Genomic DNA, 69,510 nt, shown 5'->3' with positions numbered 1-69,510 from the left:
CACGATATCTGACCTTAATATGGTTCAGATCGGTTTATGTGCCAAATGACCAATATTTTGTTCTACACAATTGGTCATATATATTAGACCACTTAATGTCCGTGCCGAATTTGGTTGCTTAAGTTATCCAATTTTCACCGGATTGTGATGAAACGGGATTTACATATATACCCGAGGTGGTGGGTAACCATGGTTCGGCCCGGCCGAACTTAATGCCTTTTTACTTGTTTATGTAAACCCGTGGTGGTAGTAATCCGAAACTACTCGAAATATTCGTCTGAGACCCCATAAAGTATATATATTCTTGATCGTCGCGAAATTTTATGTCGATCTAGCCATGTCCGTCCGACCGTCTGTCTGTCGAAAGCACGCTAAATTCCGAAGGAGTAAAGCTAGCCGCTTGAAATTTTGCACAAATACTTCTTATTAGCGTAGGTCGGTTGGTATTGTAAATGGGTCATATCGGTCCATGTTTTGATATAGCTGCCATATAAACAGATCTTGGGTCTTGACTTCTTGAACCTCTAGAAGGCGCAAATCTTATCCGATTGGAATGAAATTTTGCACCACATATTTTGTTACGATATGCAACAATTCTGCTAAGTATGGTTTAAATCGGTTCATAACCTGATATAGCTGCCATATAAACCGATCTTGGGTCTTGACTTCTTGAGCCTCTAGAGTGCGCAATTCTTATCCGATTTGAATGAAATTTTGCACGACGTATTTTGTTATGATATCCAACAATTGTGCTAAGTATGGTTCAAATCGGTTCATAACCTGATATAGCTGTCATATAAACCGATATTGGGTCTTGACTTCTTGAGCCTCTAGAGTGCCCAATTCTTATCCGATTGGAATGAAATTTTGCTCGACGTGTTTTGGTATGATATCCAACAATTGTGCCAAGTATGGTTCAAATCGGTCCATAATCTGATATAGCTGCCATATAAACCGATCTTGGGTCTTGACTTCTTGAACCTCTAGAAGGCGCAAATCTTATCAGATTGGAATGAAATTTTGCACGACGTATTTTGTTTTGATATCCAACAATTGTGCTAAGTATGGTTTAAATCGGTTCATAATCTGGTATAGCTGTCATATAAACCGATCTTGGGTCTTGACTTCTTGAGCCTCTAGAGGGCGCAATTCTTATCCGATTTAACTAAAATTTTGCACGTAGTGTTTTGGTATTACTTTCAACAACTGTGCTAAGTATGATTCAAATTGCACGTAGTGTTTTGGTATTACTTTCAACAACTGTGCTAAGTAATTAATTATTGTGGTGGAATGCGAAACGAACATAAGTATCTATTGCGTGCCAAATATTGAATCTTGTACAGTTCTCTGGTATGAACCTGTCTGAACGATCTCACTGTACGAACGCATACCCGATGAATGGAACCTCAACGTTCAATGTTTCGGGCATAAGAAAGAAGAAACCAATTTGGACATAATTATATTGAAATATTGTCTCTAGAGAAAATTTCGTTGAATTTTTTTTATTGTAGTATTGAAGTGAATGTTTCATTTTATTTGATTAAAACTTTTTTTTAGAGAAAAATTTTATTTTTTTTTATTTTGCCTTTGGACAATACATTGGTATAGATACATTGGTTTTAAGTTCAATCCACGCCATTAAAAAAGGTATCACGTACTGATATTCTCTTTTAACTGTCACTTCATCAAATAATATTTGATCTATATTCGCGATGAGAATATAGCCATTGTGGAACTAGTATTCTTTGAATTAACATGCATTACCATAGCATCGCTGTTCTTCTATGCCTATTGGCTGTATCGTTTTCAACTCACATTGGTTATTATAACAGCTATGCACCTGCCGGTAAGATATTACGGTTAAAACTCTATCTATTTACTTTTTTAATAAATATACCTCACTTATTTTAGCTACATTCGAAAAATGTGTTTACCGTGATCTTATTCTCTCTCCAGGAGAGAGTGGACAACCCGAAGGATGCTGTGAATGTTTCTACTGTGGCCCAAATCAAAGAGGTTTTATCGAAAGGTTGTTTTAGTATTTTTTTAAATTTGTAGACAATTATTTAGGTTTACCATTTTACTACAGATGCAACGAAATAATTGTTAATCTACCTTGTCATCTGGGTGAATACACAAATCCTGAAGCAACTTTTCCACAGTGCTGCGAGAGAAATGTCATCTGTCCCGTATACTAAAACTCCGTTTGGATAAACTTAAAAAATCATTAAAAAATATTTTTAAAGCTTAAACTTATAACAGCAAAGTGTCCCATAAACATTCTAAATATATAATTTTTATGTTATAAAAAAAAGTAAAAATGAAATACAAAGCATATAATAAATTTTTTCCTCTTTAAAACCCTCCAAAGGGGTCGCCCCAGTAGCCGAGTTGGTACCGTGCTCATATTACCAGTGATGGTGTCATGGTTTTGATTTCTACCTGAAGCTTGATTTATTGCTACTGTGGTATCACAGTGGAGTGATCTAGATTAAGTGACCTGCAACCTCATCTTCCAAGTTTATAGCGAGTATCGCACTACCATTGCAGGGGAGATGGTTTCGATATTCCCCAAAAACTTAAGTCTGTCGCATTCTTGGTGTCACAAAGAACAAAAATCGTGTAAGTCAGATTTGAAAGTGCCACTGTGAACTAGCCCTACCATCAATGGAAGGTTCATCGAGATTTTTATCTCGAGAATGTTATTAGAGAGAGAAGAGATTGTTTGCGTAGCCATTTTCAGACAATCATCTTACAACAACAAGGACACATTTCAATGATTGGCATGTGATTTTTGATCTTGATTATGAAACGAAATATTATATCTGCTTTCCGTAACTTTCATTAATAACAAAAATTCCTACCAAAATTATTTTGAAATTTTTTATTGTAAATTTGCGCATTTTTCTTCTAATTTTACTTAACACAGCAATTGTAAAATATTTAAGTAAAACATGTAGCTGTCATTCATTGTTATTTTTATTGTTTTTTAGCAGTTTAGTAGGCAAATATTGGCACGTACTCTCGACTACAAGTGAATGGGGGTTACTTTATACACAGAGAAAAGAAAACATTATTATGTTCTACATTGGGCTGAATTTTATACACGCATTACTTTAAATAGTATAAAACCTAGAGGAAACATTTCATGTCTTTTAGAGTTAAGTATCTGTAGTTTTAGGCCATGTACTTAATTAAAATAGACAACTTCAACAATTATGTGGTCAAATTCAGTAAAAGATTTTATACTGAATTTCACCATGTCCTTTTTAGACTCACTTAGATAATTTTAAGTCCACTGTGATACCACAGTAGCAACAGACTAAGGCATCTGGTGAGAATCGAACCCACAACCTTAGCCTACACAGTCCACTAATTAGTGAATACGGGTACTTGAAAAAATTGCGTCCTAATTTTAAAGATTTGGGCCAAAGATTAGCAAGCTTAATTCAAAGGAGATAAATTTTGAAGTTTTTAAAGATGAAAAATATTTTCCTTCATATTCCCTTCATATTATTTTAAACGGTATGTTAATAAATCCTTAACTTTGCGTTTTGTTATTAATTTCCTTCTCGAAAGCATAGTTAAAGGAGATACAGCCACTTTAAGTTTTCCGAGTGAAATTTTGATGTATAATGGGTTTTCTAAGTGAAATTTCGATTTATAACGCATAGTTTAGGAGATACAGCCATTTTAAGCTTTCGTAGTGAAATTTCAATTTAGAGTGGGTTATCGATAATATTTTGAATTTTTCGATGGAGTCACGAATTAAGGTTCATTTCCCTCTATGATGGATAGTTTAGGAGATACAGCTCATTTAAGTTTTCCAAGTGAAATTTGGATTTATAATGGGGTTTTGATAAAATTTTGAATTTTTCGATGGAGTCACGAATTAAGGCCCATTTACCTCTAGGACACAATGTTAAGGAGATACAGCCATTTCAACTTTCCCAAGTGAAATTTCGATTTATAATGGGGTTTTGATAAAATTTTGAATTTTTCGATGGAGTCACGAATTGAGACCCATTTACCTCTAGGACACAATGTGAGGAGATACAGCCATTTCACACGTAAACCGGTCTCATCCTTGTTCGGTTCTTAGAAGATTTAATTTTTGCTGGTTTGGTGGAATGTTTGGTATGTCCATGGTGGTGGGTTCCCAAGATTCGTCTCGGCCGAACTTAGCATTCTATTACTAGTACCTTGTTTATTCTTTGGCTTTTTGATTGATTAAAGCATATCGTGAATTCAAATATTTAGAGTGGGTTATCGATAAAATGTTGAATTTTTCGATGGAGTCACGAATTAAGGTCCATTTCCCTCTAGGATGCATAGTTTAGGAGATACAGCCCATTTAAGTTTTCCAAGTGAAATTTTGATTTATAATGGGGTTTTGATAAAATTTTGAATTTTTCGATGGAGTCACGAATTAAGGCCCATTTCCCTCTAGGACGCATAGTTTAGGACATACAGCCCATTTAAGTTTCACAAGTGAAATTTCGATTTATAATGGGGTTTTGATAAAATTTTGAGTTTTTCGAAAGAGTCACAAATTATGGCCCATTTACCTCTAGAACACAATGTTAAGGAGATACAGCCATTTCAAATTTTCCAAGTGAAATTTCAATTTAGAATGGGTTACGATAAAATTTTGAATTTTTCGATGGAGGCACGAATTAAGGTCCATTTCCCTCTAGGATGCATAGTTTAGGAGATATAGCCCATTTAAGTTTTCCAAGTGAAATTTCGATTTAGTCACGAATTAAGGCCCATTTACCTCTAGGACGCGTGGTTAAGGAGACACAGCAATTTTCAAAGTGAAATTTCGATTTATAATGGGTTTTCGATAAAATTTTGAATTGTTCGATGGAGTCGCGAATTAAGGCCTATTTCCCTCTAGGACGCATAGTTAGGGAGATACAGCTATTTTAAGTTTTCCAAGTGAAATTTCGATTTATAATTGGTTTTTGATGAAATTTTAGGTTTTTCGATACCGTCACGAATTAAGGCCCATTTCCCTCTAGGACGCATAGTTTAGGTGATACAGCCCATTTAAGTTTCACAAGTGAAATTTCGATTTAGATGCGTTTGCGTTAAAATTTTGAATTTTTCGATGGAGTCACGAGTTAAGACTCATTTTCCTCGGTATATGTATGTATATGGCAGCTATCTACAAATATAGACCGATCTGCACACGGATTTCGAAGATCCTTATAATGCCTAACGGTGCCTAGTTGCAGCGAAATAGGACTTATAGGTCCAAGACCTTAAATCGGGAGATTGATCTTTATCGTAGCTACACATTTTTTTATATAGACCGACCTGGGCATATTGAACACGAATGTCGAAGAGCCTTACACAGCCCACTTTGTCCAATTTCAGACTAAATAGAGAGATCCGTATATATGGCAGCAAAAGCCACATATTGAACGATCTTGACCATACTCGACACGAATGTCTAAGGGTCCAATAGAACTCACTGTGCTAACTTTCATTGAAATCGGTATTTGAGAGAAGAGCACGATGCTAATATTTTTTCTGGGCCAAGTATGAGAGGTGGTTCCCCAGACCTCTCCCCCGAAAACACCACTAAATCAGACATCATGAGAACATCGGGCTGAAATAAAGTATTTTAAGAATGGAGTACACCTTACATCCAAACTTAAATTCGTAGACCAATAAAGATTATATGGGATTCAGATAAAGGCACTTATATTGTTAAACTGTTTGTCAAGTTAGCATGATATATTGGGTTGCCCAAAAAGTAATTGCGGATTTTTCATATAGTCGGCGTTGACAAATTTTTTCACAGCTTGTGACTCTGTAATTGCATTCTTTCTTCTGTCAGTTATCAGATGCTACTTTTAGCTTGCTTTAGAAAAAAAGTGTAAAAAAAGTATTTTTGATTAAAGTTCATTCTAAGTTTTATTAGAAATGCATTTACTTTCTTTTAAAAATCCGCAATTACTTTTTGGGCAACCCTATAGCTCACATGTAAACCGGTCTCATCCTTGTTCGGTTCCTAGAATTTTTAATTTTTGCTGGTTTGACAAATTTGGTATGTCCATGGTGGTGGGTACCCAAGATTCGGCCCGGCCGAACTTAGCATTCTATTACTTGTACCTTGTTTATACTTTGGCTTTTTGATTGATTAAAGCATATCGTGAATTCAAGTATTCAGTTCTCAAGTACCCTCTTTTTTGCAAAAAACGCATTATTGTCAAGTAGCAGTTTTTTCATTTATTAATTTGCATTGTTTATTATTTGAAGTGGTTTCACAAATATCTTTACTTCTGGCTATTTGTTAAATATTTATTAAATTTAATTAAAATATCACACAATAATTGGAACTGGACCGCTAACTGGTGGTGATTTCTTTAAGTGTAGAAGTCTGTGTATAAATAGCAAATATTTATTCAGCTTTCAATTCATTTTGCAATATTCTTGACTTAGTACTACAATGCAGTTCTTAAATATTACAGTGTTATTGGCAATAGCTTTCGTTGGCTCTTTAGCCACGAAACCATCATACGGAAATTCAGGTAAAGTGTTATGTATACTAAATACCTGCAATTAGAAGTTTAATATTTTCCAATCTATTTTTTAGAGCATCTTGGGAAATGTGTTTATTTAGATCTTATACTCTCACCCGGAGAGCATGCAAAACCTGCAACAAAATGTGAACGATTCCATTGCGAGGAAGGCCTTAAAGGAAGAGTTGAACCGTAAGCTACAAAGGTGGACGTACGAAATTTAAATTGAAGCTATTGTTTTTTTTGTACTCATAGATGTGATTATAGTTTAATCATTTTGGAGCCTCCTTGCTGGTGGAGTGATGAATTAGAAGATCCTAATCAGCCATTCCCTCAGTGTTGCATGAGAAAAGTTATTTGTCCCCCTGACTGGGGTAACTAGACAAGGTTAATTTATTAAAATTTCTAGCGTATTTCTTAACCTTGTGGTAATGAAGGAATTGATTAAAACAAATAAAGAATACTTTGAATATTTTAGCTGTAAGGTTGGTTATTATAACAGCTTCAAATTTAATTGACTTAATATGAGAGATATTTCTTCCGGGCTCGGAGTAAGTAAAATCGCTGATCGCTTTACAATGGCAGATACATCAAATTTAGCCTGTTAGAGTTTGAGACAGACCTGATAGTAGAGCTGGCAAACTATCAATTCGATCAACATTCGATATTTTCGGTAGTTTTTATAATGAATATCGATACTATCCGTAATTTCCTATCACCTGTATTTCAAACGAAAATTAGAAGTAAAAATCAGGAGATCGATTTATATAGACGCAATATCAATGTAAAGACCAACAAAATCAAGGTTAATAAAGTCAATTGGAAGTCATGAGAGAAATCACTGTACAAAATAGCCTAATCGATACATTCAGTGTCGGATTGCTTATTATACCCACCACCGTTGGATATCCCCCCTATTCATTTAGTCATTCCGTTTGCAACACAAGGAAATGTCAATTTCCGACCCTACAAAGTGTATGTATTTCGGACCGTCGTAAAATTCTAAGACGATTTAACGATGTCCGTGAGTCTGTCCGTCCGTCTGTTGTAATCACTCTAGAGCCTTCAAAAATTGAGACATTAAGCTGAAATTTGGCATAGATACGTATTTTTGATGCAAGCTGGTTAAGTTCTTGACCGGGCCAAATCGCACCATATTTGGATATACCTGCTATATAGACCGCTTTTCCAATAAAGGGTCTAATGCCCATAAAAAACGCTATTTTTCATCCGATTTTGCTGAAATTTGAAACAGTGAGTAGTTTAAGACTTCCTGATAATAGACCCAAATATGGTTCAGATCGGAATATATTTAGATATACAATAGTTGCCATATAGACCGATCTCGCGATAAAGGGTCTGAAGACCATAAAAGCTTTATTTAGTACCCGATTTCGCTGAAATTTAAAACAGTGGGTTATTTTAAGCCTTTCGGCATTGGACTTAAATATATCTGTCATATAAACCGATCTCCCGATAAAAGGTCTGAAGGTCAAGGACTGAAGCTTTATTTCTTGCCCAATTTCATTGAAATTTGGAATAGTGCGCAGTTTTAAGCCTGCCAACATCCGACCCAAATATGGTACAGATCGGACTATATTTAGATACAGCTGTCATATAGACCGACCTGCCGATAAAGTGTCTAAAGCTCATAAAAGCTTTATTTTTTAACCGATTTCGTAAAAATTTTAAACTGTGAGTTATTTGTAATGCCCGACTTTAATATGGTTCAGGTCGGACTATATTTAGATATAGCTGCCATATAGGCCGATATGCTAATAAAAGCTTTATTTATTACCCGATTTCCCTGAAATTTGAAACAGTGAGTAGGTTATGACCTTCCAACATTGATCTGAATATGATTTAGATCGGACTATATTTAGTTATAGCTGCCATATAGACCGATCTGCCGATAAATGGTCGCAAGCTAATAAAAGCTTTATTTATTACTCGATTTCGCTGAAATTTGAAACAGTGAGTTTTTCTGAGCCTCACGATATCCGACCTTAATATGGTTCAGATCGGTTTATAATTGGATATATCTGCCAAAAAGACCAATGTTTTGTTCTACAAAATTGGATAGTGACATATGCATCAGACCACTCAGTGTCCTTGTCAAATTTGCGTGCTTAAGTTATCCAATTTTCATCGAATTGTGACGAAATGGGATTTACATGTATACACGAGATGGTGGGTATACAAAGTTCGACCCGGCCGAACTTAATGGCTTTTTACGTGTTATACCCTCCACCATAGGATGGGGGGTATACTAATTTCGTCATTCTATTTGTAACTACTCGAAATATTCGTCTGAGACCCCATAAAGTATATATATTCTTGATCGTCGCGACATTTTATGTCGATCTAGCCATGTCCGTCCGTTTGTCCGGCCGTCCGTCCGTCTGTCCGTCCGTCTGTCGAAAGCACGCTAACTTCCGAAGGAGTAAAGCTAGCCGCTTGAAATTTTGCACAAATACTTCTTATTAGTGTAGGTCAGTTGGTATTGTAAATGGGCTATATCGGTCCATGTTTAGATATAGCTGCCAAATAAACCGATCTTGGGTCTTGACTTCTTGAGCCTCTAGAGTGCGCAATTCTTATCCGATTGGAATGAAATTTTGCACAACGTGTTTTGCTATGATATTCAACAACTGTGCCGAGTATGGTTCAAATCGGTGCATAACCTGATATAGTTGCCATATAAACCGATCTTGGGTCATGACTTCTTGAGCCTCTAGAGGGCGCAATTCTTATCCGATTTGAATGGATTTTTGCACCAAGTATTTTATTATGATATCCAACAACTGTGCCAAGTATGGTTCAAATCGGTTCATAACCTGATATAGCTGTCATATAAACAGATCTGGGGTCTTTACTTCATGAGCTTCTAGAGGGCGCAATTCCTATCCGATTTTGCTGAAATTTTCTTTCAACAACTGTGTTAAATAAGGTTCAAATCGGTTCATAATCTAATATAGCTGCCATATAAACCGATCTCGGATCTTGACTTCTTGAGCCTCTAGAGGTCGCAATTATTATCCGATTTGCCTGAAATTTTGTGCGACGGATCCTCTCATGACCATCAACGTACGTATTTATTATGGTCTGAATCGGTCTATAGGCCGATACAGCTCCCATATAAATCGATCTCTTTATTTTACTTCTTGAGCCCCCAAAGGGCGCAATTCTTATTCGAATTAGCTTACATTTTACACAGCTCTCCAACATATAATTTAATTGTGGTCCAAACCGGACCATATCTTGATATCGCTCTAATAGCAGAGCAAATCTTTTCTTATATCCTTTTTTGCCTAAGAAGAGATGCCGGGAAAAGAACTCGACAAATGCGATCCATGGTGGAGGGTATATAAGATTCGGCCCGGCCGAACTTAGCACGCTTTTACTTGTTATATATAAGATATGGCAGCTATATCTAAATCTGAACCTATTCCTATGAAATTCATCAGTAATGTTAAGAGTCCTGATAAATTTCGAGAGAATCGGTTTACAAATGACCATTTTATTGCATTATTACTGAAAATCGGACGAACATATATAAGGGAGCTATATCCAAATCTAAACTGATTTTTTCCAAATTCAATAGGCTTCGTCTCTAGGTCGACAAACGTGCCTGCACCAAATTTTAAGACGATCGGACAAAACTTGCGACCTATAGCATGTACCCAAATTAACATGGACAGACAGACAGACGGATACACGAACGGACAGGCAGACGGACAGATACACGAATATCTTTAAATCGTCTTAGAATTTTACTCCGATCCGAAATATATAAACTTTGTAGGGTCGAAAATGGATCTCGACCATTTTTGGCTCGGATATCGGCAGGCCTAATGAAACTCACTATACCAAATTTCAACGAAATCGGGTTATAATTGCGCCTGTTATAGGCTTAAGACCCTAAATCGCCAGATCGGTCTATATGGCAGCTATATCCAAATATAGTCCGATGGAGGACATTCAACAACTTTAACTTCATATAGACAAAATACGAGTCTGTGCATAATTTCAACTCCATGCCACAGTTTTAAAGACTGTAACATGATTACAACTTATTACAACACGGACGGACAGACACACGGACATCGTCAAATCGTCTTAGGATTTTACTACAATCCGAAATTTAAATACTTTGTAGGGTCGGAAGTGGATATTTCGATATGTTACAAACAGAATAACTAAATGAATATACCCCCCTATGGTTGTGTGTATAAAAATAAGTGTTTGGTTCATCACCTGACTATGTTTGAAGATAGGCTACATCTTGATGTAGCACTCGTATGGACCATTGACCCTTTATGACTTTGTCAAGGTTTAACTTGATATTATTAAAATGTTATTCCATACATGTTTTAACTTCCCCTTATTACAAAAAGCGCTAAATTTCAAAGAATTAAATACAAAGATTCCTCTAGATGAGATATCCATTATCACTTTAATCATAATTGGCATGACTAAACGGAAGGAATATTCTTTTAAGTGTTCTCACAAATTGCCTTCCGTTTGATTTGATTCGGTTATATTTTAATAAAATTTATTTTAGAGATCAAAAAGCCATTGAAACCGGACTTTGTCTTATATATGTAGTTGATGATAATGCCTTTATCTGCACAAGTTTATGCATAAATACCAGTTGACTTTTCTGGTTCGAACTCATTTTGTAGTATTTTGCTTAGCTAAGTACTGCAATGAAAATTTCAACGGTCGCTTTGCTTTTTGCCTTCGCTATTGGCACTTTGGCCACGGGCACAACATACGAAAGTTCTGGTAAAGTTGAATTTATTCCAAGGTAATTGAGAATACTAAACTATTGGTTAACACATTCTTAGAGCATCCTGGTAAATGTGTTTATTCTGATTTAGTACTTTTACCAGGAGAGCATGGGAAACCTGCCGGAAAATGTGAACAATTCCATTGCGAGGCAGGTTTTAAAGGCAGAATTGAACCGTAAGTAAGTTCTTGAACTCGTGGCCAGAATTTAATGTATAACTGTTTTGTTTTATAGATGTGATTATAGGTTCATTATTTTGGAACCTCCTTGTTGGTGGGGTGAAATAGAGGATCATAGTAAACCCTACCCGGAGTGCTGCATGAGGAAGGTTATTTGCCCCAAAAGCTGGAAAGGCAAATAAATGAGTCTCAAGTGTAAAGTAATGCCGATTTAGATTTGACTTTTGGAAAAAAAAATTTTTTTTGAGTTTGCAGTGAACTAGTAAAAATAAAAATTGATTGTTAATGTTGCGTTTTTGACTAATTGTAAAATACATGCTAGTAGATAATAGTAGAAAAGCGTGCTAAGTTCGGCCGGGCAGAATCTCGAATCTTGGGAACCTACCACCATGGATTTTGCTAAAAATTTATAGAAAATATATCAAGTTGAAGGACACATTTTATTCTATTTGGATGCCCAAAAAGTAATTGCGGATTTTTTAAATGAAAGTATTTAAATGCATTTTTAATCAAACTTAGAATGAACTTTAATCAAATATACTAAAAGTAACAGCAGATAACTGACAGAAGAAAGAATGCAATTACAGAGTCACAAGCTGTGAAAAAATTTGTCAACGCCGACTATATGAAAAATCCGCAATTACTTTTTGGGCAACCCAATACATACCAAACTTCTGTGAAACCAGGAAAAATTAAAACTTCTACGAACTGAGCAAGAGTGATCGAGAGACCAGTTTAGATGGGAGCTATATCAGGTTATAGACTAATTTGGACCGTATTTAGAACAGTTGTTGAAAGTTGTAACAGAACACCGCATGCAAAATTTCGGCCAAGTCGGACAAAAATTGCGGCTTGTAAGGACTCAAGAAGTCAGATCGGGAGATCGGTTTATATAAAAGCTGTATCAGGTTATAGACCGATTTGAAGCGTTCTGGGCACAGATGCTGGAAATCATAACGGAACACCTCACGCAAAATTTCAGCAAAATCGGACAAAAATTACGGTTTATAAGGGTTCAATATATGAAATCTGAAGATCGGTTTATTTGGGAGCTTTATCAATTTATAGACCCATTTCAGCCGTACTTTGCACAGTTATTGAAAGTCATAACAGAACACTTCGTGCAAAATTTCAGTCAAATCGAACAATATTTGCGGCTTGTAAGGCCTCAAGAAGTCTAATCGGGACATTGGTTATGTCAGGTTATAAAAGGATTTGAACCGTATTTAGCACAGTTGTTTAAAGTCATAACAGAACACTACAAACAAAGTTTTAGGCAAATCGGATAAAACGTGCGGCTTCCAGGGTCTTTAGAAGTCAAATCGAGAGATCGGTTTATATGCGAGCTTTACCTAAATCTTTACCGATATGGTCCATTTGTAATCCCCAATGACCCACATCAATATTAAGTATCAGTTCAAAATTTTGAGCGGCTAGCTTTACGCGTTCGACCGCTATTGTGATTTCAACAAAGAGGACGGCTAGATCGACTCAGAACTTCGAAACCATCAAGAATATATATACTTTATGGGATCTTAGACAAATATTGGGTTGCCCAAATAGTAATTGCGGATTTTTCATATAGTCGGCGTTGACAAATTTTTTCACAACTTGTGACTCTGTAATTGTATTCTTTCTTCTGTCAGTTATCAGCTGTTACTTTTAGCTTGCTTTAGAATAAAAGTGTAAAGAAAGTATATTTGATTAAAGTTCATTCTAAGTTTTATTAAAAATGCATTTACTTTCTTTTAAAAAATCCGCAATTACTTTCTGGGCAACCCAATATTTCGAGGTATTACAAACGAAATGACTATATTAGTATACCCCCATCCTATGGTGGTGAGTATGAACAAGTAAGAGCGTGCTAAGTACGACCGGGCCGAATCTTATATACCCTCCACCATGGATCGCCTTTGTTCTTAACCCAGTATCTCTTTTTAAGCAAACAAAGGATAATGGATAAAAATTGCGATGCTATGGAGCCACATCAGTTTATGGACCAAATCGGACCACACATGGTTGGGATGTTGGAGACCATAGTTGAAGTCATTGTTTAAAATGTCAGCCAAATCGGATAAAAATTGCGCTCTATAGGAACTCAAGAAATATTATCGGAAGATTGGTTTCTATGGGAGTTATATCAGATTACAGACCGATTTAGAACATTTTTGAAACGAATGATGAAGGTCATAGGAAAAGTCGTTGTACAAAACAAAATCGCATAACAATTGCGCCATCTATAGGTTCAAGAAGTAGAATTGGGAGATCATTTTATATGGGAGCTATATCAGTTTATGAACTGATTTGATCGTCATGACATTTAAAGTCGATCTAGCCTGGGTCATAGGAAAAGTCGTTGTACAAAACAAAATCGGATAACAATTGCGCCATCTATAGGCTCAAGAAGTAGAATTGGGAGATCATTTTACAATATATGGGAGCTATATCAGTTTATGAACTGATTTGATCGTCATAACATTTAAAGTCGATCTAGCCATGTCCGTCCGTCTGTCTGTCGAAAGCACGCTGACATTCGAAGGAGTAAAGCTAGCCACTTGAAATTTTGCACAAATACTTCTTATTAGTAGTCATTTGCAGTGACTACTATGCCTATCTATTGAAGAAAATTGTCATATTATATCCAAAGTTGATGAAAGCTGTAAAAAAGAAGGAATATACGCTAGAACACTCTCAACTATTTTGTAAACAGAAACGCCATCAACAGAACGCCAGTTAATTTCAGAACGTTACAATGTCTGAGATGCTTTATAGTGGGTAAGAATCGTAAAAAATCAGCCGTTAGAAAACGGGTAGAGAGCTAACGGGACTATGTGCAACATTTCAAGTCCGGCTGCCTCTCAGCAGGCCTCATGGTACAAGATGAATTTTAGTGTCACTTTTTATATCCTCCACCATAAGATGGGGGTATTCCGTTTGAAATACCCAATAAAGCATATCTTCTTTTATATAACAAGTAAAAAGGCGTTAAGTTTGGCCGGACCAAACTTTGGATACCCACCAACTCAGGTGTGTATGTAAACCACCTTTCGTCAAAGTCCGGTGAAATATGCATACCTTATGCCATATAGCAGCTATATAGAAATATGTCCCGATTTGGATCATATACTAAGAAGTACAAGTCATTGTTCAATTGTGTTTAACAAAATATTGATAATATAGACCGATCCGCCGATTTAGGGCCTTAGGACCATAAGAGCAACATTTATTATCCGATTTTGCAGATCGGTCCAGACTTGGATATAGCTGCCCTATAGACCGATCTCTCAATGTAAGATCTTTGGCCCATGAAAGGCGCATTTACTGTCCCTTTTTGCTGAAATTTGTTGGTGTTAGGCCCCTCGACATCCTTGTCAAATTTGGCTTAGATCGGTCCACATTTGGATATATCTGCATATAGACCGATCTCTCGATTTAAGTTCTTGAGTCCATAAAAGGCGCATGTTTTGTCCGATTTCGCTGAATTTTGGTATAGTTGCTATGTTAATCTCCTCGACATCTCTTTTTAATTTGGCGCAGATCCGTTCAGATTTGGATATAGTTTCCATATAGATCGAATTCCTGATTATAGGTTTTAGGCCCATAAGTGATGCATTTATAAACCGATTTCGCTAAAATTTAGCACAATGAGTTCTGTTAGGTTTTTCGATTCCTATGTCGAGTATGGTCAACATCGGGCTATACTTCGATGTAGCTGTCATTTATGCCGATCTCCCGATTTAAGTTCTTAGGATAATAAAAGCACTTTTCTTACTCGAATGCGTTAAAATTTGACACAATGGGCTGTATATGGCTCTTCGGTATACGTGTTCAATATGGCTCAGATCGGTCTATATTATATATAGACAACTAGGGCTCACTATATTATAGTGAGCCCTTTTAAGCTCTTAGACATCCGTGCCCTATATAATCCATATTGGTCTATATTTGTTTAGAGCTATCCTATGAAAGTTCTGAGGCAAATAAAGTGTGCATTTTTTAACCGAGTTCGATGAATGAGTTGTGTAAGACCCCTTCCTGAATATGGTGGAGATCGGACTTTATTTATATATGGGTTCATAAATGATCCATTTTTCACCGTATTATGGCGAAAGGTGGTTAGTATATATATCCAAGGTGGTGGGTATCCAAAGTTCGACCCGGCCGAACTTAATGCCTTTTTACTTGTTTTATTTATTATACCCACCACCGAAGGATGGGGGTATATTCATTTTGTCATTCCGTTTGCAACACATCGAAATATCCATTTCCGACCCTATAAAGTATATATATTCTTGATCAGCGTAAAAATCTAAGACGATTTAGACATGTCCGTCCGTCTGTCCGTCTGTCTGTTGAAATCACGCTACAGTCTTCAAAAATAGAGATATTGAGCTGAAACTTTGCACAGAATTTTTTTTCGTCCATAAGCAGGTTAAGTTCGAAGATGGGCTATATCGGACTATATCTTGATATAGCCCCCATATAGACCGATCCGCCGATTTAGGGTCTTAGGCCAATAAAAGCCACATTTATCATCCGATTTTGCTGAAATTTGTGACAGGGCGTTGTGTTAGACCCTTCGACATCCTTCGTCAATTTAGCTCAGATCGGTCGAGATTTGGATATAGCTGCCATATAGACCGATCCTTTGATTTAGGGTTTTAGGCCAATAAAAGCCACATTTATTATCCGATTTTGCTGAAATTTGGGACAGTGAGTTGTGTTAGGCCCTTCAACATCCTTCGCCAATTTGGCTCAGATCGGTCCAGATTTGGATATAGCTGCCATATAGACCGATCCTCCGATTTAGGGTCTAAGGCCCATAAAAGCCACATTTATTATCCGATTTTGCTGAAATTTGCGACAGTGAGTTAAATTAAGTGCCTTAACATACTTCTGCATTATCGCACAGATCGGTCCTGATTTGATTTAAATTTAGCACCTCCTAGTATTTCTGAAATTTGGTCTAGATCGATCAAGATTTGCATATAGCTGTCATACAGACCGATCTCTCGATTTAAAGTCTTGGCCGCATAAAAGGCGCATTTTTATTTCGATTTCACTGAAATTTGACATACTGACTTATGTTATGCTTTTCGATATCCGTGACGTGTATAGTTCAGATCGGTTTGTTTTTAGATATAACTACTAAAAGAAACCAATATTTTTTAATATACAATTGAACAATGACTTTTACTTTTGGTCCAAATCGGAACGTGATATAGCTGCTATGGTACTTAAGGTATGAATTTTTCACCGGTTTTTGACGAAAAATGGTTTACATTTATACTCGAGGTGGTGGGTATCCAAACTTCGGCCCGGCCGAACTTAACGCCTCTTTACTTGTTTATTTTTATTTTCTCTCTGTTTGTATTTTCTTTTCTGTGGGTCTTGATATGTGGAAATTTGTGGAAGTATGTATGTGATTTCAAACGAACAAGTCTTGGTTTGGATATCAGCTTTCAAAGTTATTTTCACCTCTCTTGGAAATCGAAGCTTTATTATGAATAATTAAAGTTTATTCCCTCTACCATACGATAGCAGTATACTTATTAAGTGTTTTTATTTGTGACACATCCAAATATTGGTCAAAGACTCTGTGGAATGGTACAATGGCTTCTATTATGACTTCCATCATTCATGCAAAACATGGATCAAATTTGTTTAAAAACTTATGCACTTAATTTTGAGCTTCTATAAAGCTCATATTTGATCAGAGTTAGCTGAAACCTTGCAAAGTGACCAATGTGCATGTGAAATATTGGTATATGGGTCTTAACTCTTATCAGAGCTCCCGTACAAACCTATATCCTGATTTGACTTGCTGACCACCTTTCGCAATAAACAAGTTCTTAGTTTCTGCCTGACAATTTAAATCTTTAAGGAAATTTGTGAAACATGTTCTATGGTGGAGGGTATAAAAGATTCGACCCAGCCAAACTTTAGGCATTTTTTCTTGTTTTGGTATAACAGCAGATTAGGTACCAGAAGGTCAATCCAGCAAACTAGAGCATATAAAATGCATTAGTGAGAGATTGTTACCATTTCAAACAGAATTCCACTTTCCAATTTAATACGTTAATAGCAACATTTGAAGTAAGTTTTTGGGATAGCTCGATGATAATATGTATTTGTATGCAGTTACAATAGACAACAGATTTTTTAAACAGATTTGCCGGCTAGCCGATGAGCTGCTTAGTAATTTGGATAATATTAAAAAGTAATAAAGATTATTTTTCCTATAGTCTATGTATATTCATTTGAATATTGAATATTATATTCTCTTCAGCCTAATACTACACAATTTTAAAAGCTATAAAATCTGAAGTTTCTCGGCCTACGCTGCAGTCTGATTCAACAATACTTGAACAAACACTATGAAGTTTTTAGTTCTCACCGCATTTGTGACATTATTCACTGTTGGATTCGCTTATCAATCAGTTGGTTATTATAATGATCCTGGTAAGACTATTATGGATACAAATAACTGAAAATAAATTTTAAAACTTTAAAAAATATAATTTTTATACCCTCCACCATAAGATGGGGGGTATACTAATTTCGTCATTCTGATTGTAACTACTCGAAATATTCGTCTGAGACCCCATAAAGTATATATATTCTTGATCGTCGTGAAATTTTATGTCGATATAGCCATGTCCGTCCGTCTGTCCGTCCGTCCGTCCGTCCGTCCGTCCGTCTGTCTGTCGAAAGCACGCTAACTTCCGAAGGAGTAAAGCTAGCCGCTTGAAATTTTGCAGAAATATTGGAATTGTAAATGGGCCATATCGGTCCATGTTTTCATATAGCTGCCATATAAACCGATCTTGGGTCTTGACTTCTTGAGCCTCTAGAGTGCGCAATTCTTATCCGATTGGGATGAAATTTTGCACGACGTGTTTTGTTATTATATCCAACAAATGTGCCAAGTATGGTTCAAATCGGTCCATAACGTGATATAGCTGCCATGTAAACCGATCTTGGGTCTTGACTTCTTGAGCCTCTAGAGAGCGCAATTCTTATCCGATTGGAATGAAATTTTGCACGACGTGTTTCGTTATTATATCCAACAACTGTGCCAAGTATGGTTAAAATCGGTTCATAACCTGCTATAGCTGCCATATAAACCGATCTGGGGTCTTGACTTCTTGAGCCCCTAGAATGCGCAATTTTTATCCGATTGGAATGAAATTTTGCACGACGTGTTTTGTTATGATATCCAACAACTTCGCCAAGTATGGTTCAAATCGGTCCATAACCTGCTATAGCTGCCATATAAACCGATCTTGGGTGTTGACTTCTTGAGCCTCTAGAGTGCGCAATTCTTATCCGATTGGAATGAAATTTTGCACGACGTGTTTTGTTATTATATTCAACAACTGTGCCAAATATGGTTCAAATCGGTTTATAACCTGATATAGCTGTCATATAAACAGATCTGGGGACTTGACTTCTTGAGCTTCTAGAGGGCGCAATTCCTATCCGATTTGGCTGAAATTTCGCAAGACGTTTTTTATTGTTACTTTCAACAACTGTGTCAAATAAAGTACAAGTCGGTTCATAATCTGATGTAGCTGCCATATAAACCGATCTGGGATCTTGACTTCTTGAGCCTCTAGAGGTCGCAATTATTATCCGATTTGCCTGAAATTTTGTACGACGGATTCTTTCATGACCATCAACATTCTTGTTTATTATGGTCTGAATCGGTCCATAACCCGATACAGCTCCCATATAAATCGATCTCTCTATTTTACTTTTTGAACTCACAAAGAGCGCAATTCTTATTCGAATTGGCTGACATTTTACACAGGTCTCGCTCTAATAGCAGAGCAAATCTTTTCTTATATCCTTTTTTTTGCCTAAGAAGAGATGCCGGGAAAAGAACTCGACAAATGCAATCCATGGTGGAGGGTATATAAGATTCGGCCCGGCCGAACTTAGCACGCTTTTACTTGTTTTAAATTCAGCTCATCCCGGAAAATGTGTTTACCAGGGCATGATTTTATCACCTGGTGAGGAGGGAAAAGTCAAAGGAAAATGTGTAAGCATGTTATGCGCCAATGAAGATGGACTTGCGACTGTACTGGGGTGAGTATTAAAAATTACCAACTTTTAGAACATTTTCAATTGGCTATTTAATAACTATGCTAGACAGAAAACATTAGTTATCCGTTTAGTTTTAATATATTATTTTCTTATTTTCATTTTAGTTGCCCTGAGGAATACGTGGGACCACCATGTAAGCTGGGAGATTATGTTAACATCGATGCCGCCTATGGTGAATGTTGTAGGAGACACGTAATTTGCTCTTGATATAGTCATGTTGTATAATATAAATTATAGAAATTTTAGAGTTTAGTGATCTTTCATATAATAATAAGAATAATATTTATATAATAAAGATATAGACAAGTAAAATTGTGTTAGTGTTCGGTCTAGTCGAATCTTGGGAATACAAGGAAAATTAGTTGAAGGGCACATGTGTACTTTACGTATACAATTTCTGCCAAGTCAGCCAAAAATTAAGGCTTTTTAGGCCCAGGAAATCAAGAAATCAAATTTGGGGGATCGGTTTATATGGGAGCTATATCAGGTTTTAAACCGATTGGTACATCTATCGTAGGACATAAACAAAGTTATCGTGCAAAATTTCAGCCAAATCAGATTAGAATTGTACCCTCTGGTGGTTCAAGAAGTATTTATCGGGAGATCGGTTTATATGGGAGCTATTGAGTTGCCCAAAAAGTAATTGCGGATTTTTCATATAGTCGGCGTTGACAAATTTTTTCACAGCTTGTGACTCTGTAATTGCATTCTTTCTTCTGTCAGTTATCAGCTGTTACTTTTAGCTTGCTTTAGAAAAAAAGTGTAAAAAAAGTATATTTGATTAAAGTTCATTCTAAGTTTTATTAAAAATGCATTTACTTTCTTTTAAAAAATCCGCAATTACTTTTTGGGCAACCCAATATATCCCGCCCCCATCCTTCATGGCTATGTGGTTGACTCCCATATATAGTGGTCCTTGTTATCCGATTTGGCTAAAATTTTACACTTGGTGTTAAGTTGCGACTTCTAACGATCGTATCAAGTATGGTTTAAGTCGGTGTATAACCTGATCTGATAAGCCGATTTCCCGATTTGACATCTTGAGTCCCTAGATACCGCAATTGTTACGACTTTCAACGGCAGTGCCAAGTATATTTCAAATCGATGTATAACGAAATGAAAGTTTCCTTTATCCTAGCGTTTATGCTCAATTTACTTGCAGCTGTTGTTGAGAAAGCAACGAATGAACATGCACATGGATGGATGTGCGCCTAGTTGTTGTGTATTAGTTTTAAATAAAATCAATGTTTTGCGGATTATTTAAAAGAAAGTAAATGCATTTTTAATAAAACTTAGAATGAACTTTAATCAAATATTCTTTTTTTACACTCTTTTTCTAAAGCAAGCTAAAAGTAACAGCTGATAACTGACTGAAGAAAGAATGCAATTACAGAGTCACAAGCTGTGAAAAAAATTGTCAACGCCGACTATATGAAAAATCCGCATTTACTTTTTGGGCAACCCAATATATATATTCTTGTTCTTCGTAACATTTTATGTCCATCTAGCCATGTCCGTCCGTCCGTCTGTCTGTCGAAAGCACGCTAACTTTCGAAGGATTAAAGTTAGCCGCTTGAAATTTCGCACAAATACTTTTTATTTGCGTAGGTCAGTTGGGATTGGACCCAACCAAATCGGACCATGTTTTGATATAGCTGCCATATAAACCGATCTTGGGTCTTGACTTCTTGAGCCTCCAGAAATAGGAATGAAATTTGGCACGTGATGTTTTGGTAACACTTTCAATACTTGTGTTAGGAATGATTCAAATCGTTCCATAATCTAATAGCTATCATATAAACCGATCTTGGGTCTTGACTTCTTGATTTGGTGTTCAAGAGTAGAGTACGAATTTCATAACAAAAGTTGGGTCCAAGTATCTATTTAAAATTGATTTTTTTGACGATCATGACAATTTGGGACTCAAATGAAAAATAATCGGGATTAGTTTACGAATATGGTCAGGAAGTAGGAATAGGCTTTATAATTTATTGAAAGCGGAAGGGGGCGGACCCTTCCCTGTTACCCCAAAAGCACCACCCAAAATCAAAGGAGGACCCATAAGGACAATATGGGTATCAAATGAAAAGTATGCGGGATTAGATAACGAATACAAATTAATGTCGAAGTATAGGGAGTCACCCACCCCCACAAAAACGCCCAAAATGGGCACATTAGCCAATCACGGATATACGGGACTCGGGTTGTTAGTTCTGTATAGACTGTAAAACGGCAGAACCGATTTTCTCGAAATGTTCGCATATTGTGTACGGTTGGTCTGGAAGGAAACATAGGCTGTGGACCGATCGGGACAATATATGTATCAAATGAAAGGTATTGGATAGTAAAATACGAATATGGTATTAAAATTTGAGTCTAAGTACCCATCGGGTCGCCCTAACCCCAAACAGACATATTGGACGTTCATTTCAATATGGGGTTCAAATGAAAGGTACTTGGGAGTATATTTCGAATCTGCCATACAAAATCAGATCAAAGTATCGGGGGTCACGCCACCCTATAAGATACTTGGATGAACCGATTTTCTTCAAATTTTCGTAGATTGTGTACGTTTGTCTGGAAGCAAAACATAGGTTATATTATTTTCAGATATCGGGTGGAGGCGGACCCTTTCCCATTCCCCAAAAACGTCACCCATATCCGAAAGTGGTCCGATGGTCACAATAAGTTCATGTCAATATCGGACCCAAATGAAAAGTATAAGGCAGTAGATTACAAATATGGCATAAAACATTAGGTCCAAGTAATGGCAGGTCGCCACCCCCAAATGGGCATATTAGCCAACCATGGTTATATGGGACTAAAATGAAAAGTATTATGGAGTAGATTACGAATATGACATTAAAATTTGTGTTCACATCTAAGTGGCGCTTTTTCTCCTAAAGATGCGTGAAATGGGAATTTGAACCATTATGACAATATGGGACTGAAATGAAAGGTATTTGAAAGTCGAAAACGAATTTAATGTCCAATTTTGGAGCCAAGTGTTTTGGGGTACACCCTAAAGCACCCCCTAAGCTGAACTTCATTTCCGTTGGGAATAAAGAACGAATTTGATATCTACACTTCTTTGGGGAACATTTTTTAAATGATCATGCATGGCATTGTTCCTCGTAAATATCGCCAATATTAAGAGGGGATAATCACCGCTTTGTCCGATGTTCTCGCCAGGATTCGAACGCGTAAAGCGTCATAGGCTATAATGGCACGAAATCGATATCCACATTCAGGGGAAAGTGTCCCCACCCTAAGAAGGTTTTAGAGTGTTAAACAAGGCACAGCGGAGCGGACCCGGTTCGGCTTTATATATGTTTATATGGGAGCTACTCTTCCATATAAACCGATCTCTAGATTTGAATTTTATAGCCCCTGCAAGTCGTAATTTTTGTCCGATTTGGCTGAAGTTTTGCATGTAGTGCTCTTTTATGACTTCCAACAACTGTGCCCAGTACAGTCTAAATCGGCTTATTACTTGACACATCTCCCATATAAGCGGATCGCCCGATTTGACTTCTTAAACCCTTTCAAGCTGCAATTTTTGTCCGTTTTGGCTTAAGTTCTACATGTGGTGTTCCGTTATGACTTCCAACAACTGTGCCAAGCACGGTCCGAATCGATGTATAATCTGATATAGCTCCCATATAAACCGATTTGACCCTTGAGCCATTGGAAGACGCAAATTTTGCATGTAGTATTCTGTTATGACCACCTAAAACTGTGTGTACGTCCAAATCGGTCTATAAACTGATATAACTCCTATATAAACCGATCTCTCGATTTGACTTTTTGATTCCTTACAAGCTATAATTTTGGCATGTAGTGTACTGTTATGACTTCCATCAATTGTGCCTAGTACGGTGCCAATCGGTCTATAACCGGATATAGCTCGCATATAAACCAATTTGCCGATTTGACTTCTTGAGCCCTTACAAGGCAAAATTTTTGTCCTATTAGGCTGAAATTTTGCATGTAATGTTCTGCTAAGACTTCCAATACCTGTGCTAAATACAGTTTGGCCGAATGAGATTTCTTATGACTCTCAACAACAGTACCAAATACGGTCCGAATCCGTCTATAACCCGATATAGCTCCCATATAAACCGATCTCCCGACTTGACTTGTTGATCTCATGAAAGTCGCAATTTTTGTCCGATTAGGCTGAAATTTTGAATGCGATGTTACGACTTTCAACAACTGTGCTATGTGCGGTCAAAATCAGTCTTTAACCTAATATTGCTTCCAAGTAAAATGGTATCTCGATCATCCTTGTTGGTTCCTAGCTTTAATTTTTGCTGGTTTGACAGAAGTTTGGTATGCAGTATAAATTTATTTTGCATACATTTTTAGCAGAATCCATGGTGGTGGGTTCCTAAGATTTGGCCCGGGTCAACTTAACACGCTTTTACATGTTTTCTATTCCACTTTGCAACAATTCTCAATTTTCATTCCGCATCAAAATCTTATATATAAAAATCAATTTGTGTTTGTTTATAGATTTGTTTGTTTGTTTGTATGTTTGTGTGTTCCTTATAGACTCAGAAACGGCCGATTTTATTAAAATTTTCGCAGATGGTACATATTGACCCCGTGGTGAAAATAGGGTACTACATTTTTTGATATCTGAAGGGGGGGCGGACCCTCCCCCTTACCCTAATTTTCAGAAACGCCAGATCTCGGAGATGGTTGGTGCGATTTAATTTTGTGTGCTCTCATTAAGTACCCTAAAAATAAAAATTTGGTATCCAAATTTTGGATGGGGTTCCTAGGGGGGCTGGCCCTCCCTAAAACCTACCAAACATATATTTACACCAATCACGACAATATGGGACTCAAATGAAAGGTATTTAGGATAAGAAAACGTATCTAATATCCAATTGTCGGACCAATTGCTAGGGAGACCACCCCAAGACCCAAAACCCCCCTAAATCGGACATATTTACCGACCATAGCAATATGGGACTCAAATGAAAGGTATTTACGAGTAGAATACGAATCTGATATCCAAATGTGGGACCACGTTTCTGGTGGTCCACCCCTTCCCCAAAACACCCCAAACAGGACTTATTTACTGACCATGGTAATATGGGGCTTAAATAAAAGGTATTTGAGTGTAGAATTCGAATCTGATATCAAAATATGGGACCAAGAAACCCCTAAATCGGGCATATTTACCGACCATGACAATGTGGGCCTAAATAAAAAGTATTGGGGGGTAGAGTAAGAATTGATACCCATTTACGGAACCAATTTTCTGGGGGTCTACCCCCTTCCCAAAATACCCCACACACAGCAATTTTTTTGTGACCATCGCAATATGGGGCTCAAATAAAGGTATTTGGGAGTAGAATACGAATTTGATATCCAAATGTAGGACCATGTATTTAGGGCATCACCCCTTTCCCAAAACACCCCCAAAGGAAAAAAAATTCAAACATGCCAATATGTGGCTCAAATGAAAGGTATTTGAGATTAGAAAACGAATTTGATAACCTATTTTGGGGCCATGTGTTTGGGGGACGCCTCATCCTGTAAACTCCTCTTAAGCCAATGGCAATATGGGGTTTAAATAAATGGTATTTGAGAGAAGAGCACGATGGTGATATTTTTTCAGGGCCAAGTATCTGGGGGACCACCTCTCCCCCGAAAACACCACTAAATCAGACATCATAAGAATATCGGGCTGAAATGAAGTATTTTAATAATGGAGTACACCTTACATCCAAATTTTAATTCGTAGACCAGTGAAGATCATATGCGATTCAGATAAAGGCACTAATATAGTTAAACTGTTAGTCAAGCGATATACTATTTTCGTAGCATGGTACTTCACTAAAAGATCTTGAATTGTCGAAAATAAATATTCCAAGGAAACTTTTGTTCCATACAATGTAAAAGAAGGCGCAGCGGAGCGGGCCCTAGTCATTTCATAAAATTGCAAGAGTTAGAATTTTTGTCTGCATACTGTAAGCACATGTGGTTTTGCGCTGAATTCAACGCTAGTTTTTAGTGTTTCTTGTAAAAAAATTTAGTGCTGAAACTAGCGCATATTCGGTGCACTATTATAAGCGATACTTGAACTGAAATCAAAAGTTATGTGATGTTTATGTTCTTTATCAAATAAATCGTTTCTGGACATAATCTTATAAATGATGAGTTTTTAGTGTTTCTTGTAAAAAAATTTAGTGCTGAAACTAGCGCATATTCGGTGCACTAATATAAGCGATACTTGAACTGAGATCAAAAGTTATGTAATGCTTATGTTCTTTATCAAATAAATCGTTTCTGGACATAATCTTATACATAAATGATGAGCAGAAAGTTTCTTACACCGAAGTACTCTTCGCCCCAAAGCGATAGTTGCTCTTCCATAAGTGTGAAGGCTTTTGTGAGTATATCATGTGTAAAGATAGATCCAGCATCATTTGAAAATAATTGACAAAATGTCTATAAATGTCATGTCTGTAACTAATCTTGCCTGTTAAATGTCAGTATACCACACCTGCTTTGTCTCAAAAAGAAAAATTATTATAAATTATGTCACCAATGTGAGCATAATAAATATTCATGACCCGTGTCTCTGGTGATAAGAATTAAAAAAAAATATATTTTTTAGGCACTTAGACTTATCGTGCATCAATGTTTGTTTTTAATGGCTATGTATGTGTGTATATTTAAATAATGAAATGCATTCATTGAAATGATTATTAGCTGAGAGAAAGTGAACAGATCAGCAACGGAGAGTCAAAAGCTATAAAAGTTGAACTTGGTTTCAATAATGCCATAGTAGCTATTTTTCAGTGGCTTAGGCAGCATCATGAAATTGTTTATATTCGGATTGTTTTTCACATTGTTCTCATTGGCGCTAGCTGATGAAATGGTGGGTTTCTTCAAGGATCCAGGTAGGTTAAATAAATAAAAGAAGCTAATTTCGAAACATTCACATAATCAACTTATATGTTTATGAACAAATAATTAAGCTCATCCTGGTAAATGCGTTTATGGGGGTCTAGTTTTGTCACCCGGTGAAGAAGGCAAAGTGAAAGGAGAATGCACTCGAGTCTTATGCGGTGAGGATAGTTTTGCTACAGTTCAGGGGTAAGTATACAGTGAAAAAATGATTGGTAAGAATATAAGGAACTCTAAAAAATCGTCTTCTTCTTAATTGAAATTTTAGCTGTGGAATACAAAGTGTGGAATCTCCATGTGAAATGGGCGATTATATAAATCTCGATGCTCCCTATGGAGAATGCTGCAAGAGGCACATTATTTGTCCCTAATTGGTTGTTATAATTAAGCGTTGGCAATATGGAAAATAAACAAAAAATTATTAATTTTATATAATAGTTGGTACTAAGATTGAGATATAGAGATATGGCTATTTCATTAAGGAGATAGTGACCATTTCATTTAAGGAAATTGGAAATATTTATTGACCTATTAAACAATCTCCCGATTTAAGGTCAAGTGTTCATAAGAAACGAATTTATTATCCAATTTTATTGAAATTTGGAATAGTTAGCAATGTTACAACCCTTGACATCCCGGGCGAATGTGGTCCAGCTTGGACTATATTAAGATATAGATGTATATATACCAATTTTCCGATTTATTGTCTTGGGTACCATGAGTTGTATTTGTCTATTATATATTCTTGCCGAATATAGGAGAGCTGTTATACAACTAATAACAAGTAACAAATAAAAAGGCGTCAAGTTCGACCGAGCCGAACTTTGGATACCCACCACCTCGGGTGTATATGTAAACCACCTTTTGTCAAAATCCGGAGAAAAACGCGTAATTTATGCTCGAATATAAGCTTTAACGAAATATGGATTTGGACCAAATTCGAAACGGATATTGAGAGGTCTTATAAGTACAAGTCATTGTTCAATTTTGTAGAACAAAATATTGGCCTTATTGGTAGTTATATACAAATACAGACCGATCTGAACCATATACGACACGAATGTCGAAAATCCTAACATAAGTCAATGTGTCAAATTTCAGCGATATCGGATTATAAATGTGCCTTTTATTGGACTTTAAATCGAGAGATCGGTCTATATGATAGCTATATCCAATTTTGAACCGATGTGGGCCAAATTGAAGATGGATGTCGAAGGGCCTAACTTAACTCACAGTCCCAAATTCCGGCGAAAAATAAATGCGCCTTTTATGGGCCCAAAACCTTAAAGCGAGGGATCGGTCTATATGACAGCCATATCTAAATCTGAACCGATCTAAAGAATGATGTCGACTGGCCTAACATAACTCACTGTCCCAAATTTTGGCAAAATCGGATTATAAATGAGCCTTTTATGGGCGTAAGGCCTTAAATCGGCCGATCGGTATATATGGCAGCTATATCCACATCTGGAGCGACCAAAGCCAAATTAAAGAAAGATGTAGACTGGCCTTACACAACTCACTGTCTCAAATATTGGCAATTTCAGACAATAAATGCGCCTTTTATGGGTCCAAGACCATAAATCGAGAGATCGGTCTATATGACAGCTATATCAAATTCTTAACTGATCTTGGCCAAATTGAAGATGGATGTGGAAGGGCCTAACACAACTCACTGTCTCAAATTTTGACAAAATAGGACAATAAATGAGCCTTTCATGGGCCCGGGACCTTAAATCGAGTGATCGGTCTATATGGCATCTCTATCCAAATATCGACCGATCTGTGCCATTTTCCAGGAAGATGTCGAGGGGCCTAACTTAACACACTTAGCCAAATGTCGGTGAAATCTGACAAAAAAGCGCCTTTTATGGGAACAAAACCTTAAATCTAGAGATCGGTCTATATGGCAGCTATATCCAAATCTGGGCCGATCGGAGCCAAATTGAAGAAGGATGTCAACAGATCTAACACAACTCACTGTCTCAAATTTTGGCCAAATCGGATAATACATGCGCCTTTTATGAACCCAAGAACTAAAATCAAGAGATCGGTCTACATGGCAACTATATCCAAATATCCACCGATCTGTGCCATTTTCCAGGAAGATGTCGAGGGGTCTAACTTAACACACTTTCCCAAATGTCGGTGACATCGGACAAAAAAGCGCATTTTATGGACCCAAAACCTTCAATCGAGAGATCGGTCTGTATGGCAGCTATATCCAAATCTGGACCGATCTGGGCCAAATGGAACAAGAATGTCGAAGGGCATAACGGAACTCACTGTCCTAAATTTCAGAAAAATCGGAAAATAAATGTTGCATTTATGACCCTAAGACCCTAAATCGGCGTATAGGTCTATATGGGGCTAGATCAAGATATAGTCCGATATAGCCCATCTTCGAACTTAACCTGCTTATGGATAAAAAGAAAGAATCTGTGCAAAGTTTCAGCTCAATATCTCTTTTTTTAAAATCTGTAGCACGATTTCAACAGACAGACGGTCGGATATGGGTAGATCGTCTTAGATTTTTACCCTGATCAATAATATATATACTTTATAGGGTCGGAAGTGGATATTTCGATGTGTAGCAAACGGAATGACAAAAGAAATATACCCCCATCCTTCGGTGCTGGTTATAAAAACGTGCTAAGATCGTCTGAGCCGAATTTTTACGTAAAATTGACAAAAAATAGAATAATTTGAAAGACATTATTTTGCTCTATGTACCAAATTTCTGCTAAACCAGGTAAAAATTAAAGCTTTAATTAACCGAACAAGGATAATCGAGAGATCGGTTAATACGGGATCTACATCAGGTTAAATACCGATTTGGACCGTACTTAGCATAGTGGTTGGAAGTCGTGACAGAACACCAAGTGCAAAATTTTAACCACTTCGGACAAAAATTGCGGCCTCACGATATCAAATCGGGAGATCGGTTTATTTGGAAGTTATATCAGTCTATAAACCGATTTCAATCGTACTTGGCAGGGTTATTGGACGTCATAACAGGACAGGACATGCAACATTTCAGACCAATCGGTTAACAATTGCGGATTCAAGAGGATAAATATGACAAATCGGGAGATCGGTTTATATCCAAATCTGGACCGATATGGCCCATTTGCAATCCTCAACAACCTACATCAATAAGATGTATCTAAACAAAATTTCAAGCAGGTAGCTTTATGCGTTCGACCGCTATCGTGATTTCGACAGACGGACGGACAGACATGGCTGGTCGACTTAAAATGTCCAGACGATGAAGAAGATATATACTTAATGGGGTCGCAGTTCAATATTTCGACTGGGTTAGTATACCCCCATCCTATGATGGTGGGTTTAAAAAATGTATGTCATACCCGGTTTCACAGAAATTTGTTACAGTGGCATGATTCCATTATCCATTCGTATCAAGTGTAGTCAAAATCAGTTTATTTGGTTTGTACACCAAGCGTTCTCCAATTCATTTTGGATATAATCTTAAGTCGGAGGCCATCGTAGCGAAAAAGTTAGCATGTCCGCCAATTACGCTGAACGCCTAAGTTCGAATCCTGTCGTGAACAATACAAACAATTTTAAGCGTTGGCTATCTCCTCCTAATGCTGGCGACATTTATTAGGTACAGGGTGATTTTTTAGCTATTATCTTTTTGACAACATTGGCCCACGCAAGTTTCCTGTTCTATTTCACTGTCAAACATCTTCAATTTGGTCTATAATTTAACCATGAATTGTCTTACAAACGAACAGCGCTTGCAATTTATTGAATTTTATTATCAAAATGCGTGCTCTGTTAAAAAAATTCATCACGCTCTTCTTCCATTTTACGACAAAGCTCATTTTTGGCTAAATGGGCATGAAAATAAGCAGAATTGTCGGTTTTGGAGTGATGATCATTCAGAAGCATTGCAAGAGCTATCAATGCATTCAGAAAAAGTCGCAGTTTGGTGCGGTTTATGGTTTATGGGCTGGTGGCATCATTGGACCGTACTTCTTCAAAGATGATGAGAATCGTAATGTAACTGTGAATGGTGAGCGCTATCGTGAGATGATATTCCACTTTTTTTTGACCAAAATGAAAGAGCTTGACTTGCCACACAGCATAGCATAACAAGTGACTTATTAAGAGGCGAGTTCGGTGAACGTTTTACTTCACATTTGGGACCTGTCAATTGGCCGCTTAGATCGTTCGATTTAACGCTCTTCGATTTTTTTTTGGTGCTCTGTTAAGCTTTTTTTAAAAACTTTCCTATAGCTCATAAAAAATCACCCTTTATATATTTTCTTGATTGTATGGACATTCTGAGTCGATCGAGACATGTCCGTCAGTCCCTCTGTCGCAATCATGATAGCTGACGAACGCATAAAGCTAACTGATTGAGATTTTGTACAGATACTTCTTTCTAAAGTAGGTCATTGGGGATTGCAAATGGACCATATCAGTTCAGATTTGGTTATAGCTCCCATATAAACAGATCTCTGATCTTGACTATTTGAGCCCCTGGAAGACGCAATCGGAAAAATCAATTTCCGACCCTACAAAGTATATATATTTCGGATCGTCATAAAATTGTAAGGCGATTTAACTATGTCCATGTGTCTTTCCGACTATCCGTTTGTCCGTCCGTCTGTTGTAATCACTCTAAAGCCTTCAAAAATTGAAATATTGAGCAGAAATTTGTTACATATACGTCTTTTTAATGCACGCTGGTTAAATTCTTGAACGGGCCAAATCGGACCATATTTGGATATAGCTGCTATAAAGACCGATTTTCCGATAAAGGGTCTAATGCCCATGAAAACATTAGTTTTCATCAAATTTTGCTGAAATTTGGAACAGTGAGTAGTTTAAGGCTTCCCAACAACTGACCCAAATATGGTTCAGAATGGACCATATTTAGATATAGCTACTATATAAACCGATCTCCAGATAAAGGGTCTGAAGATCATAAAAGCTTTATTTATTACCCGATTTCGCTGAAATTTGCAACAGTGAGTTATTTTAAGCCTCCCGACATTTGACCTAAATTTGAATTAGATCGGTCTATATTTAGATATAGCTGCCATATAGACCGATCTCCCGATAAAGGGTCTGATTTCTGATTTAATTACCCGATTTCGCTGAAATTAAAAACAGTGAGTTATTTTAAACCTCCCGACATCTGACCAAAATTTGGATTAGATCGGTCTACATTTAGATATAGCTGCCATATAGACTGATCTCTCGATAAAGGGTCTGATGACTATAAAACCTTAATTTTTTTATTCGATTTCGCTGAAATTTGGAACTGTGTGCAGTTTTAAACCACTCAACATCCTACCCAAATGTGGTACAGATCGGACTGTATATATATATAGCTGTGATATTGACTGATCACCAGATGAAGGGTCTGAAGCCCATAAAAGCTTTATTTTTAACCGATTTCGCTAAAATATGAAACAGAGGGACTAAAATGTGGTTCAGATCGGACTATATTCAGATATAGCTGTGATATTGACCGATCTGCCGATAAAGGGTCTGAAGCCCATAAAAGCCCTATTTATTACCCGATTTCGATGAAATTTAAAACAGTTGGTAGTTTTAGGTCTCCCGACGTCCGTCCCGAATAAGGTTTGTATCGGACATACAGAGCGATCTGCCGATGAAGGGTCTGAAGCCCATTAAAGCTTTATTATACCCTCCACCATAGGATGAGGGATATACTAATTTCGTCATTCTGTTTGTAACTACTCAAAATATTCGTCTGAGACCCCATAAAGTATATATATTCTTGATCGTCGCGACATTTCATGTCGATCTAGCCATGTCCGTCCGTCTGTCTGTCGAAGCACGCTAACTTCCGAAGGAGTAAGCCTAGTCGCTTGAAATTTTGCACAAATACTTCTTATTAGTGTAGGTCGGTTGGTATTGTAAATGGGCCATATCGGTCCATGTTTTGATATAATTGCCATATAAACCGATCTTGGGTCTAGACATCTTGAGCCTCTAGAGTGCACAATTCTTATCCGATTGGAATGAAATTTTTCACGACGTATTATGTTATGATATCCAACAACTGTGCTAAGTATGGTTCACATCGGTCCATAACCTGATATAGCTGCCATATAAACCAATCTTGGGTCTTGATATCTTGAGCCTCTAGAGTGCGCAATTCTTATCCGATTTGAATGAAATTTTGCACGACGTGTTTTGTTATGATATCCAATAACTGTGCCAAGTGTGGTTCAAATCGGTCTATAACTTGATATAGCTTCCATATAAACCGACCTTGGGTCTAGACTTCTTGAGCCTCTAGAGTGCGCAGTTCTTATCCGATTGGAATGAAATTTTGCACATAGTCTTTTAGTATCACTTCTAACAACTGTGCTAAGTATGGTTCAAATCGGTCCATAACCTGATATAGCTGCCATATAAACCGATCTTGGGTCTTGACATCTTGAGCCTCTAGAGTGCGCAATTCTTATCCGATTGGAATGAAATTTTGCATGACGTGTTTTGTTATGATTTCCAACAACTGTGCAAAGTATGGTCCAAATCGGTCCATAACCTGATGTAGCTGCCATATAAACCGATCTTGGGTCTTGACTTCTTGAGCCTCTAGAAAGCGCAATTCTTACCTGATTTGCCTGAAATTTTGTACGACGGATCTTCTCATGACCATCAACATACGTGTTTATTATGGTCTGAATCGGTCTATAGCCCGATACAGCTCCCATATAAATCGATCTCTCTATTTTACTTTTTGAGCCCCCAAAGGGCGCAATTCTTATTCGAATTGGCTGACATTTTACACAGGTCTCCAACATATAATTTAATTGTGGTCTAAACCGGATCATATCTTGATATCGCTCTAACAGCAGGGCAAATCTTTTCTTATATCATTTTTTGCCTAAGACGAGATGCCGGGAAAAGAACTCGACAAATGCGCTCCATGGTGGAGGGTATATAAGATTCGGCCCGGCCGAACTTGGCACGCTTTTACTCGTTTTTTATCCGATTTCTCTGAAATTTGAAATACGGCAATGTCCGTGCCGAATTTGGGTGCATAAGTTATCCAATTTTAACCAGATTGTGGCGAAAGGGGGTTTAAATATACACCCGAGGTGGTTGGTGGGTGTCCAAAGTTTGGCCCGGCCGAACTTAATGCCTTTTTACTTGTTTTTTAAATGAACTTATAAGCAAATGCTTTTGGTGACTTGTAAACAATATTTGGAGCTGTCAATAAAATAATTTTCATATAGCTGTCCTTTCTAGTTTCACACATATATCAAGGTGAACTTAGAAACCCTTCGGGTCAGCTACCCTGTAGCATGACAACGGAAAGATTATGCAAAGAGTAACAAAATCAGTATACCAGCAATTGTATGGTGAATGCACAACATATGAATCCCAATGTTGGCCTAATAATAAATTGAATTTTTCTTGATGATAAGAAAAAGTATATTCCATTCTTGCGGAATCTAGAACAATGAAACGAGAGCAAGTGTTAGGGTATAATCTATAAAAATAGAAGTTGAGTTTTCCACATGCCATAGTACGGATCTAACATTAGCAGAGATTACATCATGAAATTGTGCATAGTTGCCTGGTTGTTGACATTGTTCACATTGGGCTTGGGCTATGAAATGGCTGGTTTCTTTAAGGATGCAGGTAGGAGACTTTTAAATCAATGTTTTCTACCTACAAAATCATTTATCACAAGTATTTCAGCTCATCCTGGCAAATGCGTTTATGATGGTTTAGTTTTGTCATCCGGTGAAGAGGGTAAAGTTAAAGGAAAATGCATTCGTGTGTTATGTGGCAAAGAAGGATTCGCCAGAATTCAGGGGTAAGAATCCAGTGGTTAATTTATAGAACTCTCAAAAATTGAAAACAGGAACAGCCATATTCACAAAACTTAATGAAGACTTAAAATAGGTTTATTTGACAGCTTTATAAAGGAAATCTGTCACATAAATCTTTTTCAAAACTACTTTAAGTTTTGTGAATAATGGTGAAAATGTTTCTAATACAATTGAATACTTGGGATTAAACTCTCTCTTTCTTTGCCATTTAGATGTGGAACTCAATCCGTTGCCCCTCCATGTGTAATGGGTGACTATATTAATCTCGATGCTCCCTATGGAGAATGCTGCAAGAGACACATTACCTGTCCTTAATTTGTTGTGACATTATGGCGTTGAATATTTGGAAATGCATCAGAATAAATACAATGATTAACAGTGTGATAAGTAGAAAAAAATTTTGTTTTTGTACCTACCATCAATGGATGAGGGCATTTTCATTCAAAGTGCATTGATATCAAATTCTAAGACAGGCAGTCGAAATCACGCGGCAATATTTGTCTTTTTTAAAAATCCAAACCTAAAATTTCAGCAAAGATAATTTCTTTAATCAAATCGTACTCCTTACTGATGCCAAAATCCCTAACACAACTCACTGTGCCACATATCAGCGAAATCGTTCAGTAAATGCGTGTTTTATGAACATATCCAAAAACACATCTGGGCCATACTCGGTGCCGATATAAAAGGTCTTAGCATAACACGCTGTGCCAAACTTCAACGAAATCAGACCATCAAGATCGATATATCGGAAGATCGATATATATGGCATTTGTAAAGGCCACATTGGAGGTTCATATGTCTTCCTATGACAATAAATGCCTGCGTTCAAATCCTAGCGAGGATTCCCTTCCTAATGCTGGCGACATTTGTGAGGTACTATTACTACTAAATTCCCTTTGAACATTCCATTAAGGAACAGGGAATATTTTTATACCCACCACCGAAGGATGGGGGTGTATTCATTTTGTCATTCCGTTTGCAACACATCGAAATATCCATTTCCGACCCTATAAAGTATATATATTCTTGATCAGCGTACAAATCTAAGACGATCTAGACATGTCCGTCCGTCTGTCCGTCTGTCTGTTGAAATCACGCTACAGTCTTTAAAAATAGAGATATTGAGCTGAAATTTTGCACAGATTCTTTTTTTCTCCATAAGCAGGTTAAGTTCGAAAATGGGCTATATCGGACTATATCTTGATATAGCCCCCATATAGACCGATCCGCCGATTTAGGGTCTTAGGCCCATAAAAGCCACATTTTATATCCGATTTTGCTGAAATTTGCGAGTGTGAGTTGCGTTAGACCCTTCGATATCCTTTGTCAATTTGGCCCAGATCGGTCCAAATTTGTATATAGCTGCCATATAGACCGATCCTCAGATTTAGGGTCTTAGGCCCATAAAAGCCACATTTTATATCCGATTTCGCTCAAATTTGGCACAGTGAGTTGTGTTAGGCCCTTCAACATTCTTCGTTAATTTGGCGCAGATCGGTCCAGATTTGGATATAGCTGCGATATAGACCGATCCTCCGATTTATGGTATTAGGCCCATAAAAGCCACATTTATTATCCGATTTTTCTGAAATTTGGGACAGTGAATTGCGTTGAGCCCTTCGACGTCCTTCGTCAATTTGGCCTAGATCGGTTCAAATTTGGATATAGCTGCCATATAGACCGATCCTCCGATTTATGGTCTTAGGCCCATAAAAGCCACATTTATTATCCGATTTTGCTGAAATTTGGGACAGTGAGTTGCGTTGAGCCCTTCGACATCCTTCGTCAATTTGGCCTAGATCGGTCCAAATTTGGATATAGCTGCCATATAGACCGATCCTCCGATTTATGGTCTTAGGCCCATAAAAGCCACATTTATTATCCGATTTTGCTGAAATTTGGGATAGTGATTTGCCTTAGGCCCTTCGACATCTTTCTTCTATTTGGCCCTGATCGGTTCAGATTTGGATATAGCTGCCATATAGACCGATCTCTCGATTTATGGTTTTGGGCCCATAAAAATCGCATTTATAGTCCGATGTCGCCGAAATTTGGTACAATGACTTATGTTGGGTCCTTCGATATTTGTCTTCAATTTGGCTCAGATCGGTCCAGATTTGGATATAGCTGCCATATAGACCGATCTCTCGGTTGAACAATGACTTGTACTTATAAGCATTTGGTCTAAATCGGATGATATCTATAGAGCTGCTATGGGGCATAAGGTATGCATTTTTCACTGGATTTTGACGAAATGTGGTTCACATATATACCCGAGGTGGTGGGTATCCAAAGTTCGGCCCGGCCGAACTTAACGCCTTCTTACTTGTTTTCTCATATCATTGAATGCATTCCCAATATTGTTTAGGCTCAATAATATGCGGCCTTCTTTTTTATGCCGAGTCAGAACATGGCAGGATACCTCATATATGAAACAGGAATAGTGAGGAGAAAATCACGATGAAAATTTCAAGCTGATGTTCAAGCCAGAATTTGAACCCAGATGTTCGGAGTCATAGGCGAGGTTTCCCCTCCTAATGCTAGCGATATTTATGAGGTACTATTACTATTAAATTCCTCTTGAACATTCGGTCAAAGAACAGGGGATACTTTTCTCATATCAATGAGTGCAGTCCTACTAAAGTTTAGGCTCAATGATATGGGACCTTCTTTTTTATGCCGATTCAGAACGGCCTGCCTCATAGCGACAACATTTGATAGAGAAGTTTTAACATGGCGGAATACCTCACAAATGTAACCAGCAAAAGTGAGGAGAAAATCACGTTGATGTTGAAGCCGGGATTTGAACCCAGACGTTCGGAGTCATAGGCGCATATCCTAACCTCTACGTAACGGTGGCATGTGATGTTCTATGCCATGTAAACACTTTTTTCCAAAGCGATATCGCTTTATGGGCACCTTTTGGACTTGGCTTTACAAAGGAGGTCCTTATCATTCAGCTTATATTTAAATCGGACTGGACTCATCGATATGTGAGAAGTTTTGAATGTTCATTGGCAAATTTGCATTTGCTTACTCAAATATAGTCTGATCTGGACCATACTTGCTATGGATGTCGAGGTCCCCATCATAACTCGCAGTGTCAAACATCAGCAAATGTGGGTGCAAATGCAAATTTTGTCCATGAACATTCCACTAAGGAACAGAGGCAAACTTCTTACATATCAATGAGTGCAGTCCGATTCCGATTGAGTTTAAGCTCAATGATAAGGAGCCTCCTTTTTATAGCCGAGTCCGAACGGCGTGCCGCAGTGCGATACCTCTTTGGAAAGAAGTTCTACATGGCATAGTACCTCACAAATGTTGCCAGCATTAGCAGGGATATTAGATTTTGTGGGTATTACAATTTATATCGGAATATCGATCTATATGGGGTATATTTCAATATATATAGTCCGACATTGCTCATTTTTATACCCCACACCATAGGATGAGGATATACAAATTTCGTCATTCATTTGGTAACACCCCGAAATATTCGTTTAGGATCACATAAAGTATATATTTTCTTGATCGCCATGTCATTTTAAGGCGATCTTGCCATGTCCGTCCGTCCGTCTGTCTGACCATCTGCCTGTCCGTCCGTCTGTCCGCCCGTCTGTCCGCCCGTCTGTCCGTCCGTCTGTATGTCCGTCCGTCTGTCCGTCCGTCTGTCCGTCCGTCTGTCCGTCCGTCTGTCCGTCCGTCTGTCCGTCCGTCTGTCCGTCCGTCTGTCCGTCCGTCTGTCCGTCCGTCTGTCCGTCCGTCTGTCCGTCCGTCTGTCCGTCCGTCTGTCCGTCCGTCTGTCCGTCCGTCCGTCTGTCTCTCCGCCCGTTTGTCCGTCCGTCTTTTCGTCCGTCCGTCTATTCGTCCGTCCGTCCATCCGTTTGTCCGTCCGTCCGTCTGCCTGTCCGTCCGTTTGTCCGTCCGTTTGTCCGTCCGTCTGTTCGTCCGTCCGTCTATTCGTCCGTCTGTCTGTTTATACATCCTTCCGTCTGTCGATAGCACTCTAACTTTTGAAGAAGTAATGCTAGGCACTTGAAATTTTGTATAAATACTTCCTATTAGCGTAGGTGGGTTAGGATTGCAAATGGGCCAAATCGGTTTATGTTTTGATATAGCTGCCATATATACCGATCTTGGGTCTTGACTGCTTGAGCCTCTAGAGGGCGCAATTCCCGTCCGATTTGACCGAAATTTTGCACGTAGGGTTTTGGTATCACTTCCACCAACTGTGTGAAGAATGATTCAAATCGGTTTATAACCTGATATAGCTGCTATATAAACTGATCTGGGGTCTTGAATTCTTCAGCTTTTAGAAGGCGCAATTCTTATCCGATTTGGTTGTAGTTTTGCACGTAGAGTTTTGGGATCTCCCAACAACGTGCTAAGAATGATTCAAATCATTTCATAACCTGATATAGCTGCCATATAAACCGATCTGGGGTCTTGATTTCTTCAGCTCTTAGAGGGTGCAATTCTTATCCGATTTGGTTGTAATTTTGCACGTGGAGTTTTGCGATCACTTCCAGCAACGTGCTAAGAATGATTCAAATTATTTCATAACCTGATATAGCTGCCATATAAACCAGTCTTGGATTTTTACTTCTTGAGCCACTGGAGGGCGGAATTCTTATCCAATTTGGTTGTAATTATGCACGAGGTGTTTTATTGAAGAATTGCGTCTTATAGGTGCTCAAGTAGTAAAGTCGGAAGATTGGTTTATATAGGAGCTATATCACGTTATAAACCGATTCAGACCATATTTGGCATTACCGTTGGAAATCAAATAAAAGACTTCATGCAAAATTTCAGCCAAATCGGATAAAAATTGCCCCCTTTTGAGGCTCAAGGAGTCAAGATCCAATATCGGTTTATACGGCAGCTATATCAGGTTTCGAACCGATTTAGAGCATACTTGTTGAATATAAAGTGAAAACACCTCATGCAAAATTTTAGCCAAATCGAATAATAATTTCGCCCTCTAAAGGCTCAATTCTATTCCCGACCTGCACATGGTTTTGACAGACAGACGGACATATATAAGTCGACTCAGAATGTCAAGACGATCAATAATATCTATACATTGTTGGGTCTCAGATCAATATTTCGATGTGTTATAAACGGAATGACAAAATGAGCATATACTTGTTCCTTGTTGGGACCGTGAGGACCAAATCAGCGATTATCGATTCTATCTTAATGATGTAAAAGACATATTATCACCGTATCCAAGATGGCCGCCATGTTGTATTGACTTTTGGAACCACTACGAGGAAGACCGTCTAAGACAGCTGTAGCTATGTACCGTTTCATCTTTCTTCTTATACAGTAAGTGCTGAGTTTTCAATCAAAGGGTATGCATTTGCCGTTTCTGCAAACCATATGAAGCTTTGCCTTATCGCATTTAATTCTGGGAATTCGAAATCCAATTATTGGTTTCTTTGAACTTGTTTGTAATTCAACACAAGTTGAGAGGTCTTCAGGCATAAATGCATTTCAGTTTGTGCCTATTGGTGATAAGAATGTCATGTCTAATCATTTAAAGTTTTGTATTACATTGGTATATTTGAAATCAGATGGTAAACCATATGATTTTGTTATACCCGCTACCGAAGGATGGGGGTATATTCATTTTGTCATTGCGTTTGCAACTCATCGAAATATCCGTTTCCTACCCCATAAAGTATATATATTCTCGATCATAGTAAAAATCTAAGACGATCTAGTTATGTCCGACCGTCTGTCTGTTGAAATCACGCTACAGTCTCTAAAAATAGGCATATTGAGCTAAAACTTTGCTCAGATTCTATTTTTGTCCGATCGGTCCAGATTTGGATATAGCTGCCATATACACCGAACTCTCGATTTAAGGTCTTGAGCCCATATACGGCGCTTTTATTGTCCATTTATGCCAAAATTTGGGACAGTGAGTTGTGCTAGGCCAGTCGACATTTTTTACAAATTGGCCCATGTCGGTCCAGATTTGAATAAAGCTGCCATATGGATCGATCTCTCGATTTGAGGTCTTGGGCCCATATAAGTCGCATTTGTAATCCGATTTTGCGGAATTTGGTCTCTTAAACATCTTTCTGCAATTCGGTTAAGCTTTGGATATAGCTGCCATATGGACCGATCTCTCGATTTAAGGTTTTGGGAAAGTAAAAGGCGAATTTATTGTCCGATGACGCCGAAATTTGGGACAGTGAGTTGTGTTACGGCCTAACACATCCTTCTTCACTTTGACTCAGATTCGTCGAGATTTGAACATAGCTGCCATATAAAACGATCTCTCGATTTAATAGGTCTCGACATCCTTCTGCAATTTGGCTCAGATCGGTCCAGATTCGGATTTAGACCGATCTCGATTTTGGGTTCTTGGGCCCATAAAAGGCGCATTTATAGTCCGATTTCATCGAAATTAAGGACAGTGAGTTATGTTAGGCCATTCGGTATCCATCTTCTATTGGGTCAAGATCGGTCCAGATTTGGATATAGCTGCCATATAGACCGATCTCTCGATTTAAAGTTTTGGGTCCATATAAGGCGCATTTATAATCCGATTTCGCCGAAATTTGGGCTCTTCAACATCCGTCTGCAATTCGATTCAGATTTGGATATAACTGCCATATAGACAGATCTCTCGATTTAAAGTTTTGGGCTCATATGAGGCGCATTTATTGTTCGATTTCGCCGAAATTTAGGACAGTGGGTTGTATTAGGCTCTTCGACATATTTCTGCAATTCGGCCCAGATCGGTTCAGATATGGATACAGCTGCCGTAAAACCGATCTCTCGATTTAAGGTTTTGGGGCCATAAAAGACACATTTATTGCCCGATTTCGCCGAAATTATCGGAAGATCTGTTAGGCGCATCGACACCCTCCTTTAATTTAGGGGGTGGCAGATTTGGATATAGCTGTCATATAGAACGATCTCTCAATTTAAAGCCCTGGTCCCATAAAAATTAGACGATTGGTCTATATGACAGCTATATCCGTATATTCTGATCTGATTCAACGAAATCGGGTAATAAATTAAGCTTTTATGGGCTTCAGGCCTTTAATCGGCATATCGGTCTATATGACAGCTATATCCAAATATAGTCCGATCTGAACCATATGTAGGTCGATTGTCATAAGGCTTAAACAAACTCACTATTTCAAGTTACATCGAAATCGGATGAAAAATAACGCTTTTATGGGTTCCCGACCCTTTAGGTCGGATGTTTAAAATACAGCGTTTAATAAAGAAAGCTGTTATGGGCTTTAGACCCTTTATCGGCAGATCGGTCTATATAGCAGCTATATCCAAATATGGTCCGATTTGGCCGTTCATGAACTTAACCTGCGTTCAGCAAAACGACATTTTCATATGGAGATGGCGATCCTCGCCAAGTTGCTGTAGGTGAGCAAGCTCATTCCCGTCCATAGGACCGATCGCTGCTGGAACAGGGTGGTCATTGGTTATTAACGGCGCCAACAACTCGCCTAGTCATTTCGAGAATCATAGACACTCAGTATTTATGCAAGAGCCGATGGCGCCCAGCCTCTCACTGAGACTCCCCACTCGATACCGCTGATTGTCCGCGAGTGCCGTTGCAGCTGATCCGTATGGAGCATTCCACTATCTGCAAACTGTGAACGCGCCCGGTAGCTCCCAGCTAAGCTCCCCCAAACAGCAAAGAACACGAATTGGAGCTCAATGTTACGGGCTGTGCTCAGAGCTGTTGTATTCACTCTTCACTCAGCACGGGATGAAGAGTGAATACAACACTGTGTTGTAAATGGAATGACTAAATGAATATCCCCCTATCCTATGGTGGTGGATATAAAAAAGTATTTTGCGTCGTTAACTACGGTTCACTGTTGTCTGGTCCCAGGGTAAATTTCGTAGCTTTTAATGATATTTTGACTTTCATTTTATATTTTTGACTTTAATAACAAGCGGCAATGTTAAGGATTTATGAACCTACCATTTAAACTACAAAATACTTAAAATGAAGAAAAATATTTTTCACCACAACCCTGAAAATTTACTAAAGTTGACTTTATATCTATTGTAGGCCATCCTGGTCAATGTGATCTAGTTTTATCACCCGACGAAGTGAGAATCTCAAAATAGGAAGGTTTGCGTGTGACATGTCAAAATGCCGAAGGGTTAACTGAACCTGCTGGGTGAATACCAATTAAGGGGTTATGAACAAATTTGAATACTTTTTTAGACCCCGAAGAAAGCTGTTGTATTTGTGTTCACTGTAGGTATTTAAAATTTTATAATTCGCTAAACTTTGGACTGAAATGTTGGTAGACTAAAAGAGAAAAGAATTTTTTTGATGCAATAAAAGTACAGTTTAACGATTAAAGCGGCCATACGATTTTTTTGTTACCGCTTTTTAAGTATGATGGCCTTAAGCTTCAAAGTGATCTTTAAAGAAAAATTAGCATATGTATTAAGATTGCATTTTTTTATACCTGCCACCATAGAAAGGGGGTATACTAATCTAGTCATTCGGTTTGTAACACCTTCAAATATTGATCTGCGACTCCACAGAGAATATATATTTTTTCTAAGTTGATGTAGCCTTGTCTTCCCGTGTGTCCGTCCGGATATTAATCCGACCCATGCCCTTATGGGCATACATCTAAGCCAGTAATCGATTTGTTATGCGTTCTGCATACCAACAAGTAAAAGCGTGCTAAATTCGGCGGGGCCGAATCTTATATACCCTTCACCATGGATAGCATTTGTCGAGTTCTTTGCGCGGTATCTCTTTTAAGGCAAACAAAGAATATTGAATAAAAACAGTTATGCTATTTTAGCTATATCAAGTTATAGTCCATTTCGGACCATAAATGAATTGAATGTTTACTATTGTTGAAGTTATTGTGTAATATTTCAGTCCTTTCGGATAAGAATTGCGCCTTGTAGGGGCTCAAGAAGCAAAATCGGGAGATCGGTTTATATGGGAGCTGTTGCAAGCTATTGATCGATTCAGACCATATTAGACACGTATGTTGAAGGTCATGAGAGAAGCCGTTGTACGAAATTTCTGCCAAATCGGATAAAAATTGGGCCCTCTAGAGCCTCAAGAAGCCAAAATCCTAGATCGGTTTATATGGCAGCTATAACAGGTTATGTACCGATTTGCGCTATACTAGGCACATATATTAGAAATCGTAACACAACACCTCATGCAAAATTTCAGCCAAATCGGATAATAATGGCGCGCTTTAGAGCCTCAAGAAGCCCTCTACAGGCTTAAGAAGTCAAGATCACAGATCGGTTTATATAGCAGCTATATCTTACCATACTTAGCACAGTTATTGAAAGTCATAACAAAACACCTCGTGCAAAATTTCAGCCAAATCGGATGAGAAGTGCGCCCTCTATTGGCTCAAGAAGTCAAGATCCATGATCGGTTTATATTACAGCTATACCAGGTTATGAACCGATCTATACCAGATTATGAACCGATTTGAATTATACTTGGCACAGTTGTTGAAAGTCATAACAAAACACCTCGTGCAAAATTTCAGCCAAATCGGATGAGAAGTGCGCCCTCTATTGGCTCAAGAAGTCAAGATCCAAGTTCGGTTTATATGGCAGCTATACCAAAACATGGACTGATTTGGCCCATTTACAATTCCAACCGACCTACACTAATAAAAATTATTTGTGCAAAATTTCAAGTGGGTAGCTTTACTCCTTCGAAAGTTAGCGTTCTTTCGACAGACAGACGGACGGACATGGCTAAATCGAATCAGAAAGTGATTCTGAGTCGATCGGTATACTTATCAATGGGTCTATCTCTCTTCATTATGGGTGTTACAAACAATTTCACACCTGTACCACAGTAGTGGTGTTGGTTATACAAATAGATCAATTTGGCAATTAAGGATCTGATACCCTTTAAAGCCACATTTATTAACCGATTTCCCTCTAATTGCGCACAATATTACGCACCCTGGTATCAGTACCAAGTATGTTTTGAGATCGGACTATATTGAATTGCTTGGAATTAGGGAGTCATATAATCTCTTGGGCGGGTGCGAAGTCTTTCCGGCGGAGGTCTTTACGGTCCTGAATGAAGGAAAGGACCGCTAGCCAGGACTGGACCGGTGTTGAGCACAGATAATGCCACGCAATCAGCGAGCCCTCCCCTGTGCGTGACCTGATGCTGCGAGTTACAGGGTAGCAGGGGCTTTGACCGAACAGGGCGTAATTGTCCAGGGCTAAGGAAGCATGACTACAAACAGGTGTCCTGACTGATATACGTATCAGAAAACTGCGTAAGAGCCAATATTTGACACTCAATAGACCCTTATGAAAAACACTCTACAGACACTTATGTACTGATACGATTCGGCCTAGCCGAATCCTAAATTCACCTTTACTTGTTATTTGCCTTCTTATTGCGGAATACCTCTCCTTTGTTTGGAGCATTGATGCTGAGTGCAGTATAGGGTATGTATGCCGGATTCAGTAACATATCGTCATACCGGTTATCACAGTGGGGTTTGTAGGTGGAGGCTTTTGATAGCCAAGTTCGAAATTAGCAGCGTATTCAATGGAGTGGGTAATAGTTTCATATTGCATTCAATTTAAGCAATTCGGTCGGTCGGGCGGTATATTAAAATGTCACGACTAGAAAGTCGTGACATTTTAATTCGCATGAGGTGCTAAGTCATAATAGGGCGGCAAATCAATATTTCAAGATTTTGCAAATCGAATGAGCCGATTAATATACTCCCCGTCCTATGATAGTGGGTATAACAAGTAAACAAAGTCAATGCTCGGCTGGACTGAATTGTATTGGGTTGCCCAAAAAGTAATTGCGGATTTTTCATATAGTCGGCGTTGACAAATTTTTTCACAGCTTGTGACTCTGTAATTGCATTCTTTCTTCTGTCAGTTATCAGCTGTTACTTTTAGCTTGCTTTAGAAAAAAAGTGTAAAAGAAGTATATTTGATTAAAGTTCATTCTAAGTTTTATTAAAAATGCATTTACTTTCTTTTAAAAAATCCGCAATTACTTTTTGGGCAACCCAATATATACCTGTTGTTTACTAATAATGATTTTACTCTTATCTATCTGCAATAAAAAAAGCAAATTTTTCTAAATAAGACCCTGTATTTAAAGGTCAACAATACAATTTAGCAGATATTTGCAATTCAATATAAAATCATCTCGAATCTTGATAGAAGGCATAGTTGGAATCAGTTCGCAATTAAGACAACATCATGAAATTATTTTGCTTTGCTTTGTTTATGGCATTGTTTGCTACAGGTTTTGCTAGTCTCTTGCATGGAGTTTTCAAAGATGATGGCAAGTTTGATGCAAATTTAAGTTTTTTTTTTTCCAAAAAATGCATGTAATGATGATTTCGTTTTTTGTTGTATATTGTAGCCCATCCTGGCAAATGTGTTTACAAGGGTCTAGTTTTGGCACCCGGTGAAGAAGGAAAAGTCAAAGGAGAATGTTTGCGTGTGACGTGTGAAAATGCCGATGGATTAACAGAACTTGCTGGGTGAGTATTAAACTCTAGAGAAGCTCTGATTGAAAAATTCAATGGCATACATGGTGTTCCATCGAAAGAAGATTGAGACAGTGTACTCCTGACCTACGAAACTCCCCCTTTGTCATTCCGTTTGTAACACCATCTCATGTTTATGAACAAATTTTACTCAAATTTGGAACAGTGAGTTACACTAGACTCATTGGCATTCACATTCAAATATGCAGATTCTCAGTCCATAAAAGGTCCATATATCGAGGATTTCGGTAAATTTAGACAGGGAGTTGAAAATCAGATTTGAACATCCTATATATAACAAGTAAAAGAGTGCTAAGTTCGGCCGGGTCGAATCTTATATACCCTCCACAATGGATCGCATTTATCGAATTCTATGCGCGTTATCTCTTTTAAGCAAACAAAGAATATTAAATAAGAACTGTTATGCTATTGGAGCTATATCAAGTTATAGTCCGATTCGGACCATAAATTAATGCAGAACATTGTAGAGGTCATTGTGTAATATTTCAGTTCATTCGGAAAAGAATTGCGCCTTGTAGGGGCAAAATCGGGAGATATGTTTATATGGGAGCTGTATCATGCTATTGATCGATTCGGACCATATTAGACATGTACATTGAAAATCATGAGAGAAGCAGTTGTACAAAATTTGATCCAAATCGGATGAAAATTGCGCCCTCTAGAGGCTGAAGAAGTCAAGACCCAAGATCGGTTTATATGGCAGTATATCAGGTCTTAAGAAAACACCTCATGCAAAATTTCAGTCAAATCGGATGAGAAGTGCACGCTCTAGAGGATGAAGAAGTCAAGATCCATGATCGGTTTATATGACAGCTATACCAAATTATGAATCGATTTAAATCATACTTGGCACAGTCGTTGGAAGGGATACCAAAACACCACGTGCAAAATTTCAGTCAAATCGGACGAGAATTACGCCCTCTAGAGGCTCAAGAAGTCAAGACCCAAGATCGGTTTATATGGCAGCTCTATCAGGTTATGAACCGATTTGCACCATGCTTAGCACAGTTATTGGAATTCATAACAAAACACCTCGTGGAAAATTTCAGCCAAATCGGATAAGAATTGTGCGCTCTATTGGCTCAAGAAGTCCAGATTGGTTTATATGGCAGCTATTATATCAAAACATGGACCGATTTGAATCATACTTAACACAGTTATTGAAAGTCATAACAAAACACCACGTGCAAAATTTCAGTCAAATCGGACGAGAGTTGTGCTCTCTAGAGGCTCAAGAAGTCAAGATCCACGATCGGTTTATATGGCAGCTCTATCAGGTTATGAACCGATTTGCACCATGCTTATCACAGTTATTAAAACACCTCGTGGAAAATTTCAGCCAAATTGGATTGGCTCAAGAAGTCAAGATCGGTTTATATGGCAGCTATTATATCAAAACATGGACCGATTTGAATCATACTTAACACAGTTATTGAAAGTCATAACAAAACACCACGTGCAAAATTTCAAGAAGTCAAGATCCACGATTGGTTTATATGGCAGCTATATCAAAACATGGTTCGATTTGGCCCATTCAGAATCACCACCAACCTACACTAACAAAAAGTATTTGTGCAAAAATTCAAGCGGCTAAAAATTAGCGTGCTTTCGACAGACAGACGGACGGACATGGCTAGATCGATTTAATATGTCATGTCATGATGCAGAATATATATACTGTATGAGGTCTTAGACGAATATTTCGAGGAGTTACAGGAGATACAGAATGAAGAAATTAGTATACCCCCTTCTTATTGTGGAGGGTATTTAAATTTACGATTTCAATCAAGATCATTATTTCATACTATGAGAACAATCCATGGTGGTGTGTTCGCAAGATTCGGCCGGGTTGAACTTACCATATTTTTATACTCACCACCGAGGGAAGGGTATATTCATTTTGTCATTCCGTTTGCAACACATCGAAATATCCATTTCCGACCCTATAAAGTATACATATTCTTGATCAGCGTAAAAATCTAAGACGATCTAGACATGTCCGTCCGTCTGTCCCTCTGTCTGTTGAAATCATGCTACTGTCTTCAAAAAAAGAAATATTGAGCTAAAACTTTGCACAGATTCTTTTTTTTTGTCGACAAGTAGGTTAAGTTCGAAGATGGGCTATATCGGACCATATCTGGATATAGCCCCCACGTAGACCGATCCGCTGATTTAAGGTCTTAGGCCAATAAAAGCCACATTTATTATCCGATTTTGCTGAAATTTGGGACAGTGAGTTGTGTTGGGCCCTTTGACATACTTCGTCAATTTGGCCCAGATCGGTCCAGATTAGGATATACCTGCCATATGGACCGACCCTCGGATTTAGGGTCTTAGGCCCCTAAAAGCCACATTTATTATCCGATTTTACTGAAATTTGGGACAGTGAGTTGTGTTAGGCCCTTCGACATCCTTTGTCAATTTGGCTCAGATCTATCCTGATTTGGATATAGCTGCCATATATACCGATCCTCCGATTTAGGGTCTTAGGCCCATAAAAGCCACATGTATTATCCGATTTTGCTGAAATTTGAGATAGTGAGTTGTGTTAGGCCCTTCGATATCCGTCATCAATTTGTCTCAGATCGGTCCAGATTTGGATATAGCTGCCATATATACCGATCCTCAGATTTAGGATCTTAGGCCCATTAAAGCCACATTTATTATCCGATTTTGCTGAAATTTGGGACAGCGAGTTGTGTTAGGCCCTTCGACAGCCTTCGTCAATTTGGCTTAGATCGGTCCAGATTTGGATATAGCTGCCATATAGACCGATCCTCCGATTTAGGGTCTTGGGCCCAAAAAAGGCTTATTTATAGTCCGATGTCGCCGAAATTTGAGACAGTGAGTCAAGTTAAGCCCGTTGATATACTTCTGCATAATGGCACCGATCGGTCCAGATTTGCATATAGCTGCCATATAGACATATCTCTCGGTTTTAGGTCTTGGGTCCATAAAAGGTTCATTTATTGTTCGATTTCGCTGCAATTTGGGACAGTGAGTTGCGTTAGGCCCTTCGACATCGTTCTTCAATTTCACTCAGATCGGTCTAGATTTGGATATATTGGGTTGCCCAAAAAGTAATTGCGGATTTTTCATATAGTCGGCGTTGACAAATTTTTTCACAGCTTGCGACTCTGTAATTGCATTCTTTCTTCTGTCAGTTATCAGCTTTTACTTTTAAGTTTGCTTTAGAAAAAAAGTGTAAAAAAGTATATTTGATTAAAGTTCATTCTAAGTTTTATTAAAAATGCATTTACTTTCTTTTAAAAAATCCGCAATTACTTTTTGGGCAACCCATAGATCATATAGACCGATCTCTCGATTTAATGTTTTGGGCCCATAAAAGGCTTATTTATTGTTCGATATTGCCGAAATTTGGGACAGAGAGTTAAGTTAAGCACCTCCACATATTTCCGCAATTTGGTCTAGATCGATCAAGATTTGCATATAGCTGCCATATAGACCGATATCTCGATTTAAAGTCTTGGCCCCAAAAAAGGCGCATTTATAATCTGATTTAACTGAAATTTGACACATTGACTTATGTTAGGCTTTTCGACATCCATGTTGTATATGGTTCAGATCGGTTTATTTTTATATATATATGACTTGTAGTTATTAGTATTTGGTCCAAATCGGATCATATTTCGATATAACTGCTATGGGACATAAGGTATGCAAATTTCACCGGATTTTGATGAAAGGTGGTTAACATATATACCCGAGGTGGTGGGTATCCAAAGTTCGGCCCGGATGAACTTAACGCCTTTTTACTTGTTACTTGTTTTAAATCAAATTTTTTTTCTTTATTTTAGCTGCCCAGTGCAAGGGGTAGAGCCCCCTTGTAAATTGGGAGATTACGTTAATCTTGATGCCCCCTATGGAGAGTGCTGTAAAAGACAAATCCTATGTGATTAGAGTACGAAATTGTAAAAATTTACAAAAATAAACACTATGCATTTACAAAACAAAGAGAAACTTCATTTAATTACCTCAATAGAGGGTTGATCAACTTTAAGTTTGGCTTTGAATTTTGGTGTCGCGAACACTGTGACACCTTATCTCTTGATTAACTCCAGCGCATGACAGGCTGCAAACAATTTCCATCAATGCCAGTACTTTTACATCAGTCTTATCTGTGCCCATGACCATGACGGAGGACATAGACAATCATATTAAGGAACGTAAGATATTACGAGCGCCTGGAGAGATCGCTCCTTCGTACATGACATAAAAGACAAGTTCGTTGAAAGTTCGCGAAATAAAAGACAAGTTCGTTGAGATAGATGTTTAACCAATCGCAGAAGTCATCAATGGGTGGGGGCCTGATGCCATGATCGGATAATCGTCCGCATATGATACGATTTCTATGCCGTCTGGAAGGGGTGGAATGGGGAATAGGTAGATATCACCGAGCCTCCCTATTTCACCATACGGTTCTTCGATTTCTTATCCCTAAATTCCACAAATGACTGGCAACCCTACAGATAATTCGCGACCCAGCCGTTCAGGCCTGACTGAAGGGACGTATTGGCGATGTACTCAAAGAGTTTGGCATGACGGATGCCTTCGCTGATTGGCCTGGGTTGATTGAAGCCATGGCAAATGTACCTGTGATGGCATGCAGAGCAGTTGTTTTACTATACAGTCTTCGAAATCCATGCTGATGCTCGGCTAATGGGAATTCTCCAACGAGGCTTGGGAGGAGTACCCCCTCAAGCGTCTTGGCTAATGGTGAAAGTAGGGAGATCGGTCTGTATGACTCCCTCTTACTCGGATCCTCTCCAGGCTTCATTAGATGGATCACCCTTCCCATCTTCCAGACATCGGGTAATATAAGAGAGTTCAAAGACAGGTTGATCCAGATTCTTCAGCATCAGTGTAGAGATTCCGTCGGGGCCCAACGCCTTGGATGACTTGGCACCACGGATAACATTCATAACTTCGTCCATGGTAAATTGTGATGGCTGTCCATCGGCTCGGAGACCACGGATACGACGAATGGCCCTTCTCCTTGCCCTGTCACTTTCGGGATGCACAATAAATTGATGGGTGAACAACCTGGCGCACCTACGGAACAGTCACGGTTATATTGCCAAAATTGACTGAAGTCCTATTGTTCCGTCTACCGGGTTACGAGAGTGACTTTGACCACAGCTTGCCTAAACCGGTACTTCAGTTACATTGTTCCAAGTGTTCCAGCTAGAAATTCCGCTTAGGTTCGTCGCCTACCCTGTTAATTTCCAGATTCAGCTCGCTGATTCCAGGGTGAGTGGGGTCCCTCCAACGAATCCCATCACGCTCGTCTGCGAGTACCACTGGGGCGCACTTAGGGTATTCGACCGACTGGTATAAAGCTAGCGGCTGCTGTATTAATGATGTCTCGGAATTTCCAGCACATTTGGTGCCAGTTCACTGAAACGGCGATTGGTGTACTCTCTGAAGCAGATCCAATTGGCCTTCTTTTGATTGATAAACGTTTGGCGCTCAGAGGTTTTGAAGTCGGGTGTTCGGTCGATGGTGAGAATTATGGGGAGGTGGTCTGATCCCAAAGAAATAACGGCTTGCCAGTTACGTCACTCAAGAGATCAGGGGATGCAATGGAAATGTCTGGCGAGCTGCTACACTTCTTCGTAATCCTAGTGGGGCCATCCTCATACACCATGCAACACGTGGAGCCTTCAATCTGTTTTGCCAAGGCTATGCCCCGCTGATCGTTACATAGGGGAGAACGCCATGAAACGTGATGCGCTTTAAAGTCTTCTAATACACGACGAATATGAGCAGACCAGAGTAGCCCACTTATGTCGGGCTTGTACGCTTGGCCATTAACTTGGTCAAAACTACCAACGGGTACACGTTGTATGGTTCTATCTCGGCTGTACCGCACTTCCCGGCCCTTTCCAGGCACTCAATGTTGGGGTTACTAGCGCCAGGCGCAGGAGAGATTGGCCTGTACTGCACGGAATGGTGTTTCACGAAGGCAAATCCCCCACCTCCATTTCTTATGCGATCTTTACGTAGCACATTGTATCCGTGACAACTGTGCAAGCCGCAGGAGTTGGTCAGCTTTGTCTTATGGATCGCTGCAACCAATATGATCTTCCGACCCATAAAATCCTCTATCTTGATCTTGCCTCTCAGACCATTGCAATTCAATTGCATTATAGATACACTTCCCGGCATTGGCCTGACAATAATGGGGCTAGAATGCTGTGGATGCGTATATTGCCGCACGGGAGTGGTCGGGGCTGTCACATATTCCGAGGACGTAGAAGGCGACGCATGTGACCCACTGCTGTCTATGTTATGCAACACATTCAGTGTGACAATACTCCAGTAGTGACGTAAGGCCACAGCAAGACTTCTTGCACCCTGGTATGCGCAATTTTCGTCCGATTTTGCTGAACATAGTATTCTGTTTTGACTCCCATCAACTGTGTGAAGTACGGTTCATATCGGTTAAGAACTTGACATAGCTCCCATATAAACCGACTTCTTGAGCCCTTACAAGCCGCGATTTTTATTCGATTTGGCTGAAATTTTGCATATAGTGTTCTGTTATGACTCTCTATAACTGCGACATGTATGGTCTAATGAGCAGGTTAAGTTCGAAGATGGGCTATATCGTATTATATTTTGATATAACTCCCATATAGACCGATCCGCCGATTTAGGGTCTTAGGCCCATTAAAACCACATTTATTATCTGACTTTGCTGAAATTCGGTACTGCGAGTTGTTTTAGGCCAGTCAACATCCTTCTTTAATTTGGACCAGATTGGTTCAGATTTGGATATAGCTGTCATATAGACCGATTTTTCGATTTAAGGTCTTGGACCCATAAAAGGCGCATTTATTGACCGATTTTGCCGAAATTTTGAAGGGTGAGTTCTGTTAGACCCATCGACATTATGGCTGCCATATTAACCGATCCTCCGATTTAGGGCCTTAGGCCCTAAAAGCCCCATTTATTATCCGATTTTGATGAAATTCGGGACAGTAAGTTGTGTTAGGCCCTTCGACATCCTACGTCAATTTGGCCCAGATCGGTGCAGGTTTGGATATAGCTGCCATTTAGACCCATTTCACGATTTAAGGTTTTGGGCCCATAAAAGGCGCAATTATTGTCCGATGTCGCTGAAATTTGTGACAGTGCGTTCTGTTAGGCTCTTCGACGCCCTTCTTCAATTTGGGCCAGATCGGTCCAGATTTGGTTATAGTTGCCATATTGACCGATCCTCCGATTTATGGTCTTAGGCCCATAAAAGCCACATTTGTTATCCGCTTGTGGTGAAATTTGAGACAGTGAGTTTTGTTAAGCCCGTCGACATCTTAAGTCAATTTGGCCCAGATCGGTGCAGGTTTGGATATAGCTGTCATATAGACTGATTTTCCGATTTAGGGTTTTGGGCCCATAAAAGGCACAATTATTGTCCGCTGTCGCCGAAATCTGAAACAGCGAGTGAGGTTAAGCCCCTTGATATACTTCTGCAATATGGCACAGATCGGTCCAGATTTGGATATAGCTGCCATATAGACCAATCTCTCGCTTTTAGGTTTTGGGGTCATAAAAGGCGCATTTATTGTCTAATTTCGCCGAGATTTGGGACAGTGCGTTGTGTTAGGCTCTTCGACATTTTTTTGCAACTTGGCCCAAATCGGTCCAGATTTGGATATAGTTGTCATATAAACCGATGTCTCGATTTAAGGTTTTGGGCCCATAAAAGGCGCATTTATTGTCTGATTTCGCCGAGATTTGGGACAGTGCGTTGTGTTAGGCTCTTCGACATTTTTTTTGCAACTTGGCCCAAATCGGTCCAGATTTGGATATAGCTGCCATGTAGACCGATATCTCGATTTAAAGTCTTAGCCCCATAAAAGGCGCATTTATAATCCGATTTCACTGAAATTTGACATAATGACTTATGTTGGGCTTTTCAACATCCGTGTCCTATATGGTCCAGATTGGTTTATTTTTAGATATAGCTACCATACTTATTAGTATTTGGTCCAAATTGGAACATATTTCGATATAACATAAGGTATGCAATTTTCACCGGATTTTGATGAAAGGTGGTTTACATAAATACCCGAGGTGATGGGTATCCAAAGTTCGGCCCGGCCGAACTCAACGCCTTTTTACTTCTTACTTGTTTACACAAATTCCTTTCATTTGAGTCCCATGTTGTCGTTATTGATCTATTGGGTTGCCCAAAAAGTAATTGCGGATTTTTTAAAAGAAAGTAAATGCATTTTTAATAAAACTTAGAATGAACTTTAATCAAATATACTTTTTTTACACTTTTTTTCTAAAGCAAGCTATAAGTAACACCTGATAACTGACTGAAGAAAGAATGCAATTACAGAGTCACAAGTTGTGAAAAAATTTGTCAACGCCGACTATATGAAAAATCCGCAATTACTCTTTGGGCAACCATATATCCATTTGGCGGTTTTTGGGGGTAAGAATTCTAGGCAACCCACCGGAACAATGGCCAAATAAGAGTGCAAAAAATTTTTTTGATTGCTTGGACCAACCATATCCAAGATCTGGCGTTTTTGAAAATTAGGGTTATAAGGAGTTCTATTTGGGGGTGGAATAGACCCTCTGACATTTTGTCCTAAATTTGGGAATCAAATTCGTGTTCTACTCCCAAATGCATTTAATTTAATCCCATTGTCGGTTAATATGTTCGGTTTGGGGGTGTTAGGGGATCCCCAACAAGTGGTCACAAAATTTGATACCAGATTGGTTTTTCTACTTTCTTGCAGCCGGAGAATCACGGAATGTGTGAGGTGGTGTGGTGATAACGCGAGGACGTCTAGTTGCACATCTTGACGGATATTGAACTGGCCATCAGGACAATAACAACCAGGACGTTAAGGTCACAAACGGTCATGGATTATGTGAAGGAGATTAAAGCCTTCTCTGAAGATGGCACGAGCCGCATTGCACTGATTTAGATTTGACTTGGGATTGGGAATAGCTTTCCCTATTAAAATGAAATTTTGCACTTAATCGGCGTTTTACCTGTTAAACACAACAGACTGTTAATAAATGGTTTAATGAACTTGACTAATGCAATATATGGAGGAGAGTGGAGGAGTAGTGGAGAGATTTATATTTTGAATGGCAGAATGAATTATGACTTGTTTTTGGAAATCAATTATATATTAGATGATTTTTGAACTATGGCCTTAAAAGATAAGAAAATACCTTTAGAAGAACAAATTAAGAATGCAATGCAATCATACCTTGGGCAACAGTTGATTTGTATTGATATTCTAAGTAACATGAAATTTATTGGGCTTTTTGTAATTCTAGCACTTTGTGCAGTCTCATTTGCTTCTATACGAAGTGGAAATTTCACACATCCTGGTAAGTGACTGAAATATAAAACTCTCAAGAGTTTAATATTCTAATTAGTAAATCTCCAATACATAAACATCATCGAATACATAGATCATCCAGGGAAATGTGTTTATGGAAATTTGATTTTATCTCCTGGAGAAGCCGGATATCCTGATGATAAATGTGTGCGTGTCTTATGTTTCAAAGAAAATGGATATGGTAAAGTTCATGGGTAAGTGTTTATTGTTCAATTGTATAGTTGCAAGTTAATATTCCAAATTATGTTAAATATTGCAGCTGTGGTGCTATGGCAGTAGAACCTCCTTGTGTTTTTGGAGATTATGTTAATCGAAATGCTCAATATCCTGATTGTTGTGAGAAACATGTTATATGCCCAGAGGCAGTATAAGAGTACACAAAGTTATAATTAACTTTTAATAAATATATGTTCCGAAATTAATTTAAAACCCATTATAATCTCCTTCTTATAACCTCCAACGAAGGACAATACATTAATTTTGTTGTTCGATTTGCAAAACATCGAAATATCGATTGCCGACTATATAAAGTACTAGCTGAGCCGGGCTCGCTCCGTTGCGCCTTCTTTTATTTTAAATGGAGCAAAATTTTCCTTGGAATTTTTATTTTCGACAATTAACGAGTTTTTCAAATTCGTATTCTACACCCAAATACCTTTATTTGAGCCCCATATTGCGAGGGTCAGTAAACAATTGCTGTTTGTGGGGTATTTTGGGAAAGGGGTAGAACCCCAGAAAATTGGTCCCAAAAATGGGTATCAATTCTTGCTCTTGACATGGTCGGTAAATATGCCCGATTTAGGGGTGTTTTGGGGATTGGGTTGATCCCCCAAACACTAAGCCAGGAAAATGTATCAGTATCGTGCTCTATTCTTACATATCTATATGTCATTTATTTAAACCTCATATTGCCATTGCTCTCAAAATTGGATATCAAATTCGTTTTCTAATCTCATTTAAACTCCTTATTGCAAAAGTCAGCAAATATGTCCGATTTGGGGTATTGGCCCCAAAAACTATAAATATTAAGGTTCCACTCTCTTTAAGACCCAAATTGTCTTGGTGGGCAAATACGTCCTATTTGGGGTTGTAATGGTGGTGGGACGTCCCCTAGACAGATGGTCCCCAATGTTGATATCAGATACGTGGTCTACTCCCACATACCTTAAATTTGAGTCCCATATTTCCATAATCGGCAAACATGACCGGTTTGGGGGTGTTTTGGGGGATGGGCGGGCACTCAGTGAGTTCGGCTTGAAAATATATATCGGATTCGTGCTCTACTCTAAAAACCCTCTTATTTGAGTCTCATTTGCAGAAACTTGGTGGCACATATGTATGTCAGATTCTTATTCTACTCTCAAATACCTTTCATTTGAGCCCCATATTGCCATGGTCGGCTAGCAGCTTGAAATTTTGAACAGATACTTCTTATTGATGGAGGTCATTGGGTATTGTAAATGGTTCCGATTTGGATGTAGCCTCCACATAAACTAATCCCTAGATTTTACTTTATCAGCTCCTAGAAGCTTAAAGACTTGAATTATGACTTCCATTATTCATGTCATGTACGAAAACAATCGGTTTATAAACAGATATAGCCCCCATGTAAACCGATCCCAGGGTTTGACTTCCTTAGCCCTTAGAAGCCTACATTCTCATCTTATTTGGCTGAAATTTAGAAAAAAGGCTTGATTTATGACTTCCAACTTCCATGCCAAGTACGATCCGAATGTGTGTATATTCAAATTTAGCCCAAATATAAATATAACCCCGGATTTGACTGCTTGAGCCCTTAGAAGCCTAAATTTTCATTCGATTTAGCTGCAATTTGGTACAACGACTTGTGTTATGACTTCCAACGTCCATGTTAAGTATGATCCGTATCGGTATCCGGATATGACTTCTTGGGACCAAAATAATTCAAATATAAACTCAGTTAATAACGGTAAGCTTTTAACGAAATCTATTGTGGTGGGTATCGAAGATCTAGCCCGGCCGACTTAGTGCCCTTACACTTGTTTTTTTTTTTTTCAGACCCGACCCTATTTCTATGCAGTTGCTACACTGATAGAAAATTTATGGAACTTTGTCAATACCGCCTGGTATTATTTCGTTTGCGTCATTAATACCATTTGGTATCAATTTGTTATAAATTTGGTATCACGTCAATACCATACGAAGGAGAGTATTAAGAATTGACGGCGTCACATCTGTATTATTGCAATCAGGTCAGAAGTGTTGTTGAGCTTTGTACTTAAAAAAGTAAAGCCATTATAAAATATTTGTTAAACAAACAAGTAAAATGTTTTAATACAATTTCAGTGTATACCAAGTAAGCGCGTGCTAAATTCGGCCGGGTCGAATCTTATATACCCTCCACCATGGATCGCATTTGTCGAGTTCTTTGCGCAGTATCTCTTTTTAGGCAAACAAAGAACATTGAATAAGAACTGTTATGCTATTGGAGCTATATCAAGTCATAGTCCGATTCGGACCATAAATGAATGCAGAACATTTTAGAATTCATTGTGTAATATTCCAGTCCATTCGGATAACAATTGCGCCTTGTAGGGGCTCAAGAAGTAAAATCGGGAGATAGGTGTATTGGGAGCTGAATCAAGCTATTGGTCGATTCAAACCATAATAGACACGTATGTGGTCATGAGAAAAGCCCTTGTGCACGATTTCTGCCAAATCGGATGAGAATTGCGCCCTCTAGAGGCTCAAGAAGTCAAGATTTGAACCATACTAAGCGCAATTGTTGGAAGAAACATTACGTGCAAAATTTTAGTCAAAACGGATAAGAATGGCGCCATCTTGAAGAAATCAAAATCAAAGATTGGTTTATATGGCAGCTATATCAGGTTATGTACCGATTTAAACCATACTTAGCGCAGTTGTTGAGAGTTATACCAAAACACTACGTGCAAAATTTTAGTCAAATCGGATAATAATTGCGCCCTCTAGAGGCTGTAGAAGTCAAAACCAAAGATCGGTTTATATGGCATCTATACCAGGTTATGAACCGATTTAAACCATACTTAGCCCAGCTGTTGGAAGTTATACCAAAACACCATGTGCAAAATTTCAGTCAAATCGGATGAGAATTGCGCTCTCTATTGGCTCAAGAAATCAAGACCCAAGATCGGTTTATATGGCAGCTATACCAGGTTATGGACCGATTTGAACCATACTAAGCGCAATTGTTGGAAGAAATACTAAAACACTACGTGCAAAATTTTAGTCAAATCGGATAAGAATTGCGCCATCTTGAGGCTCAAGAAGTCAAAATCACAGATTGGTTTATATGGCAGCTATATCAGGTTATTGACCGATTTGAACCGTACTCGGCACAGTTGTTGGAAGTCATAGCGAAATACGTCGTGCAAAATTTCATTTCAATCGGATAAGAATTGCGCCCTCTAGCGGTTCAAGAAGTCAAGACCCAAGATCGGTTTATATGGCAGCTATATCAGGTTATAAACCGATTTGAACCATACTGGACACAGTTGTTGGAGATCATAAGAAAACACGGCGTGCGAAATTTCATTCCAATCGGAGAAGAATTGCGCCCTCTAGAGACTCAAGATATCAAGACCCAAGATCGGTTTATATGGCAGCTATATCAGGCTATTGACCGATTTGAACCATACTTGGCACAGTTGTTGGAAGTCATAGTCATTCCAATCGGATAAGAATTGCGCCTTTATATGACAGCTATATGAAAACATGGACCGATATGACCCATTTACAATTCCAACCGACCTACGACCTACCTACTAAGAAGTATTTTTGGCAAAAATTCAAGCAGCTAGCTTTACTCCTTCGAAATTTAGAGTGCTTTCGACAGACAAACGGACAGACGGACAGGTGGACGGACATTGCTAGATCGACATAAAATGTCACTACGTTCAAGAATATATCTACTTTATGGAGTCTCAGATGAATATTTCGAGTAGTTACAAACAGAATAACGAAATTAGTATACCTCCATTCTATGGTGGAGGGTATAAAAACCTGCTCAAATAATTGAAATCCAGAAAATGGAAGTAGTAAAAATTCTAAGTACATTTTACTTCAAAAACATGAAAGTCTCTTGTGTGGAAAACGATGCTGTGTTGGTGTATTCATATGAAAACCAATTCTGGGAATCAAAGGATATGGAATCAATTGCTGTATACAAAGAATTTAGGTTGGTCACGGTGTAACATTACTTTTTGTAATTAACATAATTAATCGAAATAAAATTAAATTAATATTATTTTATAAAGTTTTCTTTTTTTTTGATTCAATAATCAATAACGGTTTGGTACTAAAACCAATAATGGTCTGGTGCTAAAACCAATTATAATACCAGTTTGGTAATATGGCTAGTACCATATGGTACCAATCATTTTATGTTTAATCCATACCATCTGGTATTGTTTTTGTACCATACGGTGTTGCTTTACTATTATCAATACCGTATGACACTGAAATGAGCATGTTTGGTATCAAGCTTTCTTTGGATGTAAGGATTCATAAGAGGTGCATTTTCATCGAATTTTTGTTAAAATGTTTATATATCTGAGGTGATGGGTCTCCAAAGTTAAGCCGGCCCGATCCAATGCGTTTTTACTTGTTTAATGTCAAAACATTTGTTTTTACGTAAGGCACTCATATGCCCTTCAACTGCGTTCATTTGTGTACATATTTAGTAGAATCCATGGTGATGGGTTCCTAACATTCGGCCCGACCCAACATAGCACATTTTTACTTTTTGTTGTTAATTTTGATAAGAATGAAAGTCATGACCATTGGCCTCCTTTGAAGATTTGTTTTAGTCACTCAGAAATTTATGGTTCCTGTATAAAATGTTTAGTTTAGTTTGCTTCCAATTTGGCTTTGGCTCATACATACTTCAATAAAGATGAAATATTTGATTTGTCTCTTCTTGTTGGCTATTTTTGCTCAAAGTTTTGGTTATGTGGCCAGAGGGATTTTTAATGATCCAAGTAATTATTTTTTTCCCTCAAATATATGTATATTACATTTGTATTTTGTTTTCAAAATTTGTTTAGAACATCCTGGAAAGTGTGTCTACGAAGACTTAGTTTTATCTCCCGGTGAAGAGGGTAAGCCTAAAGGACAATGTATTCGTTTCATGTGCAGAGATGACAATGGTTATGGTGAAATTCATGGGTAAGTAGAAAATGAAATCTCAAGGAACGAATACATCAAAATAGTCTTAAATTTTTATTCAAACCTTTAGTTGCGGTGCGTATGCCCCTATGCCGAATTGTGAGTTTGGCGATTATATCAATCTTGATGCCCCATATGGAGAGTGCTGTAGAAGGCATGAAATTTGCAACGAGAACGCTGAAGTCTAATGTTTGTCATCACTTTTTTAACAGCGATCAATTTTGTGTCAAAAAATGCTGTTTCATGAAATCTTATAAACGATGATTCTTAACAATGTTGTGGCTATTTTCATTCGAGTTACATGTACCCTGTGTCATGTAATGGCAAAAGAAATATATTGGGTTGCCCAAAAAGTAATTGCGGATTTTTTAAAAGAAAGTAAATGCATTTTTAATAAAACTTAGATTAAACTTTAATCAAATATACTTTTTTTACACTTTTTTCTAAAGCAAGCTAAAAGTAACAGCTGATAACTGACAGAAGAAAGAATGCAATTACAGAGTCACAAGCTGTGAAAAAATTTGTCAACGCCGACTATATGAAAAATCCACAATTACTTTTTGGATAACCCAATAGAAATACATAGGAAAACATAGAGGGATATACAAAATACTTAAGGTAGGGTGTTTGAAATTACCTTTTCAAAATAATACCTGGTATTAACTGCAAAATAAAACAAGTAAAAGCGTGCTAAGTTCGGCCGGGCCGAATCTTATATACCCTCCAACATGGATCGCATTTGTCGAGCTCTTGCCACGGTATCTCTTTTAAGGCAAACAAAGGATAAAAGAAAGTAATTGCTATGGTATTGGAACAATATCAAGTAATGGATCATTTCGGACCATAATTAAACTGAATATTGGGGACCATAGTAGAAGTCATTGTGTAAAATTTCAGACAAATCTGGTAAGAATTGCGCACTTTAGGGGCTGAAGAAGTAAAATAGGAAGATCGGTTTGAGGGGAGCTGCATTAGGCTATAAACCGATTCATGACATTTTCGACACATATGTAAAGGTCATGAGAGAAGCCGTTGTCGAAAATTTCAGCTAAATCGGATAATAATTGCGCCCTCTAGTGGATCAAGAAGTCAAGACCCCAGATAGGATTTTATGGCAGCTTTATCAGGTTATGGATCGATTTGAACCATACTCAGCACAGATGTTGAAAGTGATACTAAAACACCACGTGCAAAACTACAGTCAAATCGGACCACAATTGCGCCCTCTAGAGACTCAAGAAGTGAAGACCCAAGATCGTTTTATATGCCAGCTATATCAGGTTATGAACCGATTTAAACCATATTTGGCACAGTTGTTGGATATCATAATTTCATTCCAATCGAATAAGAATTGCGCCCTCTAGAGGCTCAAGAAGTCAAGACCCAAGATCGGTTTACATGGCAACTATATCAGGTTATGGATCGATTTGAACCATACTCAGCACAGTTGTTGGAAGTGATACCAAAACACAATGTGCAAAATTACAGTCAAATCGGATAAGAATTGCGCCCTCTAGAGACTCAAGAAGTTAAGACCCAAGATCGGTTTATATGACAGCTATATTAGGTTATGAACCGATTTGAACCATATTTGGCATATTTGTTGGATATCATAACAAAATACGTTGTGCAAAATTTCATTCCAATCGGATAAGAATTGCGCCCTCTAGAGGCTCAAGAAATCAAGACTCAAGATCGTTTTATATGGCAGCTATATTAAAATATGGACCGATATGGCCCATTTACAATCCCAACCGACCTACACTCATAAGAAGTATTGGTGCAAAATTTCAAGCGGTTAGCTCTACTCCTTCGAATGTTAGAGTGCTTTCGACAGACAGACGGACAGACGGACAGAAGGACGGATATGGCTAGATCGACATAAAAAGTCAGAAAAGCAGAGTAAGGGGTAGTAAAAGAGCAGACGATTTTGCCACGAGAACCAGAAGATTGCCATCAGTAAATTTCGTGAATCCGAAGCCTTAATGGGCGACGAAGTCAAAGTTAAGGGATAAGACTGTTTCACAGTGAAACGCGGAAAATCCCGTGGGGATACATATCCGGAATGTATAAGACGAGGGTAATACTGAGGGCATAGTTTTCGGTATCATATCGGGACATATGGGACAACGAGCGCACTAAGGCACGGTAGGTGAAGCAAGTGATTGAATGTCAAGGGAAGATGATGAGATTCTGGGAAGATGATGAGACCCTGCAAAATTTCCTACGTCATTGCTTGGTTTTCGCGGCTGAACGACTTCGGCTTTAAGGGATTAATCTTTTCTGTGGCCCGTCACCCAGAATAGATTAATCTTCAACTGTTATGTATGTCGTTGAGAGATCTGGCATCGTAATGACATTATACCTTAGCTATTCCACCAGTTTTTTAATTGCGAGGCATTCCGTTTGACAGTGGTCGGGTAACCTTTTCAATATGTCCAGTCCTACTTCTTCAGAGAATACTCCAAAGCTCACTTGGTCGTCTAGTTTGGAACCATCCGTATACAAGGCGATGTAAGTTCTATTTCCAGGGATATCGTAGTCCCAATCGGTTCTATCAGGAATAGTAAGTGATACAGTACTTTCAATCGAAAAACGAAAAATCGAAAAATGAATATCGGGCATTGTATCAAGGGCCGCCTGACAAAGACAAAGCGTCCTTACCCTCACAGCAGTGGTCGCAGCAATTAGTCTAGCTACAATGTCCAGAGGCATTAGGTGTAGCATTAAATTCCGTGCATCAGATGGTATAATCTTCAGTGCAACTGTGTTGCACAAACAAGCCATCCTTTTGATCCGAGCATTGAATCCTAGGTCGGCTTTCGAATCGCTGTCCACCGGATCACCACACCATATAGCATTATAGGTGAGGCAACTGCAATTGCAGTGTATCATATACAACATCCAACTTTTGGCAATGGCTCTCTTGCAGATGTATAGGCAAGAGTTGCCTGACTCTCGGTTAGACTTTAATAAAATAATGCGAGTTGTGAGCTCTAAAATCTGCAGTGAACTTTAATTTCCATGCATAGTTTGATATAAGGAAGTTTATAACTTGTACTGCTCTCAAATTTAAGAAGGCCTTCTGCATTACCGAACATTTCGACTTTATATTTGTTTTACAAACTCTTTTTCTAAACCATATTCCATTTATTATTTAGTATATTTGGTAAATATTCGAAAATGTTTATGGACAAATAACTTCACGCCGACAACAATCCGGAAAGGAAGCATTAACATTCAAGAAATCTCCCAACATGCATGGCGAATCAACTTTCTGCGGTCCGCAGCTAGAAATAAAGGCATTACTTTACTAACAAACACAAGTTATTAAGCAGTAACACCTACCTGCGAACTATGCCTGATCCATCTCTGTTTTGACAAATGAAAAGTTTGCATTTGCCTGCAAGTTGTACCTTATTGCCAGGCAAGACTGCTACACCACCAAAGAAGCATTTCCCAGGCGAATCTGACAAAAAAACGTTTTTCAAAATTGTTTTTTATTGAAAAAATTGAGTTTCTACCAGGGTCAGTAAAATATCCCCTGAATTCTTGAGCACAAATGAATGGAAAAATCAATGTAAACAATGATACTATATAAAGCGGCCTCATGTCTTCTACTTAATATTAAATATTTCAAACAAAATCAAATAATTATGGATTATCAAAATATGAATTTTTTTTTATGAAGTCTTATCAGCAGAATATGAATGTGGTCCAGGGATGGGAATTTTGTTGTCACTATCAAATTTATTACCCTGCACTTAGGCATAGAGGAAAACTTAAAACGTCATTCAGCTTGTAAGTATGTCGAAAAGATGGTTTTGATTATTGAACGCGAAAAATTAAGACAAATAGATCCATATATATATACATTAGGGTGCCCCAAAAAACAATTTTTTTTGGAAACGTATACCCTCCATTTTTTTGGTTTTGATACCATCAAGCGAACTACGATGTATTATGACCACCGATTAATGATAACACGTGCCACAACGGCATCCAAAGATGGATGTAGTGCTTTCTAAGACTTCTGGTTGAGTATTTTAGGTCCTAGCATGAAATTGGTAAGCTTATACATTATATTTTTTATACCCTCCACCATAAGAAGGGGGGTATACTAATTTCGTCATTCTGATTGTAACTACTCGAAATATTCGTCTGAGACCCCATAAAGTATATATATTCTTGATCGTCGTGAAATTTTATGTCGATCTAGCCATGTCCGTCCGTCTGTCCGTCCGTCCGTCCGTCCGTCCGTCCGTCCGTCCGTCCGTCCGTCCGTCCGTCCGTCCGTCCGTCTGTCTGTCGAAAGCACGCTAACTTCCGAAGGAGTAAAGCTAGCCGCTTGAAATTTTGCACAAATACTTCTCATTAGTGTAGGTCGGTTGGTATTGTAAATGGGCCATATCGGTCCATGTTTTGATATAGCTGCCATATAAACCGATCTTGGGTCTTGACTTCTTGAGCCTCTAGAGTGCGCAATTCTTATCCGATTGGAATGAAATTTTGCACGACGTGTTTTGTTATGATATCCAACATCTGTGCCAAGTATGGTTCAAATCGGTTCATAACCTGATATAGCTGCCATATAAACCGATCTTGGGTCTTGACTTCTTGAGCCTCTAGAGTGCGCAATTCTTATCCGATTGGAATGAAATTTTGCACGACGTGTTTTGTTATGATATCCAACAACTGTGCCACGTATGGTTTAAATCGGTTCATAACCTGATATAGCTGCCATATAAACCGATCTTGGGTCTTGACTTCTTGAGCCTCTAGAGTGCGCAATTCTTATCCGATTAAGATGAAATTTTGCACGACGTGTTTTGTTATGATATCCAACAACTGTGCCAAACATGGTTCAAATCGGTTTATAACCCGATATAGCTGCCATATAAACCGATCTTGGGTCTTGACTTCTTGAGCCTCTAGAGTGCGCAATTCTTATCCGATTGGAATGAAATTTTGCACGACGTGTTTTGTTACGATATTCAACAACTGTGCCAAGTATGGTTCAAATCGGTCCATAACCTTATATAGCTGTCATATAAACCGATCTTGGGTCTTGACTTCTTGAGCCTCTAGAGGGCGCAATTCTTATCCAATTTGAATGAATTTTGGCACGTAGTATTTTGTTATGATATCTAACAACTGTGCCAAATATGGTTCAAATCGGTTCATAACCTGATATAGCTGTCATATAAACAGATCTGGACACTTGATTTCTTGAGCTTCTAGAGGGCTCAATTTCTATCCGATTTGGCTGAAATTTCGCAAGATGTTTTTTATTGTTACTTTCAACAACTATGTCAAATAAAGTACAAGTCGGTTCATAACCTGATATAGCTGCCATATAAACCCATCTGGGATCTTGACTACTTGAGCCTCTAGATGTCGCAATTATTATCCGATTTGCCTGAAATTTTGTACGACGGATTCTCTCATGACCATTAACATATGTGTTTATTATGGTCTGAATTGGTCTATAGGCCGATACAGCTCCCATATAAATCGATTTCTCTCTTTTACTTCTTGAGCCCACAGAGGGCGCAATTCTTATTCGAATTGGCTGACATTTTACACAGGTCTCCAAAATATAATTTAATTGTGGTCCAAACCGGACCATATCTTGATATCGCTCTAATAGCAGAGCAAATCTTTTCTTATATCCTTTTTTTTTGCCTAAGAAGAGATGCCGGGAAAAGAACTCGACAAATGCGATCCATGGTGGAGGGTATATAAGATTCGGCCCGGCCGAACTTAGCACGCTTTTACTTGTTTTTAACTAAAACTGATTTCTCTTTGGGTTAAAAAATTGATATGTGCAAATTTTCGTAATTATTGGATAACAAATGTGATATCCACCTTAGTTACAAAAAAACGACAGACTGACTATTACTACGGAGAGAATAAGCGGACAGACGGATATGGCTAAGCCGAATCTGCAGGATTTTCTGAGTCCAACTTCAGATTTATCACAACCCCAGTAGTGGTGCAGGGTACAGTTTGTAGTTTTCTTATTGGGTTGCCCAAAAAGTAATTGCGGATTTTTTTAAAAGAAAGTAAATGCATTTTTAATAAAACTTAGAATGAGCTTTAATTAAATATGCTTTTTTTACACTTTTTTTTTAAGCCAGCTAAAAGTAACAGCTGATAAGTGACAGAAGAAAGAATGCAATTACAGAGTCACAAGCTGCGAAAAAATTTGTCAACGCCGACTATATGAAAAATCCGCAATTACTTTTTGGGCAACCCAATATATATAAAAATCCATTTGTGTTTGTTTGTTTGTCTGTTCCGTATAGACTCAATAACGGCTTAACCGGTTTTCTTGAAATTTTCACAGATGGTGCATAATGATCCCGTGGTGAAAAAAGTGTACTACGTCTTTTGATATCTGAAGGGGGGGCGGACCCTCCCCTTTACCCTAGAAACGCCAGATCTCGGAAATGGGTGGTGTGATTAAAGCGAAATTTTGTGTGCTCTCTTACAGTAACCTAAAAATAAAAATTTGGTGTCCAAATTTCGAATGGGGTATTTAGGGGGGCCGCTCCACCCCCAAAACCTACCAATTATATATAGAGTCCAATCACGACAATATGGGACTCAAATAGAAGATATTTAAGAGTAGAAAACGGGGTGGTCCCCCAACCTCCAAAACACCGACCATGGCAACATGGGACTCAAATCAATGGTATTTGCGTGTAGATTACGAATTCGATATCCAAATGTGGGACCAAGTTTCTGGGGGTCCACCCCTTCCCAAAAACACCCTCCAAAGGGGATAAATTTACGTCCATAGCAATGTGGGGCTCAAATAAAAAGTCTTTGGGAGTAAAGCACGAATTAGATATCAATATTCGGAAAAAAGTTTCTATGGGGCCAACCCACCTCCATAAAACCACCCAAAATAGGACGTAATCTGATATATGTTTTCAGGGCCAAGTCACTGAGTGGTCCCTCAAAACAGCCCCCAAAACGATAATGTTTGTCGATTATGGAAATAGGGGGCTCAAATGGAAGGTAATTGGGAGCAGATTACGAATGTGATATCAATAGTCGGGACCAACTGTCTAACCGACGTCCCACCCGCAAATAGGACGTACTTGCTCACCAATTTGGTCTTAAAGAGAATGGAGCTCGATATTGATATTTTATTTAAATAAAAGGTATTTGAAATTAGCAAACGTATTTGATATCCAATTTTGAGGCCAACGGCAATATGGGTTTCAAATAAATGATATTTGAGAGTAGAGCAAGATGATGATAGATTTTCAGGGATAAATAAGCGTTTCGGCGACCACCTTACTTTCCAAAACACCGCTAAATCGGACATATTTAACGACCATGTCAATGTGGGGCTCAAACGAAAGATATTGGGGAGTAGAGCAAGAAATTGATTTCCACTTTCGGGACCAATTTTCTGGGTGTCTACCCTTTCCCCAAAAGCAGTCCACAAACAGCAATTATTTAGTGACCATCGCAATGTGGCTCAAATAAAGGCATTTGGGAGTATAATACGCAATTGATATCCAAAAGTGGGACCATGTATTTGGGGCACCGCCCATTCCCCCAAAACATCCCCAAATAGTAAAAAATTTACCGACCATGGTCATATGTGGCTCAAATGAAGATGTTTGAAAAATAAAAACGAATTTGATAAACAATTTTGGGGCCAAGTGTTTTAGGGGACGCCTCATCCCATAAACTCCCCTTAGACCAATGGTAATATGGGGTTTAAAAAGTAAAAAGGGCGTTATATGTAAACCACCTTTCATGAAAGTCCGGTGAAAATTAAATACCTTATGTTACATAGAAGTTGTATCGAAATATGTTCTGATTTGTACCAAATACTAGTAAGTACCGTAGCTATATCTAAAAATAAACCGATCTGAACCATATACGACACGGATGTCGAAAAGCCTTACATAAGTCATTGTGTCAAATTTCAGTGAAATCGGATTAAAAATACGCCATTTATGGGGCCAAGACTTTAAATCGAGATATCGGTCTACATGGCAGCTATATCCAAGTCTGGACCGATTTAAGTCAAGTTTTAGAAAAATGTCGGAGAGCTTAATACAAAGCACTGTCCCAAATTGCAGCGAAATCGGACAATAAATGCGCCTTTAATGGGCCCAAAACCCTAAATCGAGATATGGTTCTATATGGCAGCTATATGCAAATCTTCAGTGATTTGAGGCAAATTGCAAAAATATGTCAAAGGTCCTAACACAACTCACTGTCTCATATTTCAGCGAAATTGGTCAATAAATGCGCCTTTTATGGGCCCAAAGCTTTAAATGGAGAGATCGGTCTATATGGGAGCTATATGAAAATCTTGATCGATCGGGGCCAAATTAAAGATGGATATCGATTGGCAACTCATTGCCCCAAATTTCGACGACATTTGACAATGGATGTGCCTTAAATTGAGAGATCGGTCTATATGGCAGCTATATCCAAACCTGGACCGATGTGAGTCAAATTGAAGAAGGATGTCGAAGGGCGTTACACAACTCACTGTCCCAAATTTTGGCAAAATCGGACAATAAATGCGTCTTTTATGGACCCAAAAACTTAAATCGAGAGATCGGCCTATATGACAAATTTGGACCGATCTGTGCCATATTGAACAAGTAAAAGCGTGCTAAGTTCGGCCGGGCCGAATCTTATATACCCTCCACCATGGATCGCATTTGTCGAGTTCTTTTCCCGGCATCTCTTCTTAGGCAAAAAAGGATATAAGAAAAGAGTTGCTCTGCAATTAAAACGATATCAAGATATGGTCCGGTTCGGACCACAATTAAATTATATGTTGGAGACCTGTGTAAAATTTCAGCCAATTGGTATAAGCATTGCGCCCATTGGGGCTCACGAAGTAAAATAGAGAGAACGATTTATATGGGATCTGTATCGGGCTATAGACCGATTCAGACCATAATAAACACGTTTGTTGATGGTCATGAGAGGA

The 69,510-nt window shown here is 38.3% G+C and overlaps 10 protein-coding genes across 12 annotated transcripts; 9 read left to right on the top strand and 1 right to left on the bottom strand.

Moving 5' to 3' along the window:
* The first annotated feature begins 1,722 nt into the window (after nt 1-1,722).
* Nucleotides 1,723-2,344, top strand: LOC131995102 (uncharacterized). Its single transcript, XM_059363030.1, has 3 exons — nt 1,723-1,846; nt 1,912-2,029; nt 2,090-2,344. The coding sequence occupies exons 1-3, from the start codon at nt 1,756-1,758 to the stop codon at nt 2,196-2,198; spliced, it is 318 nt and encodes a 105-aa protein (XP_059219013.1). The 5' UTR covers nt 1,723-1,755; the 3' UTR covers nt 2,199-2,344.
* Nucleotides 2,345-6,433: 4,089 nt separating this feature from the next.
* On the top strand, nt 6,434-7,010 carry LOC106094261 (uncharacterized). Its single transcript, XM_059363413.1, has 3 exons — nt 6,434-6,542; nt 6,608-6,725; nt 6,789-7,010. The coding sequence occupies exons 1-3, from the start codon at nt 6,461-6,463 to the stop codon at nt 6,913-6,915; spliced, it is 327 nt and encodes a 108-aa protein (XP_059219396.1). The 5' UTR covers nt 6,434-6,460; the 3' UTR covers nt 6,916-7,010.
* A 4,175-nt stretch (nt 7,011-11,185) lies between these two features.
* LOC106094258 (uncharacterized) lies at nt 11,186-11,790 on the top strand. Its single transcript, XM_013261460.2, has 3 exons — nt 11,186-11,321; nt 11,384-11,501; nt 11,560-11,790. Exons 1-3 carry the CDS (start codon nt 11,243-11,245, stop codon nt 11,684-11,686), a joined length of 324 nt encoding a protein of 107 aa, XP_013116914.2. The 5' UTR covers nt 11,186-11,242; the 3' UTR covers nt 11,687-11,790.
* A 6,075-nt stretch (nt 11,791-17,865) lies between these two features.
* On the top strand, nt 17,866-19,844 carry LOC106094263 (uncharacterized). Its single transcript, XM_013261466.2, has 3 exons — nt 17,866-17,966; nt 19,475-19,595; nt 19,718-19,844. The coding sequence occupies exons 1-3, from the start codon at nt 17,882-17,884 to the stop codon at nt 19,818-19,820; spliced, it is 309 nt and encodes a 102-aa protein (XP_013116920.2). The 5' UTR covers nt 17,866-17,881; the 3' UTR covers nt 19,821-19,844.
* Nucleotides 19,845-26,361: 6,517 nt separating this feature from the next.
* Nucleotides 26,362-26,975, top strand: LOC106094254 (uncharacterized). The gene is made up of 3 exons (XM_013261457.2): nt 26,362-26,533; nt 26,612-26,729; nt 26,809-26,975. Exons 1-3 carry the CDS (start codon nt 26,449-26,451, stop codon nt 26,909-26,911), a joined length of 306 nt encoding a protein of 101 aa, XP_013116911.1. The 5' UTR covers nt 26,362-26,448; the 3' UTR covers nt 26,912-26,975.
* A 6,835-nt stretch (nt 26,976-33,810) lies between these two features.
* LOC106094260 (uncharacterized) lies at nt 33,811-34,774 on the top strand. Of its 2 annotated transcripts, XM_013261464.2 has the most exons (4): nt 33,832-33,916; nt 33,989-34,199; nt 34,260-34,377; nt 34,606-34,774. In XM_013261464.2, exons 2-4 carry the CDS (start codon nt 34,115-34,117, stop codon nt 34,706-34,708), a joined length of 306 nt encoding a protein of 101 aa, XP_013116918.1. In that variant the 5' UTR covers nt 33,832-33,916; nt 33,989-34,114; the 3' UTR covers nt 34,709-34,774. The 2 variants fall into 2 exon arrangements, with proteins under 2 accessions (XP_013116916.1, XP_013116918.1); XM_013261462.2 differs by having other exon boundaries at nt 33,811-34,199.
* Nucleotides 34,775-45,596: 10,822 nt separating this feature from the next.
* On the top strand, nt 45,597-49,929 carry LOC106094255 (uncharacterized). Its single transcript, XM_013261458.2, has 3 exons — nt 45,597-45,725; nt 45,807-45,927; nt 49,773-49,929. The coding sequence occupies exons 1-3, from the start codon at nt 45,641-45,643 to the stop codon at nt 49,873-49,875; spliced, it is 309 nt and encodes a 102-aa protein (XP_013116912.1). The 5' UTR covers nt 45,597-45,640; the 3' UTR covers nt 49,876-49,929.
* Nucleotides 49,930-54,718: 4,789 nt separating this feature from the next.
* LOC106094256 (uncharacterized) lies at nt 54,719-55,771 on the top strand. Its single transcript, XM_013261459.2, has 3 exons — nt 54,719-55,338; nt 55,423-55,543; nt 55,609-55,771. The coding sequence occupies exons 1-3, from the start codon at nt 55,152-55,154 to the stop codon at nt 55,718-55,720; spliced, it is 420 nt and encodes a 139-aa protein (XP_013116913.1). The 5' UTR covers nt 54,719-55,151; the 3' UTR covers nt 55,721-55,771.
* A 4,475-nt stretch (nt 55,772-60,246) lies between these two features.
* LOC106094262 (uncharacterized) lies at nt 60,247-60,734 on the top strand. 2 transcript variants are annotated; one of them, XM_013261465.2, is made up of 3 exons: nt 60,247-60,346; nt 60,413-60,533; nt 60,604-60,734. In XM_013261465.2, exons 1-3 carry the CDS (start codon nt 60,262-60,264, stop codon nt 60,719-60,721), a joined length of 324 nt encoding a protein of 107 aa, XP_013116919.2. In that variant the 5' UTR covers nt 60,247-60,261; the 3' UTR covers nt 60,722-60,734. The 2 variants fall into 2 exon arrangements, with proteins under 2 accessions (XP_013116919.2, XP_059219961.1); XM_059363978.1 differs by having other exon boundaries at nt 60,247-60,533.
* A 2,889-nt stretch (nt 60,735-63,623) lies between these two features.
* Nucleotides 63,624-64,185, bottom strand: LOC106094259 (uncharacterized). The gene is made up of 3 exons (XM_013261461.2): nt 64,058-64,185; nt 63,882-64,002; nt 63,624-63,823 (listed from the first exon to the last, which is right to left on the bottom strand). Exons 1-3 carry the CDS (start codon nt 64,143-64,145, stop codon nt 63,721-63,723), a joined length of 312 nt encoding a protein of 103 aa, XP_013116915.2. The 5' UTR covers nt 64,146-64,185; the 3' UTR covers nt 63,624-63,720.
* Nucleotides 64,186-69,510: the final 5,325 nt, after the last annotated feature.

Source organism: Stomoxys calcitrans, chromosome 2, assembly GCF_963082655.1.
Source record: "Stomoxys calcitrans chromosome 2, idStoCalc2.1, whole genome shotgun sequence".
NCBI classification, from domain to species: Eukaryota; Metazoa; Arthropoda; class Insecta; order Diptera; family Muscidae; genus Stomoxys; species Stomoxys calcitrans.
The sequence above is the reverse complement of the archived record's forward strand: the minus strand, read 5'-3'. Positions and strand labels throughout refer to the sequence as shown.

Coding starts and splice junctions, on each gene's coding strand:
- LOC106094259 (XM_013261461.2), bottom strand. CDS start 64,145: ATGAGGCCGCTTTATATAGTATCATTGTTTACATTGATTTTTCCATTC. Junction 64,003..64,057: donor GGGATATTTTACTGACCCTG/GTAGAAACTCAA, acceptor TTTTTTTGTCAG/ATTCGCCTGGGAAATGCTTC. Junction 63,824..63,881: donor GGATCAGGCATAGTTCGCAG/GTAGGTGTTACT, acceptor CTTTATTTCTAG/CTGCGGACCGCAGAAAGTTG.
- LOC106094258 (XM_013261460.2), top strand. CDS start 11,243: ATGAAAATTTCAACGGTCGCTTTGCTTTTTGCCTTCGCTATTGGCACT. Junction 11,322..11,383: donor CACAACATACGAAAGTTCTG/GTAAAGTTGAAT, acceptor ACACATTCTTAG/AGCATCCTGGTAAATGTGTT. Junction 11,502..11,559: donor TTTAAAGGCAGAATTGAACC/GTAAGTAAGTTC, acceptor TTTGTTTTATAG/ATGTGATTATAGGTTCATTA.
- LOC106094260 (XM_013261462.2), top strand. CDS start 34,115: ATGAAATTGTGCATAGTTGCCTGGTTGTTGACATTGTTCACATTGGGC. Junction 34,200..34,259: donor TGGTTTCTTTAAGGATGCAG/GTAGGAGACTTT, acceptor CAAGTATTTCAG/CTCATCCTGGCAAATGCGTT. Junction 34,378..34,605: donor GGATTCGCCAGAATTCAGGG/GTAAGAATCCAG, acceptor TTTGCCATTTAG/ATGTGGAACTCAATCCGTTG.
- LOC106094256 (XM_013261459.2), top strand. CDS start 55,152: ATGGCCTTAAAAGATAAGAAAATACCTTTAGAAGAACAAATTAAGAAT. Junction 55,339..55,422: donor TGGAAATTTCACACATCCTG/GTAAGTGACTGA, acceptor TCGAATACATAG/ATCATCCAGGGAAATGTGTT. Junction 55,544..55,608: donor GGATATGGTAAAGTTCATGG/GTAAGTGTTTAT, acceptor TAAATATTGCAG/CTGTGGTGCTATGGCAGTAG.
- LOC106094263 (XM_013261466.2), top strand. CDS start 17,882: ATGAAGTTTTTAGTTCTCACCGCATTTGTGACATTATTCACTGTTGGA. Junction 17,967..19,474: donor TGGTTATTATAATGATCCTG/GTAAGACTATTA, acceptor TTTTAAATTCAG/CTCATCCCGGAAAATGTGTT. Junction 19,596..19,717: donor GGACTTGCGACTGTACTGGG/GTGAGTATTAAA, acceptor TTTTCATTTTAG/TTGCCCTGAGGAATACGTGG.
- LOC106094262 (XM_059363978.1), top strand. CDS start 60,262: ATGAAATATTTGATTTGTCTCTTCTTGTTGGCTATTTTTGCTCAAAGT. Junction 60,534..60,603: donor GGTTATGGTGAAATTCATGG/GTAAGTAGAAAA, acceptor TCAAACCTTTAG/TTGCGGTGCGTATGCCCCTA.
- LOC106094254 (XM_013261457.2), top strand. CDS start 26,449: ATGAAATTGTTTATATTCGGATTGTTTTTCACATTGTTCTCATTGGCG. Junction 26,534..26,611: donor GGGTTTCTTCAAGGATCCAG/GTAGGTTAAATA, acceptor CAAATAATTAAG/CTCATCCTGGTAAATGCGTT. Junction 26,730..26,808: donor AGTTTTGCTACAGTTCAGGG/GTAAGTATACAG, acceptor TTGAAATTTTAG/CTGTGGAATACAAAGTGTGG.
- LOC106094255 (XM_013261458.2), top strand. CDS start 45,641: ATGAAATTATTTTGCTTTGCTTTGTTTATGGCATTGTTTGCTACAGGT. Junction 45,726..45,806: donor TGGAGTTTTCAAAGATGATG/GCAAGTTTGATG, acceptor TGTATATTGTAG/CCCATCCTGGCAAATGTGTT. Junction 45,928..49,772: donor GGATTAACAGAACTTGCTGG/GTGAGTATTAAA, acceptor TCTTTATTTTAG/CTGCCCAGTGCAAGGGGTAG.
- LOC106094261 (XM_059363413.1), top strand. CDS start 6,461: ATGCAGTTCTTAAATATTACAGTGTTATTGGCAATAGCTTTCGTTGGC. Junction 6,543..6,607: donor ACCATCATACGGAAATTCAG/GTAAAGTGTTAT, acceptor TCTATTTTTTAG/AGCATCTTGGGAAATGTGTT. Junction 6,726..6,788: donor CTTAAAGGAAGAGTTGAACC/GTAAGCTACAAA, acceptor TTGTACTCATAG/ATGTGATTATAGTTTAATCA.
- LOC131995102 (XM_059363030.1), top strand. CDS start 1,756: ATGCATTACCATAGCATCGCTGTTCTTCTATGCCTATTGGCTGTATCG. Junction 1,847..1,911: donor TAACAGCTATGCACCTGCCG/GTAAGATATTAC, acceptor CACTTATTTTAG/CTACATTCGAAAAATGTGTT. Junction 2,030..2,089: donor CAAAGAGGTTTTATCGAAAG/GTTGTTTTAGTA, acceptor ATTTTACTACAG/ATGCAACGAAATAATTGTTA.